We start from the raw sequence: 72,089 nt of genomic DNA on the forward strand, positions 1-72,089 counted from the left end.
TAATGTGGAGTTGACGTTTACAGTGATGACTTTGTTGATCAAGTATGTTCGAGAACATGCACAGAATAGTTTCTCGGTATCTATCAAGCAGACCCATCCTTCTGTGTGACTGCCTTTACTCTGCTATGTTTTTAGGAGTGCAGAAAATGGTGATCCATAAGCATAACATGAGTGTGACCACTAGTAATGAGCCAACGTGCTGGGATAGAGTCTTATTGAGCACGCTCGGGTGTTATCAGAGTATCCCGGACTTGCTCGTATATTATGTTCGAGTCCCTGCGGCTGCTTGGTTTGCGCCTGTTAGACAACCTGAACACTTGGGGATTCCCTAACAAACAGGCAATCCCCATGTTTTGAGGCTATCTAAGGCTGGTTTCACATTTGCGTCTGACGATACCACAACACTGGCTGTGTAATTATAGAACCTTAGAAAATGTCTGTCTCTCTCACTGCTGTTTGGACTTTGTACTAATTTTTTTTTCTGTTTACTTTTAGATGTGTCAACTCTCTGGTGCAGTGGTTGGCTCCTGGTGCAGCGGGCTTCTCCTGTTCCTCTCCTGGTGCTGCTTTCTGTCGTGGTGAGGACAATACTGTCTATGTAAGTATAGAAGCTTTGGAAATGTCTGTCTCTCTGAATTCTACTTCTGTTCCTTGTAGACTGGCTGTCTTCTGGTTGTCTTCTGGTGCAGCGGTTTTCACCTGGTCGTCTCCTTGTGCTGTGGTTGTCTACTGTTGCTGCCGTCTGTCCCTGGTCTGTGCTGACTGCTGTGCTGTTGGACTACTGCCTGTAATGTAAGTATTTGTGTCCATTTTTTTTGTCTTCATTGTTTTTGGATCTTTACAAGTTTAATTTTTCTTCTGTTCTTTTCTGTAGTGTCTCACTTGACTGCTGCCTGCTCTTCAAAATGTCCTCAAGTGAAGAACAGACTTCTTCCCAGGGTGGACCGGACAAAGATTATGTCATCACATTTGCTATACTGATTGGTATGTAGTGACTAGCAATATTCCACATGTGTTAAATCATGTAACTTCTTTACAGGTACCTGGCAGTGATGAAGAGCAGGAGCAGTCCAGTGGAGAGCAGTCTTCCCAGGGTCATCGGGGTGATGTGTCTCATGACCATGTATGGCCAATATGTGTTTTTCTTACCTGAAAACCTGCCTTATGCCCCACCCGTACAGGTAGACAACACAACTCTTTCTTTAAAGTAACAACACTACACGATATATTCTTTGGATAATTTTGGCCACAGTGGCCAGTTTATTAACAAACAAAACATAAACCTTGTTTAACAATAAATATTAAATATGTCATATTTGATGACATGAGGGGATGGTTCTTGGAGCCCATAAGGGTATGTGCACACGTAGTGAAATCTGCTGCGTTGTACAGTACCTTTATTTTCAATGAAAAAAAAAATGCAATGCACATGCTGCGGTTTTTCTGCGGTTTACAATCCGCAGCATGTCAATTGTTTGGTGCAGAAACGCTGCAGTTTTGCACCTCATCCATTATGAGGTGTAAAACCGCAGGGCAAAACTGCAGGCAAAACTGCAGATAAACCGCAGGGATTTACCTGCGGTTTTCTCTCCAAAATCCGCACACCCAAAAAACTACGTGTGCACATGCCCTAAAAGTTCTGGCTTAATATTTGGCAAAATGTCCAACAAGAACTTCAACTGCCACGTTACCCTCAGCCGTACACCACCAGCTCGAGGGCACCATAAATCCAGTTCCGGGAAGGCCAACCACCAAACATCTCCCGGGCTAAAGCCCCTTACAGAGCCCGTAACCAAATGCCAGATCACCCATACAATTTAACTGTCCGGAATTTCACCCACAATTCCTTTTTGCGCTGAATCAGCGTCAACTCCAAGAACCCCACCCCCCACCACACACGAACAGCCCTGACCACCCCAGGCTCAACACTGCAACCGCTCTCAATCCCTTCTTGCATCGCAAGTGCCCACAAATCAATCCCTATCTCATTCAAATGAACCCCATCATCTCTCCAAAAATTACCCACCCCAGCTTCCAATTCGAAATGCCGCACACTGATACCCCCATTCCTTGAAACAAAACTCGACACGGCCCTATTGAACTTCACCCTAGCCCTATTAATTCCCTTTACAGATTGGGCCACTCTCCAGTTTAGCCTGGGAACGATATCCGACTATACAGTCACTACCCCGGGAAAAGACGTCCACAACCTAAGGAAGTCAAATCGAATATCCCTGATCAACTCCCTGACAGGTCTAACGCCCAAATCGCTCCCTCCCAAATGCACCACCAAAATGTCGGGCGCTTTATCCAAACGGGCAAATTTGGAAAACTCAGGTAACGCCCTACTCCATACCATCCCTCGAAAACCCAACCAGTGAACGACGACCAGGTCCCTGTTAAAACCCAGTTGCCTACCATCCGGCCTCACGTCCGCCCGAAGTGCCCCCCAATAGACGAACGAGTGTCTGAAAATCCAAGCCAAGTAGGGCTGCCGACCTGAAATACATAATCACAACAAAAATCGTTAATTCTCCCCGTCCGAGCTACGCCACTCCAATCAATGACGCACATATTTTCGATAGCAGCCCGAACTCCAGCGGCCAATTCGCTTGATCGCGTCGGCCCCCATGCTCAGATTATCGGCTTCAGATGCTGCCCCAATCCTAAAGGAATGCGACCCATACATGTCTGGTGGAAGGCCCAACTCTCCCAAACCCCTTTTTAGCAGCGCAATGAACTGGAAACGGGACAAGAATGCCCCGCCTTCATGGCACAACAATTGGCCGACCCGACCTGGCCACAAATGCCAATGCAACTCCAAACACCTTTTTGGGCACATCAAAACCCCTTCCACGCTCCCCAACACCACACGCTTACCTCTTCCGAGCTGATCGGTTTTTGAACGCCGAATCCAAAATGCAATACCTCCCGCCCCCAACTCCACATCCTTAGCCAGCAGGCCACCTGCCCTGCCCCTACTGAGAGACACTAGTTCACCTATACACATAGCCCCAAAGAACGCTAAAGAAAAAGCTAACTTGAACAATGCCGCCTCAAAATTAGAACAGCAAATCGTCTCTAGGACTCTCCCTAACCGTTCCAAAATACTAAAAGAGATCGGTCTACGCCTGTCAAAATTCCGGTTACCCTTCCGAAAACCTTTTAGAGCCTGTTTTACCCGAAAATCCTTCGTCACATCAACCGAACCCTCCATCTTAAAACCGAAAGCAAGACCAGCAATAAATTTGTTAACCTTTGAAATAGACCAACCTATTTCCACTGCCCTGCCGACCAAAAACAAAACCCCCGACGTTTTATCCTCCACAGACCCCAAACCTCCCCAATGGGACACCCAGCTCCGCCATATTTGCCATGATGCCTCGTACGATGCACAAGTCTGGCTTGTAACCGACTCATGAATCAACCTTCCTGCTCTTCCATAACCACCACAAGTGAGAAGGGCATTCCGTTCTGGAGATATCCGCGTCTGGTGCCAGCTCCCGAAACCGCTCCCACTGTAAATGAGACAAAGCATCCGCTATAGAATTTTGCACACCCGGCACATGCACAGCCGAAATCCACGCATTCAATTCCAGGCATCGCAAAACAAGTTCTCTCACTAGCTTAATAACTGGGAGGGGACGAGGAGGACAAAGTGTTGATCACTGACACCACACTCTTATTGTCGCAGTGAAACCTAACTCTGCGGTTCTCGAACATTTCACCCCAAATTAATAATGCCACAACAATGGGGAACAACTCCAACAAAGTGAGATTTTTTGTGAAACCTCTCTGACGCCACCAATCCGGCCAGCTCCTGACGCTCAACGCCCCCTACAATAAGCCCCGTAACCAACACCACCTGCTGCATCCGTATAAATTTCGCAGTCCAAATCATTCAATATCTCCTCTTGAATCAGATATTTACCATTGTAATTCTCCAAAAACCACTGCCACACCGCCAGATCTTCCCGGTGTTCCCTAGTCAAACGAATAAACGAATAAAGTGGTGCGCCAACCGTGCTCCCGCCGTCGCGCCCGACAACCTACGGCAGAAAATTCAGCCCATGAGCATGATCCTGCAGGCAAAATTCAACCTGCCTAAAAGTGACTGCAATTCTTTCAATGTCACCTTTCGCAGTCTCCTAACTCACTGCACTTCCAGCCTCAGCAACGACAAATTGTCCTCCGGTAACCGACACTCCATTTTCTCTGAGTCAATCAGTATACCCAAAAAGCTTAAGACCGTGCAAGGACTCTCAGTCTAATCTCTCGCCAACGGCACCCAAAAAAGCTCTGAGACCCATTCCATCGCAGCCAACGTATTCTGATATAAAACTGAATCTGGTGGACCTATGAACAAGAAATCGTCCAAATAATGAATCACGGACGGAACGCCGGCATCATCCCTAACCACCCATTCTAAAAAAGTACTGAACGACTCAAACAGTGAACACCAAATTGCACAACCCATCGGCAAACATCTATCCAAATAGTAACCTCCGTTCCAAAAACATCCCAACAAGGGGATGCTATCCGGGTGTACCAGTAGTAGTCTGAAGGCCAACTCAATGTCGGTTTTGGCCAACAAGGCCCCCTTGCCGTACCTGCGAACCCATTGTACCGCCGTGTCAAATGAGGTATATACTACCGAACACAACTCTTGATTAGTGTTGAGCATTCCGATACCGCAAGTATCGGGTATCGGCCGATACTTGCTGTATCGGAATTCCGATACCGACTTCCGATATTTTTTCAATATCGGAAGTCGGCATCGGAATCGGAAGTTCAAAGTTGATTGACAGCCTGACGTCATCATGATGCGCGGTGTGTGCGCATCATGATGCGCCGTCATTTCGGGCCTTCCGGGGGTCTCTGCCGGCCTGCCGGGGGGCTGTGTGGACTGCCCGGGGTCTGTACCGGCCTGCCGGGGGGCTGTGCCGGCCTGCCGGTAGTCTGTGCACCATGTGGGGGTCTGTACCGGCCTGCCGGGGGGCTGTGCCGGCCTGCCGGGGGGCTGTGCTGATGTCCGGGGGTCTGTGCAAGCATCGTCCGATGGGACTATAAGTCCCATCTGGCGATGCCTGCTACCATGACAGTGATTGACACATTAGCCAATGATGGGACAGTAGTAGTCCCATCATCCGGCTAATGTGTTAAATGTTAAAAAAAAAAAAAAATACTACATACATACTACATACATACTACATGCATGCTACATACATACTACATGCTACATACATATATACTACATGCATGCTACATACATACTACATATATACTACATGCATGCTACATACATACTGCATGCTACATACATACTACATACATACCACATATATACTACATACATACTACATGCATGCTACATACATACTACATGCATGCTACATACATAACACATATATACTACATGCATGCTACATACATACTACATGCTACATACATACCACATACATACTACATACATACTACATACATACTACATACATACTACATATATACTACATGCATGCTACATACATACTACATGCTACATACATACCACATATATACTACATGCATGCTACATATATACTACATGCTACATACATACTACATATATACTACATGCATGCTACATACATACTGCATGCTACATGCATGCTACATACATACTACATACATACTACATGCTACATACATACCACATATATACTACATACATACTACATACAATACATTCATACAATACATACATAGACATACAGTACATATAACATAGAGTAACATACTTACCAATACTTGTCACCTTGTTCCCCGAAGAAATTCCCACACAGCAATGGCATAAAGTGAGACTAGGGACTTTTTTTTTTTTAAGTGGCGGAGGAATACAGTGCGGAAGGATACCTACCTTCCGTCATTGGATTCCTGCAGCCCGTAGAGAACGGCAGCATCAGCTGATGCTGCCGTTCTCTACCCAAGATCGTCGTGGGACACACTCGTGGACTGCTTCGGATCGTGGGTGAGTATTTTTGTGGTTTGTTATGTTAATATTTATTCCGTAAAAGACAATGGCTTCGGGGAACAATGTGACAAGTATTGGTAAGTATGTTACTCTATGTTATATGTACTGTATGTCTATGTATGTATTGTATGAATGTATTGTATGTAGTATGTATGTAGTATATATGTGGTATGTATGTAGCATGTAGTATGTATGTAGTATGTATGTGGTATGTATGTAGCATGTAGTATGTATGTAGTATGTATGTAGCATGCATGTAGCATGCAGTATGTATGTAGCATGCATGTAGTATATATGTAGTATGTATGTGGTATGTATGTAGCATGTAGTATGTATGTAGTATGTATGTAGCATGCATGTAGTATATATGTAGTATGTATGTAGCATGTAGTATGTATGTAGCATGCATGTAGTATATATGTAGTATGTATGTAGCATGTAGTATGTATGTAGCATGCATGTAGTATATATGTGGTATGTATGTAGCATGTAGTATGTATGTAGCATGCATGTAGTATATATGTAGTATGTATGTAGCATGTAGTATGTATGTAGCATGCATGTAGTATATATGTAGTATGTATGTAGCATGTAGTATGTATGTAGCATGCATGTAGTATATATGTGGTATGTATGTAGCATGTAGTATGTATGTAGCATGCATGTAGTATGTATGTAGTATGTATGTGGTATGTATGTAGCATGTAGCATGCATGTAGTATGTATGTAGTATATATGTGGTATGTATGTAGCATGTAGTATGTATGTAGCATGCAGTATGTATGTAGCATGCATGTAGTATATATGTAGTATGTATGTAGCATATATGTAGTATGTATGTAGCATGTAGTATGTATGTAGCATGCAGTATGTATGTAGCATGCAGTATGTATGTAGCATGCATGTAGTATATATGTAGCATATATGTAGTATGTATGTAGCACGTAGTATATATGTAGTATGTATGTAGCATGTAGTATATATGTAGTATGTATGTAGTATATATGTAGTATGTATGTAGCATGTAGTATATATGTAGTATGCATGTTGCATGCATGTAGTATATATGTAGTATGTATGTAGTATATATGTAGTATGTATGTTGCATGTAGTATATATGTAGTATGCATGTTGCATGCATGTAGTATATATGTAGTATGTATGTTGCATGTAGTATATATGTAGTATGAATGTAGCATGTATGTAGTATGTAGTATGAATGTAGCATGTATGTAGCATGTATGTAGTATATATGTAGCATATATGTAGTATGTATGTAGCATGTAGTATATATGTAGTATGCATGTTGCATGCATGTAGTATATATGTAGTATGTATGTAGTATATATGTAGTATGTATGTAGCATGTAGTATGCATGTAGTATATATGTAGTATGTATGTTGCATGTAGTATATATGTAGTATGAATGTAGCATGTATGTAGTATGTAGTATGAATGTAGCATGTATGTAGTATATATGTAGTATGTATGTTGCATGTAGTATATATGTAGTATGAATGTAGCATGTATGTAGTATGTAGTATGAATGTAGCATGTATGTAGTATGTAATTTTTTTTTTTTTTTTTTTTTTTTACATTCAACACATTAGCCGGATGATGGGACTACTACTGTCCCATCATTGGCTAATGTGTCAATCACTGTCATGGTAGCAGGCATCGCCCGATGGGACTTGTAGTCCCATCGGACGATGCCTGCACAGACCCCCGAAGCCTGCACAGACCACCGGCAGGCCGGCACAGTCCCCCGGCGGGCCGGCACAGCCCACCGGAGCCTGCACAGCCCCCCGGCAGGCCGGCACAGCCCACCGGAGCCTGCACAGCCCCCCCCGGCAGGCCGGCACAGCCCCCCGGCAGGCCGGCACAGCCCACCGGAGCCTGCACAGCCCCCCCGGCAGGCCGGCACAGCCCCCCGGCAGGCCGGCACAGACCACCGGAGCCTGCACAGACCCCCTGGCAGGCCGGCACAGCCCCCCGGCAGGCCGGCACAGACCACCGGAGCCTGCACAGACCCCCTGGCAGGCCGGCACAGCCCCCCCGAAAGGCCCGTACAGACCCCAGAGAGGCTGTACAAGGCAAAAACAGGGTTTTTCTTATTCCGATACCAGAAGTCCCATAGACTTGAATGGGACTTCCGGTATCGGAATCGGCGATACCGATACTTTTTTTTAAGATCGGCCGATCCATTCCGATCCGATACTTTGAAGTATCGGACGGTATCGCTCAACTCTACTCTTGATCAATGCCGTCATTGACCGAAAACCCCTTCGAGTAAGATAGATGTTGAATCAACCTGAATTTATTCGGTTCCTTCTTAGGAACCACCCCCAATGGGGAAACAATCATCCCTTCCACTGGGACCAACGTAAATGGACCTGCCATTCTACCCAATTCAACTTCTTTCATTATTTTGGCACTCACCACCTCTGAATGCAGGTTAGCCGACCTCAAATTCTTAACTGAAAAAGGGACCGTGTGGCTGGGAGGAGGGATTCTAAAACCATCCGCAAAACTATTCCATATCATGCCAGCCTTTTCCTGATCAGGGTACCTACTTGGAAAGGGGGCAATCCTTTGAAGCCTCACCGGCGTCTCCCCCTTGACCCGCAGCCACTGCTGGCTTACCCAAAACATTTTGATGCCCCATGCGAGCTACCGTTGCAATGGGAGCAAACATGCTTGAACTTGCAGGTACTGCCGTACTTGCATTGACCCTCGTTGAACTGCCAGCATGCTCCTGACTTCTCTTTTGCCCCTGACGCCCCCTGACTGTCCTCCCTGCTGATTGCCACTCCCTCCGCCACCAAGAAAGGACTGCCTGTACCTAACTGGCGCCATTACCTTTAACCAAAGCCCGATGTCTTTTTGGTCCCACCGAATCTCCGGCCGCACCGCCTTCCTCTGCCTAAATTGCTCATCGTAGCGCAGCCATGCCTCCAATTGCATCCAGATAACAAAACAGGCCAGAACAATTGCCAGGAGACATTTCCCCAATCACACTAGCCAATATCGCAAACGCTTGCAGCCAATTAACGAATGTCTGCGGAATCAGCCGCCACCTCCGCTTTTCCTCTTCTTCCTTCTTACTATCATCTTTTTTCCCCTTGTCCAAATTAAACTTTTCCAATGGAAGAAGGGAGAAAATCTCCACGTACTCATCCCGCCAAATCTTCTCTTTCACTTCTTTTTTTAAATGCGCACCCAGCGGCCCCTCAAAACACACATATACCTCCCCTTTCACCGAATCCGCTTTTTCTGCCACTGGTATTTGGTCCCCTCCAACCGGCCTCACTGCCTCGCTCGCCATGTGCATCCCTGACCCCATCCCCAGGATCCACGCCCCCGCCGGTGACACCCCGGACACGGGTACTCCTGCCGTAGGTACTTGGTCCCCTCCAATCGGTCCCAATGCCTCGCTCGCTGTGGCTGGCCCAGGCCCCAACCCCGAGGTCCATGCTCCCGCTGGTGACACCCCGGACCTGCTCGCCGCCCCACCTTCCATCCTCCTTAAAATTTGCGACATGCTAAGCAAAATATCACGCAGGCAAGACGCCTCTGTTCCAATAGCTCCCCCCATCCCCCTTTCTACCGATCCAGACCCCGGACTTACTCCTGCTACATTAGATACAGCCCCTACGTGTGACAGACAATACATAGACTCATGCTCACCAAGCTGCGCGGGTGCTGCGTCCCCGCCAGCCGGACATCCCGAATCCTGCCGCTCTCCGTCCTGCTGCTGCTCACTGGTGGAGTCGGAATCTTCTGCGCTGCTCGGCTGCTCCAGGCCCGTGTCCCTGGCCTCTTCATCACCAGGGGGGACCGGAGCACCCACAGCGCACCGCACCACCGACCTCAACCTCGATCGCGAACGCGTCCGCCCTCAAAACCCAGGCAGATTAGCCTGGCCCGACCCACATCCCCTGCCAGGCAGCTCGTCCCTGGTGCCCGCCGCTCCCCCGGCCAGATGCTGAGTGCCAGGGCCTGCAGCAGAGCGTCCCGCTGCTGCTGGCTGCCCACCGGAGTCCTCTGCCGTGTGCTCATCTTCGCTGGGCCCCCACTATGGCCACCACCAGGGGTGCCAGCTGCGCTGCTGCTCCCGGCATCCGCAACGACATCCTGGCTGGCCACCGCCGCCGGCCTCCTTGCGGTCACTTTTGCTGCCTCGTCCCTCTGGGTAGCCTCACCCCTCCTGTGTGCAGCGGGCCCGCGCCGCCGCCCGCTGTGCTGCTGCAGGCCGCACTTCCGGTGCGGCCCTCACTTCCTGTGCAGCCCACACAGCGGTGACACGCCACCTTCCTGAGCCTGCCGGCTGGCTGCTTGAATTCCTGCCGGAGGTGGTGCAGTGGGAGGGAGCCGCGCCACTGCACCCAGCCTCGAAGTCTCTCTGTGGGCCGCGTTCTCCTGCTCCTGCCCGTGTTCTCCCGGGTCCCGGCTTCACCCAACAAAGACAGCTGCTCCTCCAGCCATCCTCCCCTTCTGGACCTCGCGACGTCCTGCCGCCTCCCGATCAGCGCCTCCACCGACTCCATCCAGCCTGGTCAGGTATGTCTTCTCTTGGCGTCCTCCTGTGCAAGAGTGCGGTTTTCCCGCACTTTTTCCCCCTCCAGCATCATCCGCCCCTCCCAATACTCCTCCCTTATCCTGCCTCCACCAATCCCCTCCAAGTCCACCCTGTCCTCAAAACCCTAACCTGTCCCAGCGCAGTCATGGGGGGCCTCCATCCAGCTGCGCTTATTTCCAGCCCCTGTCTGGAGGAAAGACGGGGTGTAAGTGTTCCTTTCATCAGAGTTGTAATACAATTTTTTTTCAGTTTTACTTAAAATTCTTTTTTTCTATTTTATCTATAGGTTTCACAATGGGAAGAAGCCACACTGGATATAGACAACGAGCAACTCATCCACCTAGTGCAAGAGCGAGTACTGTTGTGGGACACCCGTGACCGTTAGCACTCCGACAATGTGGTGATTCGACGGTTCTGGGAAGAAGAGGCAACATCGCTGCTGCCTGGTTGGAACCGTGCCACTCCACGTGCCAGAACTGATTTTGGTAAGTACTGCAATGTGGTCTGAACCGGCAGTGAACCTGTGAATGGATGTGCATTGTTTTCTAATTATTTTTTTTTTCCCCTTCACAGTGAAGCAAATCAAAATCCGTTGGCGCTTGATAAATGACCGCTTCAACAAGGACATGAGAGAGGAGGTTCGGGTTCGAAGTGGTTCTGCTGCAAGTTCCGGAAATACAAATACCACCGTGTGGTACGGGCCCAGATTGGTGGGTGGTCCACTGCTTACCGGTCACAGCCGACACAGAGAAGAGACAGAGGCAGATTTCAGTTGCAACAGGTCCAGGTTTTATTGGCATATTGGCAATCCTCCTGACGATCGTAGCCATACACCGCAGTTCCTTTACAGCCCTCCATACTCAGGCCCGGGTACCTTCACCTTTCTTCAGTCGTAGTGACGTTCCTCACGGATCTTTCGCTGGGGTTGTCCTAGACCTATCTACCGCCAGCGCTTCACCTGCCCGAGGTCATCGTCCAATCGGTACCCCCGGGGCCTCGTCTGTCCTGCGGTTCTTGATGTCATGGCCACCCCCCTGACTGTCTCTTCCCATCAGTCCCCTGGTCGAGCTCTCCACCGTTGTCAGTCTTCTGCTCCTGAGCTCCTCCCGGGACTAGACTCCCCTGGAACCCTGTCCTGTCCTATTTTTCCCCTCCCTCGGGAATTTCCCTACTGGGTTCCTATCTCCCCGCCCCCCATGGCAGTTTCTATAGCCGTAAGCTGCTGTCAAGTCCTAAGCTGCGCTCCCCCTGCCATCTTGTGGTCAAATCCAGGTATTGCACTCCCTTTTCTATCTTCCCCCAGCTGTCTCCCTTCTGTCATTACTACCATCCATCTCCAGTGCACAAACCATCCCTTCTCCCTCCAGTCAGGTCCGTCCGTCAAGTCACCTTCACCACAACCGGGACCTTGCCTTTCTGAGGCCTGCGCTTGCTCAGCGATATATATATATTTTTCTGTTTAATTTTTTTCCACACACAGAACCTGGTGCAGCACCACACAATCCGGATCATCCTCTGTTGAAGCGGCCCCTCATCTACCAGTCACTGAGCAGACACAGTCCTAGTCATCCACCAGCGATGGAGCAACCTTGCACGCTTCACAGGCTGGGGAAGAGGCAGCCGGTCCATCAGGTTTTCCCCTCTCCCAGCCCTCTGCCTCTGCTTTTGGGGGTCCTTCTCGCCAGCGGCAAAGCGCCTGGGAGAGGTCAAGCTTGCCCGAGTTTCTGCAATTAAGCTCGGTCTTCCAGGATGATGCGGACAATCTTCCTTTTTGCATTTGAATTTTATCCTCCAAGTTGTATTAAGAAAGGCAACTCCGTCATTATTTTGGGGGTTTCTTTTTAAATCACCAAAAATGATCTGGTAACATGATTTCTCCATGTATAGTTATTTTTTTTTAACTTAAAAAAGAAAAATTCTAAACTTTGTGAAAAATATATTTTTTTTTATGTTTTAGTTAAAGGATCTGTGTGTTTAAATCTGAATCTCCTCCTTTTCCAAGTTTAAAAATAAAGAAATGGTTAAGATAAAACAAAGTTATTTGTCATCATCACTGCATCTGTAAAAGTCCAAATGGTAATTATAGTAAAAGTTGAATGGAAACAAAAATGGTAACACCAGAATTGCCAGTTTTTTGTTGGCCGAACATATCATAAAAATATATACCAAAAAGTGACCAATGCTGTATCTACCCCAAAATGGTGCTGATAAAAACATCAGCTCGGCTCGCTAAAAACAAGCTCAGCTCCACCCATGGAATAGAAAAAAAAGCTACATGCCTCAGAAAATTGAAATAAGAAATTTTTTTTCTACAAAGTTCTGATTTTTTCTAAGTCAATAAAATGATAAAAAATTATAAAAGTCTGGTGTCGCTGAGATCGCACCGACCTGCCAGGTCATCTCTACTGCACAATGGACGCTAAAACAAAAAAACAATGGCGGAATTGCATTTTTTTCACCACTTCTCCACTCTTGGTAGTTTATTTATTTATTTTTCAGTAATTTTTATGTTAAGGTGACGTCATTAAAAAGAACAAATAATCCATAAAAAAAAAAATATCAGCCCTCACAGTGATGTGGACGGAAAAATAAAAAAGTTAAGTTATTAAAAAAATTATTTTCCTCCTTTTTGGAAGAAAGAATAAAAAGTTAAAAAATGGAAATTGGACTTGCTCTTCAGGGGTTAACATGAGAAGAGGGGGAAGGTGTCAGACACATTCTGCCGGTCAGCCTTAGGCCTCATTCACACCTTTTTTCATGTGCAAGAAAAACTGAGGTAATTTTGGTCAGATCTATTTCTGAGGTTCATCAGTGATTTTGAGTTTATTCCGAAGTTCATCAGTGATTTTGGTCAGGGTTTCTTCCGAGGTTCATCAGTGATTTTGGTCACAACTTCTTCTGAGGTTCATCAGTGATTTTGGTCAGTTTCTTCCAAGATCCATCAGTAATTTTGGTCAGAGTTTCTTCTAAGGTTCATCAGTGACTTTGGTCAGAGTTTCTTCCGATGTTCATCAGTGATTTTGGTCAGAGCTTCTTCCGATGTTCATCAGTGATTTGTGTCAGAGTTTGTTCCAAGGTTCAACAGTGATTTTGGTCAGGGTTTCTTCTGCGGTTCATCAGTGATTTGTGTCAGAGTTTGTTCCAAGGCTCATCAGTGATTTTGGTCAGAGCTTCTTCCAATGTTCATCAGTGATTTTGGTCAGAGCTTCTTCCAAGGTTCATCAGTGATTTTGGTCAGAGCTTCTTCCGATGTTCATCAGTGATTTTGGTCAGAGCTTCTTCCGATGTTCATCAGTGATTTTGGTCAGAGCTTCTTCCGATGTTCATCAGTGATTTTGGTCAGAGCTTCTTCCGATGTTCATCAGTGATTTTGGTCAGAGCTTCTTCCGATGTTCATCAGTGATTTTGGTCAGAGCTTCTTCCGATGTTCATCAGTGATTTTGGTCAGAGCTTCTTCCGATGTTCATCAGTGATTTGTGTCAGAGTTTGTTCCAAGGTTCAACAGTGATTTTGGTCAGGGTTTCTTCTGCGGTTCATCAGTGATTTGTGTCAGAGTTTGTTCCAAGGCTCATCAGTGATTTTGGTCAGAGCTTCTTCCAAGGTTCATCAGTGATTTTGGTCAGAGCTTCTTCCAAGGTTCATCAGTGATTTTGGTCAGAGCTTCTTCCGATGTTCATCAGTGATTTTGGTCAGAGCTTCTTCCGATGTTCATCAGTGATTTTGGTCAGAGCTTCTTCCAAGGTTCATCAGTGATTTTGGTCAGAGCTTCTTCCGATGTTCATCAGTGATTTTGGTCAGAGCTTCTTCCGATGTTCATCAGTGATTTTGGTCAGAGCTTCTTCCGATGTTCATCAGTGATTTTGGTCAGAGCTTCTTCCGATGTTCATCAGTGATTTTGGTCAGAGCTTCTTCCGAGATTCATCAGTGATTTTGGTCAGGGTTTCTTCCGTGGTTCATCAGTAATTTTGGTCAGAGTTTCTTCCGAGGGTCATCAGTAATTTTGGTCAGGGTTTCTTCTGAGTTCCATCAGTTTTTCTTGATGCGAGAAAAAAAGAAAAGTTTTTCCACCTTTTCCTTTATAACAGTCTTTGAAATTTGGACCACCAGTTTCTTTGCTGACCCATAGACTTGCATTGATTATTTTGATCTGACACATCTTGCTGTTTCCAAAAGAGGCCTGAAGTTGTCAGCAAGGATTTGAAGAGCTCAGCTGAGAGATTTGTCAAATACATAAAGGGTTTTTAGCTGATATTTGCAGCTTCTAGGCACTTAGGGACCAGGCATCATGATATGAGCAAAAAATACAACAGGACGGTTAATTCACTGACAGATAGCAGAGGTCCTGACTTGTAGAAAGAGAAGAATCCTGGAGCTGCAGAGACATAAAGAGGGAGATAGGCATTAGGTCTTGATGAGGTTTACAGCTTCTGAATGCAAGCATTGAATGTTCATTCATTAACAGAGACAGATTATATACTGCACGCATAAAGTCATGGAGGTAGGTGCCCATGTGGCGCCCCCAGGAGCGTGATCGCCAAGGTGGCTTTGCCTTCCTCCAGGGGAGGGTAATGCCAGGCTTGGAGGCAATGACAGGTCTCTCTCGCAGTCAATCTATGCATGCAACACAGTTCCACTCCAGGCCAGCAGGGGGGACTCTGAACCGGGATTAAGGGAGGAGTGCTTTCTGAGGGCCAGGAGGAAGGAGTGGTCAGTTAGTCTGCGGAGGGTGAAGTGTGCAGACGTGTGGAAGGAGCGCTGAGATAGAGCTGAGAGGAAGAGCTCATCTCCCGTAAGAGCGCATGAACTGGAGCCTGGTCTCCACGGCTGTATGGACACTGATGGTCCTACAGCAGACACCAGAGGAGTAGAAGGCTGTAAATGCACTACTCCCATCTAAGACTTGAGGGCACAACAGCAACACGGATACTGAGCCGGGCCATTGGAGTGAGGAGTCCCTGGAAGAGGCTACAGTTGTCTGCCGTACAAGTAGAGTTCTTGAGAACATCTGACAGGAGGAACTTCAGTGTAACTCAGTACTGGAGATTCCTCAAGTAAGCGCTAGGAGGGAGACTGCACAGCCCATCTGCCGAGAGAGAATCCCTGAGTTGCTTCCAGGCTAGCCTGCTCCAATACCATCTGTAATCAGGACCCTGGACCACATTTATCAAGTAAAGGTACAGAAACTGCACCCCGCTGTGTCTTTGTCTGCTTCCTACCCTTTCGGCACTGCTACATCCCCGTGCCAACCACATCTACACTGCCCTGGGACTACAGCTTCACCTGTGGGGAACTTTTACATCTTTGCTGCACCATACCATCAGTCCCAGTGGATCAGCATGCAGCGTCTTAACATCTCACTTGCCGAACACCTCAGGTGGCGTCACGAACTATTCCATTAACTACATTCCACCATTTCCATTCCACCATTACTTGGGTGCCCAGGGCCACGGACCGGGTCACCGCTGCTGTGACACATCCCGCTGACAACGGCCCGGTACTGAGTACCCCACAGCCCTGGGAGGGCTATCCGGCCCAAAGCTTGGCACTCAGGGGAATGGTGTTGAAAAGAAAAAGTTCCAATTTATTGTGCATACACAGGTTTGAACTTTTTCGGTCTGAATTTAGACCTTCATCAGAAACTATGAAAATATACAGAAAAAGTGTATGTAAAAAAAATGACCAATACAGACAAGTTCAAAATAAAATAGTTATGAAAAGCATAAATCATGACTATTAGTGAGGAGCGAGCATGCTCGCCACTACACGGTATTCGCATGAGCACCTCACTGCTCGAGATGCTTGGAGCTCGCCGAGTATTTCCAGGGTTGCTCGGAGAGAGCGCTGCATGTTTGGCGTTCTTTAGAGAGCCAATGAACATGCAGGGATTGTCTGCCACACACTGTAATGCCACAGCCATGTTGGTTGTGGCATTACAGTGATTGGCTGGCCGCACAGCGTCATCAGGACAGTATCAGATCTGGCATTGCCATGCTCGTTCCAGTCAGCTCCGGAATCACTAATGTAGGGAGAGCTGCTGCCGAGATAGGGTCAGATTTGCTTGGTTCTTAGTGTAGGAATACCATATATTAAACACATATCCATCTCAACTAACAGTCCTTCTGAGGACTAATAAAGTTGCATAGATATCAATGCTAGGCAGGCAGTGTATGTGGCAGACTTCAGTGCATATAGCAAGAGGGGCCACTCCAGTTCTGTCTGCTGCTACTTATTACAGATACAGTATTTGAAGACATAGCCCCAGGTATCGGGGGCCAGGAATAATTTTTTTTTTTACAGGCCAGCTATTTCAAACTGTCGTTTGTCCATCACACGGATCAGAGATAAAAAGTGCGCTACAAATTCTGCCATTTCTGACCTCTCTTTAAATTTTGTTGCAGTGTGTTATTGAAGTTTTTGACACAAGTTTGCTCGTAAAAATAGTTACCTCCAGGCCAGCTATTTCAAACAGTGGTTTGTCAGTCACACTGATCACATAAAAGTGCGCTCCAAATTCAGCCATGTGTAGTTTATGTGGAAACTATTGTCCTGCATTTAAAATGGGCAAGGCGCATGACAAGGGACGAGGAACTGGACGTGATGATGATGTTGATGGTGCATGCAGAGGCCGTGGGCAAGCAGAAATTGTGTCACAGCAAACACCCACTTCTTCTCGCTCAACCTTCCTGTCCCAATTACTAAGGGACCGCAGCAGACCACTATTGAACCCAGAGCAGTGTCAAAAGGTTGGTGCTTGGATAGCGGATAATGCTTCCAGTCACTTTGCCACCAACACCACCCTGTCTTCCACACAGTCAAGTCTCAGTAGCCATGAGTCTGGAACGCATATTCCTCACCCTGATCTTCCTCCCACCATGCCGAGTTCCCGGACACAACTGATCCTACACTTGGACACTCCAAAGAGCTGTTCACTTTTCCATTTATAGATTCGGGCCTCTCGCCTGGTCCACTTGAAGCGGGGCAAGATGAGATTCCATGTAGCGATGCCCTAAAATTTCAGCAGCCACTGTCACATAAAGGCGGCAGTAGGAAAGTGTCACAAGAGGTGGACGATGATGAGACACAATTGCCAGAAAGTCAGGAGGAGGACCAGGGTGTGGAAGTGGAAGATGAGGTGGTGGATGATATAGTAACTGACCCAACTTAGCAGGAGGACATGCAGAGCGAGGACAGCAGCACACAGGGGGAGGAAGGCGTAGCGCCCTAACAGGCAGGAAGAAGCAGTGTAGTGTTCACAGACAGAAGGCGGGCAACCGTTCCCCGTAACACCATCACAACGGAAGTGCCAGTCCAACTGTTTGGTCTTCCTGAGTCTGGTTGTTTTTTAAAGACTCTGCCGATAACCCCAAACAGGACATTTGCACCACCTGCCAGACCAACATCAACAGGGGTAGCAAAACTACCAGCCTGACCCCCACCAGCATGATCAGGCACATGTAAGCAAAGCATGCGACTTTGTGGGCCGAACCCCATGGTCCAGGAACAGTGTCTGCGGGTGGCTTATATCATAGATATCATAGAATCGTAGAGTTGGAAGGGACCTCCTGGGCCATCTGGTCCAACCCCCTGCTCAAAGCAGGATTCGCTAAATCATCCCAGTCAGATGTCTGTCCAGCCTCTGTTTGAAGACTTCCATTGAAGGAGAACTCACAACTTCTCGTGGCAGCCTGTTCCACTCATTGATCACTCTAACTGTCAAAAAGTTTTTTCTAATATCTAATCTGTGTCTCCTCCCATTCAGTTTCATCCCATTGCTTCTAGTCTTTCCTTGTGCAAATGAGAATAAAGTTGATCCTTCTACAATGTGACAGCTAGTGTTGAGCATTCCGATACCGCAAGTATCGGGTATCGGCCGATACTTGCTGTATCGGAATTCCGATACCGACTTCCGATATTTTTTCAATATCGGAATTCGGCATCGGAATCGGAAGTTCAGTTGATTGACGGCCTGACGTCATCATGATGCGCGGTGTGTGCGCATCATGATGCGCCGTCATTTCGGGCCTTCCGGGGGTCTCTGCCGGCCTGCCGGGGGGCTGTGCCGGCCTGCCGGGGGGCTGTGTGGACTGCCCGGGGTCTCTGCCGGCCTGCCGGGGGGCTGTGCCGGCCTGCCGGGGGGCTGTGCACCCTGTGGGGGTCTGTACCGGCCTGCCGGGGGGCTGTGCCGGCCTGCCGGGGGGCTGTGCTGATGTCCGGGGGTCTGTGCAAGCATCGTCCGATGGGACTACAAGTCCCATCGGGCGATGCCTGCTACCATGACAGTGATTGACACATTAGCCAATGATGGGACAGTAGTAGTCCCATCATCCGGCTAATGTGTTAAATGTTAAAAAAAAAAAAAAAAAAAAAAAAAATACTACATACATACTACATGCTACATACATACTACATACATACTACATGCATGCTACATATATACTACATGCTACATACATACCACATACATACTACATGCATGCTACATATATACTACATGCATGCTACATACATACTACATATATACTACATGCATGCTACATACATACTACATGCTACATGCATGCTACATACATACTACATACATGCTACATATATACTACATACATACTACATATATACTACATACATACTACATATATACTACATGCATGCTACATATATACTACATACATACTACATATATACTACATACATGCTACATATATACTACATACATACTACATATATACTACATACATGCTACATACATACTACATACATACTACATATATACTACATGCATGCTACATATATACTACATGCTACATACATACCACATACATACTACATGCATGCTACATATATACTACATGCATGCTACATACATACTACATGCTACATGCATGCTACATACATACTACATACATGCTACATATATACTACATACATACTACATATATACTACATACATACCACATACATACTACATGCATGCTACATATATACTACATGCATGCTACATACATACTACATATATACTACATGCATGCTACATACATACTACATGCTACATGCATGCTACATACATACTACATGCTACATACATACCACATATATACTACATACATACAATACATTCATACAATACATACATAGACATACAGTACATATAACATAGAGTAACATACTTACCAATACTTGTCACATTGTTCCCCGAAGCCATTGTCGTCTACGGAATAAATATTAACATAACAAACCACAAAAATACTCACCCACGATCCGAAGCAGTCCACGAGTGTGTCCCACGACGATCTTGGGTAGAGAACTGCAGCATCAGATGATGCTGCCGTTCTCTACGGGCTGCAGGAATCCAATGACGGAAGGTAGGTATCCTTCTGCACTGTATTCCTCCGCCACTTAAAAAAAAAAAAGTCCCTAGTCTCACTTTATGCCATTGCTGTGTGGGAAATTCCCACACAGCAATGGCATAAAGTGAGACTAGGGACTTTTTTTTTTTTAAGTGGCGGAGGAATACAGTGCGGAAGGATACCTACCTTCCGTCATTGGATTCCTGCAGCCCGTAGAGAACGGCAGCATCAGCTGATGCTGCCGTTCTCTACCCAAGATCGTCGTGGGACACACTCGTGGACTGCTTCGGATCGTGGGTGAGTATTTTTGTGGTTTGTTATGTTAATATTTATTCCGTAGACGACAATGGCTTCGGGGAACAATGTGACAAGTATTGGTAAGTATGTTACTCTATGTTATATGTACTGTATGTCTATGTATGTATTGTATGAATGTATTGTATGTATGTAGTATATATGTGGTATGTATGTAGCATGTAGTATGTATGTAGCATGCATGTAGCATGTAGTATGTATGTAGCATGCATGTAGTATATATGTAGTATGTATGTAGCATGCATGTAGTATATATGTAGCATGCATGTAGTATGTATGTGGTATGTATGTAGTATATATGTAGTATGTATGTAGTATATATGTAGCATGTATGTAGTATGTATGTAGCATGCATGTAGCATGTAGTATGTATGTAGCATGCATGTAGTATATATGTAGTATGTATGTAGCATGCATGTAGTATATATGTAGTATGTATGTAGTATATATGTAGCATGTATGTAGTATATATGTAGCATGCATGTAGCATGTAGTATGTATGTAGCATGCATGTAGTATATATGTAGTATGTATGTAGCATGCATGTAGTATATATGTAGCATGCATGTAGTATATATGTAGTATGTATGTAGTATATATGTAGCATGTATGTAGTATGTATGTAGCATGCATGTAGCATGTAGTATGTATGTAGCATGCATGTAGCATGTAGTATGTATGTAGCATGCATGTAGTATATATGTAGTATGTATCATGTAGTATGTATGTAGCATGCATGTAGTATATATGTAGCATGCATGTAGTATATATGTAGTATGTATGTTGCATGTAGTATGAATGTAGCATGTATGTAGTATGTAGTATGAATGTAGCATGTATGTAGTATGTAGTATGAATGTAGCATGTAATTTTTTTTTTTTTTTTTTTTTTACATTTAACACATTAGCCGGATGATGGGACTACTACTGTCCCATCATTGGCTAATGTGTCAATCACTGTCATGGTAGCAGGCATCGCCAGATGGGACTTGTAGTCCCATCGGACGATGCCTGCACAGACCCCCGGAGCCTGCACAGACCACCGGCAGGCCGGCACAGCCCCCCGGCAGGCCGGCACAGCCCCCCGGCAGGCCGGCACAGCCCCCCGGAGCCTGCACAGACCACCGGCAGGCCGGCACAGACCACCGGAGCCTGCACAGACCCCCTGGCAGGCCGGCACAGCCCCCCGGCAGGCCGGCACAGCCCCCCGGCAGGCCGGCACAGCCCCCCGGAGCCTGCACAGACCACCGGCAGGCCGGCACAGACCACCGGAGCCTGCACAGACCCCCTGGCAGGCCGGCACAGCCCCCCGAAAGGCCCGTACAGACCCCAGAGAGGCTGTACAAGGGCAGGAAAGGGTTTTTCTTATTCCGATACCGGAAGTCCCATAGACTTGAATGGGACTTCCGGTATCGGAATCGGCGATACCGATACTTTTTTTAAAGATCGGCCGATACCATCCAATACGATACTTTGAAGTATCGGATGGTATCGCTCAACTCTAGTGACAGCCCTTTAGATATTTGTAGACAGCTATTAAGTCTCCTCTCAGTCTTCTCTTTTGCAAACTAAACATTCCCAAATCCTGCAACCTTTCCTCATAAGACAGGGTTTGCAGACCGGTCACCATTCTGGTCGCTCTTTTCTGAACTTGCTCCAGTTTGTTGATGTCTTTTTTAAAATGTGGTGCCCAAAACTGGACACAATATTCCAGATGAGGTCTGACCAAAGAGGAGTAGAGGGAAATAATGACTTCACGTGATCTAGACTGTATGCTTCTGTTAATACATCCTAGAATTGCATTTGCCTTTTTTGCTGCTGCATCACACTGTTGACTCATATTCAGTCTGTGATCTATTAGTATACCCAAGTCTTTTTCACATGTGCTGTCACTTAGCCCTATTCCTCCCATTCTATATATGCTTTTTTCATTTTTATTGCCCAGATGTAGTACTTTGCATTTCTCCCTGTTAAAAACCATTCTGTTAGTTGCTGCCCACTTCTCCAGTTTATTTAAATCTTTTTGAATCCTCTCTCTCTCTTCTCTAGTATTAGCTATCCCTCCTAGCTTTGTGTCATCAGCAAATTTAATCAGTTTACCCTCAATTCCTTCATCTAAATCGTTGATAAAGATGTTGAACAATACAGGGCCCAGGACAGAGCCATGTGGTACCCCACTTGAGACATTCTTCTAACTGGATGTGCAGCCATTTACGACCACTCTTTGGGTCCGATCACTAAGCCAGTTATGAATCCACCTAACAGTTGCCTTGTCCATTCCATACTTAGTCATTTTTTCAATAAGGATTGTATGAGAGACTTTGTCAAATGCTTTGCTGAAGTCAAGATATACTATATCTACAGCATTTCCTTGATCCACCCAATCAGTGATACCGTCATAGAAGGAAATTAAGTTAGTCTGACATGACTTATTAGTTACAAACACATGCTGACTCTGTTTAATCACTTCATTCTTATCCAGGTATTGACATACATGTTGTTTAATAATTTGTTCAAAGATCTTTCCTGGTATAGAAGTCAGACTCACCGGCCTATAGTTGCCTGGGTTCACCTTCTTCCCCTTTTTGAAGATAGGAACAACATTTGCTCTTCTCCAGTCTTCTGGCACTTCTCCTGTTCTCCAAGAATTTTCAAAGATTATGGAGAGGGGTTCAAAAATTTCTTCTGCTATCTCCTTCAGTACTCTGGGGTGTAATTCATCTGGACCTGGAGACTTGAATTCATTTAGGTTAGCTAAGTGTTTCCTCACTATCTTTCTGTTTATAGATATCCTGGATTCTTCTATTCCCTTAATAGGACAGTGAATAACAGTTGGTGTTACATTTCCTTTCTGAGAGAAAACAGATGCAAAATAGGAATTTAAAAGTTCAGCCTTCTCAACAGCCTGTCTTACCATTTCATCATTTTCATCCTGTAAAAATCCTATAGCATCTTTGACTTTTCTTTTACTTTTGACATATCCCCAAAATCCTTTATTATTGCTTTTGACATCTCTTGCAAGCCTCAATTCATTGTCAGCTTTAGATAATCTGATTTGTGCCCTGCAGGTTCTGCAGACAGCATTATATTCTTCTTTAGATATGCCTCCCTCTTTCCATTTTATAAACATTTTTTTCTTCCTTTTTAGCATGTGCTTAAGTTCTGTGTTCACTAGAGTTGAGCGATACCGTCCGATACTTCAAAGTATCGGATCGGAATGGATCGGCCGATCTTTAAAAAAAGTATCGGTATCGCCGATTCCGATACCGGAAGTCCCATTCAAGTCTATGGGACTTCCGGTATCGGAATAAGAAAAACCCTGTTTTTGCCTTGTACAGCCTCTCTGGGGTCTGTACGGGCCTTTCGGGGGGCTGTGCCGGCCTGCCAGGGGGTCTGTGCAGGCTCCGGTGGTCTGTGCCGGCCTGCCAGGGGGATGTGCCGGCCTGCCGGTGGTCTGTGCAGGCTCCGGGGGGGCTGTGCCGGCCTGCTGGGGGGCTGTGCCGGCCTGCCGGTGGTCTGTGCAGGCTTCGGGGGTCTGTGCAGGCATCGTCCGATGGGACTACAAGTCCCATCGTGCGATGCCTGCTACCATGACAGTGATTGACACATTAGCCAATGATGGGACAGTAGTAGTCCCATCATCCGGCTAATGTGTTAAATGTTAAAAAAAAAAAATACTACATACATACTACATGCATACTACATGCATGCTACATACATACTACATGCTACATACATACTACATGTATGCTACATACATACTACATGCTACATACATACTACATATATACTACATGCATGCTACATACATACTACATGCTACATACATACTACATATATACTACATACATACTACATACATGCTACATACATGCTACATACATACTGCATGCTACATACATACTACATACATACTACATGCATGCTACATGCATGCTACATACATACTGCATGCTACATACATACTACATACATACTACATACATACTACATGCATGCTACATGCATGCTACATACATACTACATACATACTACATGCATGCTACATACATACTACATGCATGCTACATGCATGCTACATACATACTACATGCTACATACATACCACATACATACTACATACATACTACATGCTACATACATACTACATATATACTACATGCATGCTACATACATACTACATGCTACATACATACCACATACATACTACATACATGCTACATGCTACATACATACTACATATATACTACATGCATGCTACATACATACTACATATATACTACATGCATGCTACATACATACTGCATGCTACATGCATGCTACATACATACTACATGCTACATACATACCACATATATACTACATACATACAATACATTCATACAATACATACATAGACATACAGTACATATAACATAGAGTAACATACTTACCAATACTTGTCACATTGTTCCCCGAAGCCATTGTCTTTTCCGGAATAAATATTAACATAACAAACCACAAAAATACTCACCCACGATCCGAAGCAGTTCACGAGTGTGTCCCACGACGATCTTGGGTAGAGAACTGCAGCATCAGCTGTTGCTGCCGTTCTCTACGGGCTGCAGGAATCCAATGACGGAAGGTAGGTATCCTTCCGCACTGTATTCCTCCGCCACTTAAAAAAAAAAAGTCCCTAGTCTCACTTTATGCCATTGCTGTGTGGGAATTTCCCACGCAGCAATGGCAAAAAGTGAGACTAGGGACTTTTTTTTTTTAAGTGGCGGAGGAATACAGTGCGGAAGGATACCTACCTTCCGTCATTGGATTCCTGCAGCCCGTAGAGAACGGCAGCATCATCTGATGCTGCAGTTCTCTACCCAAGATCGTCGTGGGACACACTCGTGGACTGCTTCGGATCGTGGGTGAGTATTTTTGTGGTTTGTTATGTTAATATTTATTCCGGAAAAGACAATGGCTTCGGGGAACAATGTGACAAGTATTGGTAAGTATGTTACTCTATGTTATATGTACTGTATGTCTATGTATGTATTGTATGAATGTATTGTATGTATGTAGTATATATGTGGTATGTATGTAGCATGTAGTATGTATGTAGTATGTATGTAGCATGCATGTAGCATGCAGTATGTATGTAGCATGCATGTAGTATATATGTAGTATGTATGTAGCATGCATGTAGTATATATGTAGTATGTATGTAGCATGTAGCATGTATGTGGTATGTATGTAGCATGTAGTATGTATGTAGCATGCATGTAGTATATATGTAGTATGTATGTAGCATGTAGTATGTATGTAGTATGTATGTAGTATGTATGTGGTATGTATGTAGCATGTAGTATGTATGTAGCATGCATGTAGCATGCATGTAGTATGTATGTAGCATGCATGTAGTATATATGTAGTATGTATGTAGCATGTAGTATGTATGTAGTATGTATGTAGTATGTATGTGGTATGTATGTAGTATGTATGTGGTATGTATGTAGCATGCATGTAGTATGTATGTAGCATGCATGTAGTATGTATGTATGTAGTATGTATGTAGCATGCATGTAGTATGTATGTAGTATGTATGTAGTATGTATGTAGCATGCAGTATGTATGTAGCATGTATGTAGCATGTATGTAGTATATATGTAGTATGTATGTAGCATGTAGTATGTATGTAGCATGTAGTATGTATGTAGCATGCATGTAGTATGTATGTAGCATGTAGTATGTATGTAGCATGCATGTAGTATATATGTAGTATGTATGTAGCATGCATGTAGTATGTATGTAGCATGCATGTAGTATGTATGTAGCATGCATGTAGTATGTATGTAGTATGTATGTAGTATTTTTTTTTTTTTTTTTTTAACATTTAACACATTAGCCGGATGATGGGACTACTACTGTCCCATCATTGGCTAATGTGTCAATCACTGTCATGGTAGCAGGCATCGCCAGATGGGACTTGTAGTCCCATCGGACGATGCTTGCACAGACCCCCGGACATCAGCACAGCCCCCCGGGAGGCCGGCACAGCCCCCCGGCAGGCCGGTACAGACCCCCACAGGGTGCACAGACCACCAACAGGCCGGCACAGCCCCCCGGCAGGCCGGTACAGACCCCCACAGGGTGCACAGACCACCGGCAGGCCGGCACAGCCCCCCGGAAGGCCGGTACAGACCCCCACAGGGTGCACAGACCACCGGCAGGCCGGCACAGCCCCCCGGCAGGCCGGTACAGACCCCGGGCAGTCCACACAGCCCCCCGGCAGGCCGGCAGAGACCCCCGGAAGGCCCGAAATGACGGCGCATCATGATGCGCACACACCGCGCATCATGATGACGTCAGGCTGTCAATCAACTTTGAACTTCCGATTCCGATGCCGAATTCCGATATTGAAAAAATATCGGAAGTCGGTATCGGAATTCCGATACAGCAAGTATCGGCCGATACCCGATACTTGCGGTATCGGAATGCTCAACACTAGTGTTCACCCATCCTGGTTTCCTTAAATGCTTCCTATTTTTCCCTCTTTTCGGAATTGTTAACAACTGTGCTTTGAGAATTTCATTTTTCAAGATTTCCCATCCTTCCTGGACATTTTTGTCTTTAAGGATATCCAGCCATTGGATCCCTCCAATTATCTTTCTGAATGCCTTAAAATCTGCCTTTCTGAAATCTAACCTTGACGTCTGAGTCTTCACAGGTCTTCCTCCTCTAGTTATCCAAAATTCTAAAATAGCATGGTCGCTCCTTCCTAGGGTCCCAGCCACTTTTACCTCCTCAACCATTTCCTCCCTGTTTATAAGGATTAGATCCAAGGTAGCAGTTCCCCTTGTTTTCTCCCCTACCTTTTGGAAGATAAAGTTGTCAGCAAGAGAGGATAAGAATTTCCTTGACCTGTTAGTTTTGCCTGAGAGAGATTCCCAACAAATGTCTGGATAGTTGAAATCTCCCATGACAACTATGTCATATTTTTTGGAGAACTTGGCCATTTGATGCATAAAGAGTTCATCCATATCTTCAGCTTGCACAGGCGGCCTGTAGTAAATGCCTACAATGGTGTCCTTTCCATTGTTCTGTCCTTGTATTCTTACCCAAACAGTTTCCACAGAACTCCCAGTCTCTGAAGCTTCAATCTCTGTGCAGATATACGCGTTTCTAACATACAATGCGACACCCCCTCCTCGTTTATCAAGTCTGTTTCTTGCAAATAAGTTGTATCCTTCTAGTCTTGTATTCCAATCATGTGTATTGTCCCACCAAGTTTCAGTGATTCCAATGACATCATATTTCTTTTCCTGTGTTAGTAGTTCCAATTCTCCTTGTTTGTTGCCCATGCTTTGTGCATTAGTATAGAAACATTTTAGTTTGTGATTGGTTTCTCTTTCTCCAATATTTTTATTAATTAGATTCTTTCGTCTTTGTTCTTCCTTTCCACTTCTAATAGCAGAGTTCTCAATAGCATTTGTCAGGTGTATGGCTTTTTCTGGTCTTTTGCTTCCCTTCCCATGTTGTTCTAGTTTAAAGCTCTCCTTACAAGTGTAGCAAGGCGACTTCCAAATACATGCTTTCCAGTCTTCGTAAGGTGCACCCCATCTCTAGCAAGTAGTCCATCGTATAAGTAGTTCACTCCGTGATCCAGAAATCCAAATCGTTGCTGACGGCACCATCGACGTAGCCAGTTGTTCACCTGCAGAATCTTATTCCACCTCCTTGTTCCATGGCCATCCACTGGGAGGATGGAAGAGAAGACCACCTGCGCTCCCAGTTCTTTCACTTTCTTGCCACAGTTTCTTCCGTTGTTGTGCATGCAAGCCAATCCCCTGTCCATGGTGCAAGCGAAGATGCCTCCTGCCCTACACCTGTCGTTACACACACTCAACTACGACCATCATCAAGCACATCCTTGTCCTTATCCCAGCGCAGCGTTCAGTTGTCCATACCCCAGTTCTGGGAACGCAAGCGCAAATATCCAGCCTCGTCCCCACAGTCTTTGTGGATAGTTCAGTAACTCGGCCTCGTCCCCACAGCCTTTGTGGATGGTTCAGGAGCTCAGCCTCAATCCCCATAGTGTTTGCAGATGAATCAGGAGCTCGGCCTTGTCCCCACAATCTCTCCGGATGGTTCAGGAACTCGGGCCTCGTCCCCACAGTCTTTGCGGATAGTTAAGGATGGTTAAGGAACTCGTCCTCATCCCCACAGTCTTTGAGGAAGACTAATGAGCTTGTCTTCGTCCCCATAGCTTATGCGGATGGTTCAGAGCTCGTCCTCGCAGTCTTTGCGGATGGTTCAGGAACTCGGCCTCATCCCCACAGTCTTTGCAGATGGTTCAGGAGTGCGGCCTCGTCTCCACAGACTCTCCGGATCTCCGTATGGTTCAGGAGCTTGGACTCATCCCCACAGTCTTTGCAGATGGTTCAGGAGCTCATCCTCATCCCCACAGTCTCTCCGGATAGTTCAGGAGCTCGATCTCGTCCCCACAGTGTTTGTGGATATTTCAGGAGCTCGGCTTCGTTCCCACAGTGTTTGTGGATGGTTCAGGAGCTCAGCCTCATCCCCACAGTCTTTACGGATGGTTCAGGAACTCGTCCTCATCTTCACAGTCTTTGCAGATGGTTCAGGAGTGCGTCGTCGTCCCCATAGTCTCTCCGGATGGTTCAGGAGCTCGATCTCGTCCCCACAGTGTTTGTGGATAGTTCAGGAGCGCAGCCTCATCCCCACAGTCTTTACGGATGGTTCAGGAACTCGTCCTCATCTTCACAGTCTTTGCAGATGGTTCAGGAGTGCGTCGTCGTCCCCATAGTCTCTCCGGATGGTTCAGGAGCTCGACCTCGTCCCCACAATCATAGCTGTTTCGGTGCTGCAGATACTTGATTCTGGATATCCTGGCAGATTTGTCTGTGGTTTGTGTTTATTTTTGGGTCAGAATGCCTTCCTGCACAATTGCTGTTCCTACTGCAGACATGTTTAACCCCAAACTTGCCATGTTTGTATTTTATGGACTCTGTGGGTCGCCCTCCCAGAGCTGTGGGGTACTCGGTACCCGGCCGGTGTCAGGGGAATGTGTCACAGCAGCGGTGACCCGGTCCGTGGCCCTGGGCGCCCAAGCAATGGGAGATGTAGTTAATGGTAGAATAGTTTGTGATGCCACCCGTGGTGTTTGGCAAATATGGTGTTAGGCCAACGCTGCATACAGATCCGCTGGGACTGATAGTATGTGCAGCTTAGATGGTAAAGCTCCCCACAGGTGAAGCTGTAGTCCCAGGGCAGTGTAGATGTAGCTGGCACAGGGATGTAGCAGTGCCGAAAGCGTAGGGAACTGACAAGACACAGCGGTTGTAGTTTCTGAACCTTTACTGAGTATATGCAGTCCAGGGTCCTGATTACAGATGGTATTGGAGCAGGTTAGCCTGTAAGCAGATCAGGATTCTCTCTCAGCAGAAGGGCTGTGCAGTCTCCTTCCTAGCGCTTTGTAGTGTGAAGCACTCCAGTACTTAGTTACTCTGAAATGCCTCTCTTCAGATGTTCCTAGAACTTTACTTGTATGACAGACAGCTGTAGCCTCTCTCGGGGACTCCTCTCCTGAGTCCTGGCTCTCTATTCAATTGCTGTTGTGTCTCAAGTCTTTGGTGAGAGCAGGGCATTTACAGCCTCCTACTCCTCTGGTATCTGTGGCAGGATTGTCAGTATCCGTACCACCGTGGAGACCAGACTCCAGTTCTGTGCGCTCTCAAGCTGAGGGAGCTCGCCTTCTGCAGCTCAACCTCTCAGCTTCGTTCCTCCTGTCTGCACACTTCACCCTTCGCAGACTATCTGAACCTTCTTCCTCCTGGCCCTCAGAGGACACTCCTCTCCAGAATCCTGGTTCAGAGTTCCCCCTGCTGGCCCGGAGTGGAACTGTGTTGCATGCATTAGGTTAACTGCTGGAGAGACCCATCACTGCTTCCAAGCCTGGCATTACCCTCCCCTGGAGGAAGGCAAAGCCAGTGTGGCGACCATACTCCTGGGGGCGCCACATTTCCCCCTAGTGCAAGTCAGCACTCCTGGGCTGAATAAAAGAAAACATGAACAACATATAAACAATTGAACAATAATAATTTGTGCAAGATTTGAAAAAGGGAAAAATGTACAAAAACTAAGAGCTTAAAAATGGTCCTGTGATGATAAGTCCAGCATCAATGTCCATGGTCCATTCCTGGCAAATGGTAAATTATTTACAAATAAAGTTTTTTACCACACACAAGTCCTGTAGTTCAGTGTCCATAAAACAAACTCCAAAGGAAACTCTTACACTCTTGAGTCACATCTTCCTGTGCTACCACTTGGGGAAACAGCAACACTGGCACCACTATAGCATCGTTCACTTTAGTCCAATTCGCAGGGAATTCTCCCAGCACGGTACTGACTGTCTTTTCTTCCTCTGTAGGTGGGATGTTATCTGATCCTCCCGCTTTTTCTTTCAACTCGTCAGGGCATAACTTCAAGTGATCCCTGGCTACCGCTGCTGAGGTCTCTCCTCCATCTTTGCTAACAAGGCATACTTTGGCATTATCAAAGTTTGAGGGCAGAATTGTATAGGGCTCCTCTTCCCATTGATCATCCAGCTTATGCAGTCTTCTTTTTCTCTTGAGAACTTGTTCTCCCGGCGAAAAAGGAACAGCAGGTGCATTTTGGTTATAAAGTCTCTCCTGCTTCTGCCTTGCCTGAGCCAGACTCTTCTCCACATACTCCTGCACCCTTCTGTACAGCTGCTGCCTCTCCTTGTCCCAGTCAGCATCTGGTGACGTTACTTCAGGCATCAGGACTCCCATGTCCAAGTCAATAGGCAGCTTACCAGGCCTTGCTCTCATCAAGTACGCTGGAGTACAGTTGCTGGAGTTCACTGGGATATGGTTGTAGAGGTCCACCAGATCGGGCAACTTTTCTGGCCACAGATTTCTCTCCTCTAAGGGCAATGTCTTCAGTAAATCATCACTACCTGGTTCATCTTCTCGCACATGCCGTTGGTCTGTGGGTGATAAGGTGTTGTCCGGATCTTCTTACACCCATATAAGTTGCAAAATTCATGGAACACTTCTGCCTCGAAAGCTGGACCTTGGTCTGTCAGCACCCTCTCAGGATAACCATGTGGTCTACAGAAGTGCTGTTGGAATGCTCTGGTCGCTGTCCTGGCCGTTAGATCTTTGACGGGCACAACCACCAGGAATCTTGAATAGTGGTCTACAATGGCAAGGGCATAGAGGTAGCCTGACCGGCTTGGAACCAGCTTCACATGGTCCAGGGCTACCAACTCCAAGGGCTGTTTGGTGATGATTGGCTGTAAGGGAGCTCTCTGGCTGTCTCGATCCTTTCTGCGCAGGTTACACTGTCCACACTCCCAGCACCACCTCTCAATGGCCTTCCGCATGCCAGTCCAGTAGAACCTCTCTCGGAGCAATGTTTCCAACTTCTTCCATCCAAAGTGTCCAGCTCCATTGTGGTATGCTCCTAGGACCATTGATGCATCTCTCTTTGGGACCACCATCTGCCAGACCAGCTCATGTGTGCGGGCATTGATACTCCTCCGACACAGCTTCCCTTCATAAATGAACAGCCGACCTCTTTCCTTCCACAACTGATGAGTTTCTTCAGGAGCATTCAACTCTGGGCGTGAGTCACCTTGTGTCAGCAGCTCTTTCACCAGGCAGACTACAGGGTCATTATCTTGCGCTTCTGCCCAATCATGATGGGCAACGGATTCAGAGTGACTTCCTTTAAGCCAGGCCGCCTGTTTCTCACTCCTTGAGCACGTTGGGCCGCCAGTGGCTGGTGGAAGGGAGGCAATTCTACCTCTTCCAGAGCCTCAGGGTCTTCTCCTGCATCTGGCAGATTAGGCATCCTGGATAGCGCATCCGCATTGGCATTCTTGTGCCCTGCCCGGTACTTGATGGTAAATTCATAATTGGATAACCGAGCCATCCATCGCTGCTCCAGTGCTCCTAGCTTGGCAGTGTCCAAGTGGGTCAACGGGTTGTTGTCCGTGAAGATTGTAAATTTGGCCTATGCTAGGTAATGCTTGAACCTTTCGGTGACAGCCCAGACTATGGCAAGGAACTCCAGCTTGAAAGAACTGTAATTATCAGGGTTCCTCTCAGTGGGACGCAGCTTCCTGCTGGCGTAGGAGATCACTCTCTCTTTTCCATTCTGTACCTGCGACAGTACTACTCCTATTCCCACGTTGCTGGCATCCGTGTACAGCACAAAGGGTTTGTCATAATCTGGGTAGGCCAGAACTTCATCACCTGTGAGAGCCATCTTCAATCTGGTGAAAGACCTCTCCAACTCTTCAGTCCATTCAAAGGTGGAATTCTTCTGCTTGCCTTTCTTGGACTGCCCCACCAGAAGGCTTTGCATCGGGGTGGCTATTTCAGTAAAGCCTTTGATGAATCTCCGGTAGTAGCCTACCAGTCCAAGGAATTGGCGTACCTTATGGAGGTTGCTGGGCTTCGTCCAGTCCCGGATGACCGTGACCTTGTCAGGATCTGGTGCCACACCTTCTGCACTGACCACGTGACCAAGGTACTGTACCTTAGGCTTCAGGAGATGGCATTTGGAAGGCTTCACCTTCAGGCCAAAATTGGCCAAAGCTTCAAATACTTCTGCCAGGTGTTCCAGATGATCTTCATAGGTCTTGGAGAAAACAATGACATCATCCAGGTACAACAGGACCGTCTCAAAGTTCATGTGTCCCAGGCAACACTCCATCAGCCGTTGAAATGTTCCTGTTGCAGTGCAGAGCCCGAATGGCATGTAATTGAACTCACAGAGACCCATTGGAGTAGTAAATGCTGTTTTCTCCTTATCTGCCTGTGCCACAGGAACCTGCCAATACCCACTGGTGAGATCCAAGGTGGAAAAGTAGTTAGCAGTTTTAAGTGCAGCTAATGACTCTTCAATTCTAGGCAATGGGTAGGCATCTTTATGTGTAATGCTGTTAATTTTCCTGTAATCAACACACATTCTCATGGTACCATCCTTTTTCTTTACAAACACTATTGGAGCTGCCCAGGGGATACAACTGTCCCTAATGACCCCAGCTTCCTTCATCTCTTTCAACATACTCTTAGCACACTGGTACTGTGTTGGGGGTATAGGTCTGTACCTCTCCTTTATGGGTGGATGGTCTCCAGTGGAGATATGATGTTGCACCCCTTTTTCCTGCCCAAAATCTAGTGGGTGTTTGCTGAATACCCGCTCATACTCCTGTGTCACTCTGTAAACCCCATTTCTCTGGTATGAAGGTGAAGAGTCAGTTCCCACCTGCAGTTTCTGGCACCACTCTTCAAGCTGCTTCACAGAGCCATTGTCCTCCACCGGATTGGATGAGACCAAAGGCTCTGCTGCCCGCAATGAGTTGTTATTAACAGTCAGCAGCTTAGCAACTGTGGCGTACCGAGGTATTGTGGCTTCCTCTTCCCCACAATTCAGAAGGCGTACAGGTACTCTCCCCTTTCGTACATCAACCACCCCTCTGGCTGTCAGGACAGTGGGCCTGCTATCAGAATATACTGGTTCTACCAATGCCTGGTAATCCTTCCCTCTGAGGCCTATAGCTGCCCGACACCAAACCAACATTTCACACCTGGGGGATATTGCAATGGGGAAAGCATCACTCACGCTGACGCTGCCAATCTCTCCGCCAGAGAGTTCTACCTGCTGTCTTTGCATCAGGGCTCAGATCTCCTTCTGCAGGACTCGTTGTTCACCGGAACCAGCAGTCTCAGCCACCTGTTGCAACAAGACAATAACCTCGGACAGACAGTTTTCAATTACATTTGTACCAAGAGTCATCATGGGATTACATTCACGTCGGTCAATATCAGCAACTATCAGACCTTGAGATTTTAGCTCCACCCACCCCACTTTAACAGTAATTTCCTTGCATCCAATCTGCGGCAAAGACTGACCATTACTGGCAACTACTGTCAGTTCTTCAGTGGGGCCACGGGTGAGTTCAGAATCAGCCCAATACCTCTTGTACAAAATATACGGCATAGTGGTCACCTGGGAGCCAGTGTCCAACAAAGCGTTCATGGGGATGCCGTCAATCACCACAGGAAGGATCGGCCTCCCTCCAACATACTTGGCTCGCCAGTTCTTTGGGCCTGCTGATCCTACTCCTGGGGGTTGGCCCTTTGCCCCAGGGGTTGCTCGTTTAAAGGACAGTACCTTGAAAGATGACCGGCCTTGTAACAGCGCCGACAGATGGGACGTCCGTCCTGGTCATAGCGATCGTTGTTCCTTCCTCGAAGTGGCGGGGTTCTCCTCCTCCGGAGCCACAGGACATCCTCTGAACTGGAAGCAAGCTGGATCTTTTCTTTGGAGGAATCCTGCAGGGACTGCACGGTTCTTGTAAGTGCAGCCATTCCTTTGGTCAGCTCCTGGACTTGAAGACGCAGCTCCTCTGTAGGGTCTTTATCCAGAGTCTGTGCATCAGCCTCCACAGGGATGAAAGGAAAGGATGTAGCTTCCTGATGGTAAGTGATCGCTGGGCGCCTAGGGGCGCTGTACGGCTGTCAGAGGATTCCTGCAGTACCCAGTTAGCCCTGTCCTTAAACTCAGCAAAGTTCAAATCAGGGTTTTGCAGGGTAATGATGCGTAACTGTCCTCTGTGGGTACTGGATAGGAGTCCTTTGATGAACTGCTCCTTTAACAATTTGTCTTCTTTCACACTATCAGAGTCAACTTGCTTATCTGCTCGCAGCGCCTCCTGCAGGTTGAGGGCATAGTCCCTTATACTGTCCTGCGACTTCTGTTTACAGCTAAAGAACCGCATCTTAATTTCAGCTGCCGTGCGGGTGTCAAAAGTGCTCTTCAGCTTGGCCAGGACCTTTGCAACAGTGTCTTTATCAGTGTCCTGCCAGGCTTTCACCTCTCTCTGTGCTGCACCCGTTAGCTGTCCAATCAGGATGTTCACTTTCTGGTTCTCATACAGAGGGTATACTTTAAACAAGCTGCACAGTCTTTCTTTAAATTCACTCAGGGTGTGGGACTCACCCGACTACTGCGGTAGCCAAGCCGCTCCCGGTATGTAGGGCATGGACAGCGGCATTATGGGGACCGGTGCGGGAGGCGGTACCGCGGGATTGGCACCGGCGCCTGCCGCTGCATCGCCGCTTGACGCGGACATCTTCTCCCCCCCTAGTGGACGTTGGCCAGGGCCGGGGGGTTGTGTGAGCTCACCGGCGGCCGCTTCACAGGCCCGACGCTCCGGGCTGTAGGCCTCAGCTCCTCCTCTTCTCGCGCGCTCTCCTCTCTTCCCGCGCGGCACTTCGCTTCTTCGCGCTCTGCGGCAGGCTCCGCCCACAAAGGCCGCCCCTCTTTCTTCCCGCGCACGCCAAGCAGAGCGGCAATGGTGGCAAATGGCGCCACATTCACACAGTTCACAAACACAGTCTATGGCACACAGGACCCGGGGATACCGGGCTCCGTAATCCTGTTCGTGATGCCAAATTGGGTCGCTCTCCCAGAGCTGTGGGGTACTCGGTACCGGGCCGGTGTCAGGGGAATGTGTCACAGCAGTGGTGACCCGGTCCGTGGCCCTGGGCGCCCAAGCAATGGGAGATGTAGTTAATGGTAGAATAGTTTGTGACGCCACCCGTGGTGTTTGGCAAATATGGTGTTAGGCCAACGCTGCATACAGATCCGCTGGGACTGATGGTATGTGCAGCATAGATGGTAAAGATCCCCACAGGTGAAGCTGTAGTCCCAGGGCAGTGTAGATGTAACCGGCACGGGGATGTAGCAGTGCCGAAAGCGTAGGGAACAGACAAGACACAGCGGTTGTAGTTTCTGTACCTTTACTGAGTATATGCAGTCCAGGGTCCTGATTACAGATGGTGTTGGAGCAGGTTAGCCTGGAAGCAGATCAGGATTCTCTCTCAGCAGAAGGCTGTGCAGTCTCCTTCCTAGCGCTTTGTAGTGTGAAGCACTCCAGTACTTAGTTACTCTGAAATGCCTCTCTTCAGATGTTCCTAGAACTTTACTTGTATGACAGACAGCTGTAGCCTCTCTCGGGGACTCCTCTCCTGAGTCCTGTCTCTCTATTCAATTGCTGTTGTGTCTCAAGTCTTTGGTGAGAGCAGGGCATTTACAGCCTCCTACTCCTCTGGTATCTGTGGCAGGACCGTCAGTATCCGTACCACCGTGGAGACCAGACTCCAGTTCTGTGCGCTCTCAAGCTGAGGGAGCTCGCCTTCTGCAGCTCAACCTCTCAGTTTCGTTCCTCCCGTCTGCACACTTCACCCTCCGCAGACTATCTGACCCTTCTTCCTCCTGGCCCTCAGAGGACACTCCTCTCCAGAATCCTGGTTCAGAGTTCCCCCTGCTGGCCCGGAGTGGAACTGTGTTGCATGCATTAGGTTAACTGCTGGAGAGACCCTTCACTGCTTCCAAGCCTGGCATTACCCTCCCCTGGAGGAAGGCAAAGCCACTGTGGCGACCATACCCCTGGGGGCGCCACACTCTGCACACTTATTTGCTCATTACATGAAAAAGACAGAAAAATGTTATCTCCCTAGACAAATAACGAAAGTTTTCAGAGAATGACAGCAGCTGAGATCATGGATTCTGTGAGGAATTAGTTCCGAAAACTTAAAGGAAAATGACACAAAGAATAAAATAATGAAAAAAGAAATTCCCAAGAGATTTAGTACAAAGATTCCCAGGATCTTACCGGAGCTGCAGATCGGATCTTTTCGCTTTTCTCCTGTAAATAAAAAATAAATAGCTAAAAATTCTTCCTGAAATGAACCTTTTCCCACTGCTGCCAGTTTTGTTCTTTGTGTTTTCATTCTGTTTTTGCCCTTCCTTCTAGAACCATAACTTTTGTATTTTTCCGTCATTGCCGTATGAAGGCTCGATTTTTGTGGAAAGTCTTGTAGTTTTAAATGACATCATTCACTTTACTAAATATTGTGCTGAAAAAGAATGAAAAATCTAAGTGGGATGAATTTGTGAAAGAAGATGCATTTCCGCCAGTGATTTTGGTTAATCAGGTCAGGACGATTATAGCCATTATAGTTGCTTAAAAAAACTCAGATCTTTGAAAAAAAATAGTTTGAGACCAGTAACTCTTTCTTCTGGCATTGGTGCTGTATGAGAGCTTGTCTTTTCTGTGGCTGGCATTCTTTTGGGGTACATACAACACTGTGAAGTGAGCTACAATGACGCAAATATTACATTTCTGCCATTTCACTATGCCGCCTACCATTCGGTTAATTAATTTTATTTTGATAGGTTGCTTTTTTTCCTCTTCGTTTTTTCTATTTATTTTTAACTAGTGGGGAGAAGGATAGTGATGCAACTTTTCAAAATTTTTATGTCATTTTTTTCTCCTCTTAGGGGACTTGCCCTTGCGATCTTTTGTTCTCGTCCTAAATGTGTATCGGACTTACTACAACTGAAGGACCCACAGAGAGCAGCATATCTGTGCAGGTCCACAAGCTACTGAGCTGCTGTGTAAGTTTCTGGGGTTGATATTTGTTTAGGGGTCTTAGGTTTGTATGTAGACTTATCTGGCAGTGAAATATTGAAAAAAAAGAAACTCTTCTGAGATTTGTAGGCTTGTTAAAAGTCTCAACACAAGACTTAAGATGTGCACCGATCCCCAGCTGCTTTCTGTCTTCTCTTTTACTTGACCTTTGGCATTTCTCCTTTAGAGACAGTATGGGTCTCCCGCAGAGACAGTATGGGTCTCTCGCAGAGACAGTATGAGTCTCCCGCCTCGTCCTGCAGCCAACCTGAACATAGCGCTGTTCTGAAGTGTACATACAATGAGAACAGTGCCTTTGAGCAAGTGGACACTTTAACCGCTTATGGGGAAAGTAAGCAATGATTACAAAACTGCTGTGGCTAACAGACCAAGATTGGTGTCGGGAACTTGCAATTTTGAATGGCTGATAATGGCTGCTCCAGATTAGGATCCGACAAGACGGGGGTAGGTGAGCAGCACTGTAGAATGTATTGTTTGGCTGAAGAGAGGTGGATTGGATCTCAGGAGTTTGCTCATCAGATCCAAGCCCTGAATGTAGCTATTGAAGATGATAATAAGCAAGTTTGCAATTGACTTGCTTTTCTAATCTGCTTTTGCTCTTCTATTATGTGAGTACTTGTCTTTTTTGGCAGGAGATTAATTTCTGTACTGTGTACTGTTCAACAGTGAATGCACAGCTCTGGCAAAAATGAAGAGACCACCACATCAAATCCCTTTCATGGCCAGCCCAATCTCCAGACCTGAACCCCATTGAAAACCTCTGGGAGAGTCACAAGCCATCAGACAAAAGAAGAACTGCTGACATGTGTGTACCAGGAGTGGTATAAGGTCACCCAAAAGCAGCGTGAGAGACTGGTGGAAAGCAGCCAAGACGCAGGAAAGCTGGGATTAACAATCATGGGGATTCCACAGAATATTGATTTCTGAACTCTTCCTGAGGTAAAACATTAGTATTGTTGTTTCTAAATGATTATGAACTTGTTTTCTTATCATTATTTGAGGTCTGAAAGCACTGTTGTTTTATTTTAAATTTTGACCATTTTTCTTTGTCAGAAAAAAACCCAAAATTTATTACTTGGAAATTCGGAGACATGTTGTCAGAAGTTCATAGACTAAAAGAACAATTTACATTTTACTCAAAAATATACGTATAAAGAGAAAAATCAGACAAACTGAACATTTTGCAGTGGTCTCTTCATTTTTGCCAGAGCTGTATATTTATTCAGGAACAAAGATAACACAGCTGAACAACTGGCTTATAGCTTAAGATCTCAGCATCTTGTCTGTCAGCTTGCAAAGTAGAATGTAAAATGTGCTAAGATCCTAAGCTATAAGAAATACCAGTTGTAAGCTATATTATCTTGGTTCCTGAATAAACATACAGTATATACACTGTTGAACAGCTGGACAGTACAGAGATTAATCCACTGCGAATAGGTTATGATCCCAGAGACTCAGGGACCTGGAAACCCAAAGAAACAGCCCAGAGGAGAGAGAACAACAGTGTACTAAGAAGAAGAAGTCAAGATGGTTACCAACAACAACTCGGTGAAGTTCACAGTGCCAGATCTGACTGACCAGAACCACCAATTTTGGAAATGCAAGGTAAAGATGCTGCTGATAACAGAAGGTACGTGAAAATACACACAGGAGTCTAGATCTGACCCACTACCAGAACACTGGGTAGAGAAGGATCAAAAAAGCACAAAGTACTATCTCCATCAGTATAGATAATGATTAGATGTCTGTAAATAAATGTTGGAATAGCTGCAGAAAGTTCATGAAAGGATAAACCTCAGCAATAAGCTCTTTTTATTGAGAAAGCTGTATCAGTCTATGCTAAATAAGGGCCAAGATATGCAGGATTACATAAAAAAATACTCTAGAAGTTGTGGGAGCCTGCAGGCATTGGGGAAGATCTAAAGGATTTTGATGCTGCTGCGCTACTACTAAGTGGTCTATCAGACACACTTGTAACTGCACTAGATGCGCACCCAGATTATGAGCTTACATTGGAGTATGTCAGAGGAAAGCTTGTAGATGAGTAAAAGCGAAAGACAGAAAGTGTAGTCAGCAGTGGGGTTTCCAAAACAGAATCCACTGCCAAGTCTTCCATTGTTTCTAGCTTATTGCTAAGGGGACTGGCTACCACTGTCTCGTGATGGTGGCTGTATCTCTTTGGCAACAAGCTATAAACAATGGAAGACAAAATCTCACCTGGCCGGAGAACAACCGCAGATGGGAAGAGTAAGTCAATTGCAAACTTGTTTAATTTCATACTGTCTGACTAATTATACCTTGGTCTAACCAGAAACTCTCTCATTCTTGCAGTAAGGCTCCAATCCACGTAGGAACTCCCAATTTTGAGTTGGTTTTACATAGGAGTTGACAGCTATGTATTTGGGGGATCTGTTTTTGCTCTGGGGGTCTTGGTTCTGACTCAGACTCTATATTTATATTAGGGAACATATTTATTCAGAGTCTGGATTCTGTGGTCTGGTATGAGGAATGCATCTATTTTGGGGGTCAGATTTGGGTGTTGATGTTGGGGTGCTCTCTGTTTAGTTCTATCTTTGATCTGTTATGAAGTCTGTAGTCTGGGTCTATATTTTGGGGTGCAGTTTGGAGTTATTCTGTATTCTATATTTCTGCCAGGGGTTTTGGGGGTCCTATGTATTTGGGGATTTGGTCTAGGGTCTTTACTGATTTCAGGGTGGCATGAATACGGTAATATTGGATAGCTTGTCATTGCAGTAGAGTTGAAGTGGTTGATTGAATTAGTTTGAGGAAAGCTGAGTTTGACTCCAATTTTCCAAAACATTTACAAGACTAAGCAACATCAAGGGAACCCGTGCGGAAAGTCTACTAGATGGGCCCATATGGACGCAGTGTGGTTTGTAAAGTAACCCTTCATGAATTAAGTTTTCAGGCTGAGTTACTGACCGTGAGGATCAGGGCATGATTTCGTCTCGAGCCTCTGGCAGGAGGACATCGGGGCACTCACCTCCCAGGTAGGCGCAGTTGTAGTAGCTGCAGTGTTGCCCGCTGCTCCTTAGAACATAAGAGTTGTCAGATCTTTGGATGGCGGTAAATTTCTCAGTTATGGGAATTAAAACTTCTTCTTCTTTGAAATCGGAGAAGATCTCAATGTCTACCCCGAAGCAGCTGAATATCGTGAACTGAGTCCTCGTTCCAAATCTCTGAGCGATTTTCCAGTTTAAAGAAGACGATGCGAAGTGGCCGAAGCGTACATCAGGCGACACGTCCCGGTACGTCATCCAGGAGCCCCGGTAGACCTGGGACCTCTCGTCACAACCAGCCCCACCGCCCAGGACTTGTACGGCTCTGGTCAGGTAGTAGTGCAGAGCCTTGAAATGGAAGCGGTTCATGTAATGGTCCCGGGAGCGGCCGGCAATGGACACGTTTCGGTTCAGCTGCTGGTATATGGGGAAGGGCTCCTCCTTAGTGTACAGGATCACCGCGATCCCATACTCATCCTTAAAGTCCCGCGGGAAGATGCTGTACGGCTTTATCCTCGCCCAGGTCTGTTCTGCTAGACGCCACATTATGGCAAATTGCTTATATTTCTTCTCATGGTCCAAAATATTCTGCATTTCTCTCTCCATCTGCCGAGTGCAACCGATGTACTGATCGTCAAACGCATCCGTCATCATGGACAAATCTACCGCCCAACAGGAGTTCTGGAAGGAATTAGGTGATAACAGATAAAGATAATGTAGATAGATAGATAGACAATAGATAGATAATGGATAGATGATAGATAGATGATTGATAGCTAGATAGATAGATAGATAGATAGATGATTGATAGATAGATAGATGATTGATAGATAGATAGATAGATGATTGATAGATAGATGATTGATAGATAGATGATTGATAGATAGATAGATAGATGATTGATAGATAGATAGATAGATGATTGATAGATAGATAGATGATTGATAGATAGATAGATAATAGATAGATAGATAGATGATTGATAGATAGATAGATGATTGATAGATAGATAGATAATAGATAGATGATAGATAACTAGATAGCTAGATAATAGATAGATACATAGATAATAGATAGATAATGGATAGATAGATGGATAATAGACAATAGATAGATAATAGATAGATGATAGATTAGATAGATAGATAATAGATGGATAATGGATAGATTGATGGATAGGTAATACATAATAGATAATAGATATAGATAATAGATAACAGATATTAGATAGATAATAGATGGATAATGGATAGATTGATGGATAGATAATACATAACAGATAGCTAGATAGAGAGATAATAGATAGATGATAGATAATGGATAGATACCCTTGACAGTGAGTACAGGTAGAGGACAGTGACGACAGCCCGGATCATTCTCTTCTCGCTGGATCACACAGCGGCGTCTCGTCAGTTTTCTGATCACACTGAGAATAAAGCAGACGGATTGTACAACACCCTGGGCTGGGTCAGTGGTTACTAGACACATCCTTCTCTGGTGGTCTACCCTGTCTCAGTGGTTAATGCATGCACACGTCCATGGTGGGCTAGAGCGTCTTATTGCAGCCTAGCTAAGGCCTGGTTCACACTTCAGTTTTTTGACGTCAGTCCAAATCCGCCAGAGTGTGAAAAAACGGATCCGTTTCGTTTTGCCACAAACAGATGTCACAGGATCCGTTTTTGGAGGCAAGGTGATGAAATTTAAAGGGAAATCACTCTGGAAAAGGAGAGAGAGAGATTTTCCGACGCCAGAACGGCGTTTGGGGTTAAAATTCTGGCAAGAAAGTTCTTCCGGGCATGCTCAGTGTCAAAAAGCGGATCCGGATTCCAAGAAAAAACGGTTGGCAACGAATCCGCCGCCCATAGGCGACCATTATAACGAATGGCGGATAGCGGCGGATCCGTTGCTATCCTCTATTTTGACGCAGCCAAAAAACATTTCATTGTCCGTCAACTCAAGTCAGCGGACGCCAAAATTATGGCGGATCCGTCAAAGAATGGATCCAATGGATGACCATCCGTCAAAATCCGCCGCTAATGCAAGTCAATGGGAAAAAAACGGATCCGCCAAAAAAAAATGGCGGATCCGTTTTTTTTGCAAAGCGGTGAATTTTGACTGATGGCAACAAATGGAAATGTGAAACAGGCCTAAGCTGTAGATCGCTGGTGGTTATCAGGACTGGTGGAGTAAGTTGGTTTAGTAGATAATACATCCATGGTGGTGTAGAATGGCTTACTCTGGTCACTAAACCATTCTAGACCACCAGGGATTTATGTATGCATCAAATGCTCGTCCATTCTAGACCACCAGGGATTTATATATCTATTTCTACTAAGCCACTCTATACTACCAGGGACATATACTGTATATGTACATATTAACTACTAAGCCATGTTACAGATATACTGTCTATATCTAGTGTGGCTTAGTGGTAAATATATGCATATATACATCCCTGGTGGTCTAGAGTGGCTTAGTAGTTAATAATTCCTGATGGTCTAGAGAGATTGGTGGTTAATAGATACATACATTATACATATCTATGCTTACAGTACCTCCCTGATTATCTAGAATGGTTCAGTAATTACATACATATCTTGTGTGGCTTAGTGGTTAATTCGAAAAAAAATTGGTATTGCCCTAGAATAGTTCAGTGGCTAATACATAAATGCACTCATGGTGATCTGGGATGACTTACTGGAATATATATATATACCGTATATATATATATATATATATATATATATATATATATATATATATAAAAATTCAATCCTCAAGGTCTCGAATGGCTGAGTGGTTAGGACTTACACTCCTGGTGGTCCTGAGGTGCTTAGTGGTTAATCATTTCTGATGCTCCAAGGTGGTTCAGTATATTACTTATGGTCTAGAGTGGCTCAGTGGTTAATCCATACATACAGCCCAGGTTGTCTAGAATGACTCAGTGGTTAATTTAGATTGTGAGCCCCATCGGGGACAGTGATGATAATGTGTGCAAACTGTAAAGCGCTGCGGAATATGTTAGCGCTATATAAAAATAAAGATTATTATTATTATTAATGCTTCCATCTTTGGAGGTTTAGAGGGGCATAATGGTTAACCAGTTCCAGAATGCCCAGAGACTTTAGACATCCACACTTTATTCTAAACTAACGGTCCAAAAAAAGGGTAATGAGGAGCATGAGCGCGGATCTGTCAGACACAGCCAGACTCCTCACAGAGAAGGCAGAGACGTAGGTTGTCATCTCTGCCTTCCTGACTGCTGTATACACAACACTAGACGAGCGCTGGGTATAATGTATACTTGTAGGAAGCAGAGGACAAGGTGATTATGTGATCTCTGGGTGTAAGGACGGAGCAGGAGCCACGGGGACAGCTCTGCTGTGCAGACAGGAGGCCGAGTTTCCTCTGTAACTGGGGCCGCTATACAGGGGAAACCAGCCACACAAAGGAGGAGGCAATAGATTAATATGCCCCCATATGATCTTATACGGGGGCCCAATGTGTGGAATAAATGAAAAAAAATGTATCCAATAAAAGTAAGAATAATTTCCATAGAAAGAGGCGCGTTACTTAAAATGCTTTTAGTCGACATTTGTGGTCTCAAAAAAAAGTGAAAAATGGACGTTTCCTAGATGTTTTCCCCCGATATCACCAAAAGAAAAAGGAATAAGATGAAAATAACATTCCGCTCCGTGTATCACAAACAAAAGAGGCAAAAAGTATCTGAGTATTCGAGAGGGAACTTTATTATTAAAAGTGCAGGTACGATAAAACCCGAAATGTGCATGATCAGGAACAGGCAAAGTCCTGAAATGGTTAATAATTCCTGGTGGTCTCAAGAGGTTTAGTGGTTAATAAATATTTCCCTTCCCGGGTTCGGGTCGATATCCGACATTCATCTCCAGGGAAGGTTCCCCCGTAGGGCATGGACCGCCATCGCCCACATCAAAACTTTTTTAGGATGAAAGTCTAAAAATCAGTGACCCCAATTTCCCCTTGTGCAGTAAAGACTGAGGGTCTCACCTGATTTATCGAGGGCGCCGGTCTCATAGCAGCAGGGCAGTAATGGGATGGAGTCTAGAATGAGCCCCACTACAGATCGGAGTGAAATGCTCCATTGTTCTTAAAGGTTACGCTGAACATAGAAGGAACAACAATGGGATCCTGGGACGCAGATAAGAATGTGGGGAATGTGGGGGCACACACTCATCCCATTATGTGCCGCACAGTGTCACTTATTATCTGGACAGCAGGTGGCGTCATGAGCCAATGTACAAACACACAACCTGCACCCTACGCAGTCCACAGCCGCCATACACTGCGATTAGCGGAATCAATACAGAACCGCGTGCAGCGTCGCCACTTCAGCGTCACATCAAGATCCCAGGCATTTGTCAAGTCATTTTTTTGAAATGTGATTTATTTTCTATTCTATTGAGATCTGAAACTTATCAAAATGTCACAGTAGGAATTCTGTGCAAATTAAAGCCATATGGGGACTTGTGAGAGATGTCAAAGAAAAAGAGTCTGACAGTGTGACCTGATAGTGGAGAAAACTGATCACATCAGATCAAGAAATGTGTGAAAAGAAGGTTCCATCTCTGAGTCCAAATATTACAGTCTCATATAATATCAGATTATTGCACACAAGATAAAGGCAACAATACAATTCTACCACAGAACTGCTGGTGGTGGATCACATGGCCGAATTATGGACCAAATACAGAGTGAAAGAAGAAGAGAGAAATGTCCCATCAGTGACCACCCGTCACCTCCATCATCAGTGTCTGGTGACCACCCGTCCCCTCCATCATCAGTATCTGGTGACCGCGCATCACCTCCATCATCAGTATCTGGTGACCGCCCGTCACCTCCATCATCAGTATCTGGTGACCGCCCGTCTCCTCCATCATCAGTATCTGGTGACCACCCATCACCTCCATCATCAGTATCTGCTGACTGCCCGTCACCTCCATCATCAGTATCTGGTGACCGCCCATCACCTCCATCATCAGTATCTGGTGACCACCCATCACCTCCATCATCAGTATCTGGTGACTGCCCGTCACCTCCATCATCAGTATCTGGTGACCGCCCATCACCTCCATCATCAGTATCTGGTGACCGCCCATCACCTCCATCATCAGTATCTGGTGATGACGTGCCGCGCAGGGCCAGGGAACTCGATACCGGGCCGGACGGTTCTCCAGGGGGTTGTCACGGCAGCAGTGACCCGGACCGTGGAGCTGGGCGTGCAATGAAATAAAGATGGGAAAGTTTATAGGGGATTAAGTCGTGACGCCCCCCCGTGGTGTTCGGCAATAAGAAGATGGCTGACGCTGCGATTCAGATCCACTGGGGCGGTTGGTGAAGCAGCAGAGATGTTACGGCTCTCCACGGGTAGAGCTAGGCCCCAGGGCAGTCATAGGGTTAAAGATGATGGAAATGATGATGAAGCAAATAAATCTGAGGACACAGCCGAGGTGCTGTGTCCTCCGTGTCGGTGGTCCAGCCAGCTCTTGGGTAATGTGGGGCGCACTTTACCAGAACCCCCTTCTCATGTTCCTTCTCTGGTCATCTCTCTGCGCTGGCTCCCGCCTCTCCTGCCCTGCGCCTCACACACAGTGACCCCAGCCAGCAGCCTCGGATCCTGTAGGGCGACGTCCTCCTGGTGCCCTTGACCTTCTGTGGTTGCCTTTTCAGCAAATGTGCGTGGATTTGGCTGTCGCACATACAGATACTCCAGCCTCCGGTTTTCTAGCTGAGTCTTACAGTCTCTCCACTAGTCTGGGGCTGGTCCCCCACTGTGGCCTGGTCCCTCCACACAACTACAGTCAACGTGGATTCGGGTGCCATGGGTGGATTCTTCACTTCCCCCTAGGACCCCTACTTCACTCTACTCTACTCTCCAGTCCTGGGACGAGCTCCTCACTCCTTCAGTCCCTTCCACCAACTGACTTCTCCTCCTGACTCCTCCTCCAACTGTCACTTTACCTCTGGTCTCCTACTCTGTCTACTTCCTCCACCCACACCCTCTACCTAGTTCCTCCCTGGCCTAGAGAGGTGTTGCGTTGGGTACTGGGTAGTGCCCCCTCTTTACCCGAGAGTGGGATACCACACCTCTCATCTCCCCCATCATCAGTATTTGATGATCACCCGTCCCCTCCATCATCAATATCTGGTGACCGCCCGTCCCTCCATCATCAGTATCTGGTGACCGCCCGTCCCTCCATCATCAGTATCTGGTGACCGCCCGTCTCCTCCATCATCAGTATCTGGTGACCACCTGTCTCCTCCATCATCAGTATCTGGTGACCGCCCGTCTCCTCCATCATGAGTATCTGGTGACCTCCCGTCATCTCCATCATCAGTATCTGGTGACTGCCCGTTCCCTCCATCATCAGTATCTGGTGACCGCCTGTCACCTCCATCATCAGTTTCTGGTGACTGCCCATCTCCTCCATCATCAGTATCTGGTGACCACCTGTCTCCTCCATCATCAATATCTGGTGACAGCCTGTCACCTCCATCATCAGTATCTGGTGACCGTGTAGGGTCAGTGGGCCGGGCTGGGGGGGTGGTCCCTCTTTATGCCGCGCAGAGACGTAACAGAGACAAGATGGAGGCAGATTCTGGGTGCAACAGGTCCAAGTTTATTGTTCACCGTCCGACTGACGGCCCTCGCAGCACACCGCAATATCTCTCTCTCTCACAGCCCTCCGTGTCCAGGGCCGCTTCATACACCGTACGTTACACTAGGGACGTATTTATACGTACCGCCCCTTTTCACGCTGTGACAATCCTGTCAGCTCAGTCACTGTGGCCACCTTAGGCCCGTACACCATCAGCACTTTACTGGTCAGCTTCGTCGTTACACATACAGTGTCCTTCACCCAGAGCCTCGTCTCTATTGCGGTTCTTTCCTGTCAGGACCACCCCCCTGACGTTCTCTCTCCTCAGTCCCCCTGGTTTGGTTTTCCTCAGAGTGCACAGACTGTCGCAGTCCTCTTGTCACTTGAGCTCCCCCTGGGGACTGGAACCTTCTGGAACCCTCCCTCAGTATTTATAGCTCTCCCGGTCCCCTGTCACTGTAACCCCGCCCCCCATGACCAAAGGTTTCTAAAGCCCTAAGCTGTTGTCAAGTCCTTTGCTCACACTCCCCCCTGCCATCTAATGGTCAACCCAAGGTACTGCACGTCCACTACACTTTCCTAGCTGTTTCCCCACTGTAATAACTGACACCTGTCTACACTGTGCAAACCTTTCCTTCTTCACTCTGACTAGTCCGTCCGTCCGTCAGGTCACCTTCCCTACACTCCCCCTTCCTTTGTCCGTTGTCATCCTCGACAATCGTCATCCCTGCCTTCGTCGTTCTGAAGCTACACCTACATTCTGTTGTCGGACCAGCTGTTGAGCCACACCCACTATCTACGGGGGGCCGAACCATACTGGGAGCTCTATGCTCTCAGCAGCCTACTGCTACTCACCAGCACGCACGCCACATGACAACGTCTTACAAATTGGGCTAGGTACACCCATATTCTCTCTATGGCGTGTACCTTCCCCTACTCTCCCGTACTGTCACCTTCCACTATTCGGTACGCCATGATCGAGGTCTCTTACCTTCCAGATCATTACCGGCACCCGTCTTCCTCCTTCAGGGGTGTCCGTGGTGTCGGGGACCTGACCTAGGACGGCTGTCTTCCTCACGTCTTCCAACTCATTTTCCTTTCTTTCAATTACATGTCATGGTCGGGGACTCGGTCTCCCAGACCTCCTCAGCTCTTAGATCCCTACCGGATCTCACACTTTCCTTTGGTCCCGCAGACCTTCCCTTACCCGGACCTGTTGCATTTTACTTTGGCATATTATACATTAAACAACTTTATAATAGCACAAGTTCCCATTTTTATATATTTTTTTTCATTTTCTTTTGCTCATTTTAAAACCAACATAATACAACATAACATTGCAGTTCCCTTTTCGTCCTCCCCCCTTCCTTGGACATATGCACTCCCTCGCTTCTTGACACCCCGCTCGGCCAGGCTCAATACAACCAACCACTTTAACTTCTTATATCAAACTAGATTATGGCCCGATGCTATCGCATTGGGAGGATGCGATAGCATCACACCTCTTGCCATATTAACCCTCAACACACACACTCCTCTCACCTTTCACCTCCACTCACATCCACTCACTCTTTCACTCCACATACGACCCTTTCTCTCTCACTCCATCTCTCATACTCACACCGTCATCGTCGCTGCCCCGACATCTTCCTCCGCCGCCGCGATCCAGGATCCAGACGTTCTCCAGGCCGCCGACATGTTCTTGCGGGACGCCATCTTGGATTTCGTGAAATCCCGTGATATCGCGGGACTTCACGAAATCCAAGATGGTGTCCCGCAAGAATATGTCGCTGGCGTGGGCGACATCGGGATCCAAAATGGCGTCGGCGTAATCTCGCGAGATTTCGCCGACGCCATCTTTTTGGATCCCGATGTTGTCCACGCCAGCGACATGTTGTTGCGGCGACGCCATCTTTAATATCGCGGGATTTCACGAAATCCAAGATGGCATCCCGCAAGAACATGTCGGCGGCCTGGAGAACGTCTGGATCCTGGATCGCGGCGGCGGAGGAAGATGTCGGGGCAGCGACGATGACGGTGTGAGTATGAGAAACGGAGTGAGAGAAAGGAACGTATGTGGAGTGAAAGAGTGAGTGGATGCGAGTGGAGGTGAAAGGTGAGAGGAGTGTGTGTTGAGGCGGTGTGGTGTGTTGAGGGTTAACATGTGCGTGTGTGCGGTGACGTCACCGGTTACAACTGGATGGAAGTTGTTACAACCGGAAGCTGGTTAGGGCATTTATTATTATAGATTTTTCATTAACATATACATCAACTGTCCTTATGCTTTGGCACAACGGTGCAACGAAATTTCGAGAGTTCAAACCACTCCCAGACGGCTGGCAGCGAGGGGCCCCACAGCCGTGGAGCGCCCGGGTATAGGGAGTGTCCTAGGAGTTCTTACTACGGGGGTTCACGGCCCTCTGGCTCAGCAACCACAGCTACCGCGTAGTAGCCACGGGGGCAGTACTCCTTGTAGTACGACACTCAGTCCCCCTCATGTGGAGCCCGGCCGTGACGAATAGAGGCCACATTAATATAGACCTTTTGTCCATTCTCATCCCGGATAAAACCGTATCCTCTATCGATGTTGGTGTATACCAGCCGTCCCCGGGATCTTTCCACCGCCATGCCAGCCTCCCCCTTTGAGTGGAGCAGGCTCCATACCTCCTGCTCCCGAACTTTCTTTTGTTTGATCACCTCCGCGACCCAAACGGAGGGTGCCGTGCCAGTCCCAGAGTCCGGTGGGCGGGACTTCGCTGTAATAGCGCGCGGGGCAGAGGCGGCCGATGAAATCTGCGGCCCAGCAGCCGCTGGGGCCGGGTGGCGGGTGAGGACAGCCGGGTCCTTGAGGGCTGGAGTAACAGGGCCTGTCAAACAGGCCGCAGCCGGTTCTAACGCTGGCAATACCGCGGCCGCAGGACAGGCCGCATCCAAAACTTCTAACGGAGTCGGAGTAACGGCCGGTTCCAACAAGGCAGCTGCTCTTGGCAAGGGGAGCGCAGCAGCGTCTTCTTCGGATGAACGCCGCACTGGTAGCTCCGGGCAGGGTAGCTCAGGGACTTGAGCGGGGGCCTCGCTCAGCTCCGCATACACCACGGGGTCCGTGGTAACTAGGCCTTCCGGTGTGCAGGAGCCCGCGTGCTGCAGCAGAATGGTGGGGGCCGCCTGCGGAGGCACTGATAGGGCCGGGGGTACTCTCACCTTCCCAGGCGCTGCAGCCTCCGTCCCATCATCATGCGGTGGCCCCCGCAGCCTCCGTTCCTTGCTCCACTGTCCGGCGGGCCTTTCCTCCGGACTCGGGGGCTCCGCTGTGAAGTCCTCTGCTGGTATTGGTGGCGGCCGCTCTCGATGACTCCGCTCAGGCTCCGCTCCCCGGCTCAGCATCCCGCTGTTCACCCGTGGCTCTGAGGGCGACTTCTGGCACAGCTCCATCTCCCGCCTCCACTGCCACTCTAGGCGGCCGATGCCCCGACACCAGCAGCGTCTCATACCGTCCGTTGGGCAGCAATCGAATGGCGCCAGACAGCTACAGCCAAGCTTTTTTCTGTGCCACTCCTGCTGGGTGGGGCGTTGGCAGACCTTTCCATCCATCTGCCAGGGTCCAGTACATGGGAGCGGCGGCCTACGGGCACATACTGCTGTCCACAGGGGTATGATGGAGGGGGTCCCAGTCCATTCAGCACAACTGCAAACACCCGGACCTCTCCCCTGTGCTGTAGTAATGCCGCCATCTTGCGCAGCACCTGATACCGCCCCGGATCTTCTGTCAGCACCACGGAGTCACCACAGCGCTCCCAATTTGTAATCCACAGGTATTTATTATCCTAGCAGCACAGTCCAAGTCCTTCTCCATCCTTTAAGGCAGGCCTGCCGAAGAAGATGATGTATTAGCGGCGGCGATCTTGCCGACTACGCCAAATGTAGGGTCAGTGGGCCGGGCTGGGGGGGTGGTCCCTCTTTATGCCGCACAGAGACGTAACAGAGACACGATGGAGGCAGATTCTGGGTGCAACAGGTCCAAGTTTATTGTTCACCGTCCGACTGACGGCCCTCGCAGCACTCCGCAATATCTCTCTCTCTCACAGCCCTCCGTGTCCAGGGCCGCTTCATACACCGTACGTTACACTAGGGACGTATTTATACGTACCGCCCCTTTTCACGCTGTGACAATCCTGTCAGCTCAGTCACTGTGGCCGCCCGTCCCCTCCATCCTCAGAATCTGGTGACCGCCCATCCCCTCCATCCTCAGAATCTGGTGACCGCTCATCGCCTCCATCCTCAGAATCTGGTGACCGCCCGTCCCCTCCATCCTCAGAATCTGGTGACCGCCCGTCCCCTCCATTCTCAGAATCTGGTGACCGCTCATCGCCTCCATCCTCAGAATCGGGTGAACACCCGTCCCCTCCTTCATCAGAATCTGGTAACCGCTCATCGCCTCCATCCTCAGAATCTAGTGACCGCCCGTCCCCTCCATTCTCAGAATCTGGTGACCATCCGTCCCCTCCATCCTATGAATCTGGTGACCGCTCATCGCCTCCATCCTCAGAATCTGGTGACCACCTGTCCCCTCCTTCATCAGAATCTGGTGACCGCTCATCGCCTCCATCCTCAGAATCTGGTGACCGCCCGTCCCCTCCATCCTCAGAATCTGGTGACCGCTCATCTCCTCCATCCCCAGAATCTGGTGACCGCTCATCGCCTCCATCCTCAGAATCTGGTGACCGCTCATTGCCTCCATCCCCAGAATCTGGTGACCGCCCGTCCCCTCCATCCTCAGAATCTGGTGACCGCTCATCGCCTCCATCCTCAGAATCTGGTGACCGCTCATTGCCTCCATCCTCAGAATCTGGTGACCGCTCATTGCCTCCATCCCCAGAATCTGGTGACCGCCCGTCCCCTCCATCCTCAGAATCTGGTGACCGCTCATCGCCTCCATCCTCAGAATCTGGTGACCGCTCATCGCCTCCATCCTCAGAATCTGGTGACCGCTCATTGCCTCCATCCCCAGAATCTGGTGACCGCCCGTCCCCTCCATCCTCAGAATCTGGTGACCGCTCATCGCCTCCATCCTCAGAATCTGGTGACCGCCCGTCGCCTCCATCCTCAGAATCTGGTGACCGCTCATCGCCTCCATCATTCAGTGTCTTTTGACTGGAAATGATCAAACCTTTCAGGTTCGGTTTGGTTCGATTCACCAAACGTTTTCACACAGCTAATATTAGGGGCAGACACCAGGAAACGTGGCATCAGTTGACCCACAGTGGAAATTTGCTAATGGCACAGCAGCCATCAGTCACAGGCCATGTGTGAGGTATCGGGGTCCGGCCCATCATTTACAGCTTGGAATTGAAGTTTCAATGAGGACCTGGTGGTTAAGGGAGCGGTGTAAGCCTTCGTAGCTGCGAGACCTCACACCTCATGTAACAGCTTTTTTTCCAGCCGCACTCAGCTCACTGTAAGAAACCCAATTTGAGATATTGTTGTTCCTTTCGAATCCTCCTTTGCTTCCTCCTCTTCCTCTGGGACCACCACCTCCTCCCGCAGACTATTCAAAGTCTGCTCCTGCATGTAGATGACTGGAATAGTGATGCTAATGATTGCATTGTCAGCGCTTAGGAGCCATTTCCAAACTGTCCTTCATCTGTGCCTTCTCTGCAAGCGTGATTGGCACCACTTCTGTACTGCGTTGGCCCAGGCTATGCACAAGGACGTACCTCCCCAGGGCTCATCACTGTTGACACAGCCGCTGCAACATGTGCAGAGCGGAATTCCATCATGTCGGAACATCGCCAACCAAACAGCTAACTGGAAGGCTGAAAGACCTCTGTAGCGATTCGAGTCGATGACATGAGCGGTGAGCACACAGCGACTGTGGAGCTGGGGAAACGCTAGTGAAGCGCAAAATGCTCGCTGTCCGCCATGTCTCACGTTTCTTTCTGAAATCCCTGCACCTGTATTTGCAATATTAGCACTAACGCACTTTAGGATATTGTCCAGGATGTTAAGAAAATAACAATGGACTGATTTACCTGCAGACTCGATGAGTGCTGACATTTCTTCCTCTCATTGAAAGCTCAATATATGTTTTGCATCTTGTACCACCCTGAAAAAAATAGCTATATACGTCATTCAGACACTAAAAAGGCTTCAGAAATTGGTGCCCGGACATTCTCCTCTACATATTAATCTAAGCACTGCCTGATTGCGATATGCCCTGGCTACGCAGTACGGAGATGAGGGAGATTCTCTCAGCACTGTTAGGGCTCATACTCACTTGGAGAGACTCGCACGATTCTTGTGCAAGTCTCTCTCATGAAAACCTGGCACAGCCGCCGCCACTGGGACCGGAGCGTGGGACTACATGTATTTCTATGCAGCCGCACGCTCTGGTCCGAGTGCCAGCAGCAGTGTCAGGTCTTCATGCTCGAGACTCACATGAGAATCGTGCGAGTTTCTCGCAAGTGAATATGAGCCCTTAGAATGCGTGTCTGATTAACAGAGAGGTTGAGGGCACAGGTGGAGGCCCTAGAGGAGGTGGAGAAGGCAGAAGCAGTGGAGAAACTGTTAAATAAAGAGGTTTGTCCTGCAAGCTTTGGGGATTCAAAGACTTGTGGAGCAGTCCCTTGACTACCAGCCACCAGAGTCACCCAGTGCCCAGTTAGCGAGATATAATGCCCCTGCCCATGTTTGCTCATCCAGGTGTCTGTGGTGAAATGCACCCTGGCAAACATAGAATTTTTCAGGGAATGGGTGATGTTGTCTTTGACATGCTGGTGTAACGCAGGCACAACTTTCTTAGAGAAGTAATGGCGACTGGGCAAATGGTACTGATGGACTGCGACGGACATCAGCTTTGGGAAACCGTCTGTATCCAACAGGTGGAAAGAAAGCATTTCCATGGCCAACAGATTAGAGATGGTGGAGTTCAAGATCTTAGCTTTGCCATATATAGGAGGAAACATTCTTTTACGTGATCACAACTGCGGAACTGAGGGCTGGCTGCTGTGCTGAGAGAGGGTGGAGTACGGTGAACAGGACAAACTGCTGGACTGTGAGAGAGGTGCAGGTGGAGATGTTATGGTGCATTAATATGGATTTGTTGTGCTGGGTGACATAAAAGCAGCTGTCATGTCCACTTCTGTAACAGCTGACTGGCTCTCACTCATCCCGACTATAATGGGCAAACAATTGTAGCTTCTGCGGCCAGAGACCTGTGTGAGAAGACTTGGAATGGTGACAGTGGAGGAAGAAGCAGCAGATGGGGTTTATGGGATGGCCTTTCCAACCGCACATTCAGCGTCTCCCTCTCCCACATTACCTCCTCATCCCACCCTCTCTCTGTTGGAGTCCCTCAATGCTCTGTTCTAGGACCCCAACTCATAAAGTCCCATGGATTCCAGTACCACCTTTATGCTGATGACACTCAAATCTACCTCTCTGGCCCAGACGTCACCTCTCTGCTCTCCAGAATCCCAGAGTGTCTATCTACCATATCCTCCTTCTTCTCCTCCCGCTTCCTCAAACTCAATGTGGACAAATCTGAACTGATCATCTTTCCCCCATCTCACAGATCTTCCTTACCCGACCTATCTATAACAATTAACGACATCACGCTTTCCCCTGTACCGGAGGTCCGCTGCCTCGGAGTAACCCTTGACTCTGCCCTGTCCTTCAAACTGCACATCCAAGCTCTCTCCACCTCCTGTCGCCTCCAGCTCAAAAATATTTCCAGAATCCGTCCCATCCTCACCCCTCAATCTACTAAAATGCTTGTGCATGCCCTCATCATCTCCCGCCTCGACTACTGCAACATCCTTTTCTGTGGTCTCCCTGCTAACACCCTCGCACCTCTCCAGTCCATCTTTAACTCCGCCGCCCGACTAATTCATCTCTCTCCTCGCTACTCCTCCGCTTCTCCCCTTTGCAAATCTCTTCACTGGCTCCCATTCCCTCAGCGTATCCAGTTAAAAATACTAATTCTGACCTACAAGGCCATCTATAACCTGTCTCCTCCATACATCTCTGAACAAATCTCCCGATATCTTCCCTCACGTAATCTCTGGTCCTCCCAAGACCTCCTTCTCTCCTCCACACTTATTCGCTCCTCATCCAACCGCCTCCAAGACTTCTCCTAAATAGCCCTCTTCCTCTTGAATTCTTTGCCCCAACACGTCCGGCTATCATCCACATTCGGATCCTTCAGACAGAACCTGAAAACCCACCTCTTCAGGAAAGCCTACAGCCTGCAATGATCACCGCTGCTGCCTCACCATCACTGGAGCTGCTGCAACCCCCAACCTACTATCTCTTCCCCACCATCCTGTAGCATGTAAGCCCGAAAGGGCAGGGTCCTCTCTCCCCTCTGTATCAGTCTGTGATTGTTAGTTTGCTTACTGTAAGTGATATCTGTAATTTGTATGTAACCCCTCTTCTCAAGTACAGCACCATGGAACCAATGGTGCTATATAAATAAATAATAATAATAATAATGGCCAGTGGTTGGCGAGGCCCGCTAGTCCACATTTTAGCGCAGTGAGATTCCCACACTAAGGCATGTTGATCGTGTATGTGCTGGTTCATGCATGTAGTTGTAAAATTATTGCAATTTTTAACCTCTAATTTTCAAATTTGACAGATAACTTGCGTTGGGTCATACTCAAAAACGGTCCAAGCTAGGGAACCTTTGCGGCCCCTGCGATCTGCACATTCATGCCCGGTGCTGGCCACAGCCAGGGTTGGGACTGAGGATGCAGTGCTTGTCGTGGTTGCATCACTTCATGTCTGTGTGGGAAGGCGCAATGTAACCTGTTCATCTACTTACCCCCAGGGTTGGTCTGGCCTGGTGGGGTACCGGGGATTCCCCCGCTGGGCCCTTGGCTGTGGGAGTGAAGGAGGAGAAAGGGGAAGAAAAAAAGTCTGCAGTTTTTAGGGGCGTGGGCCCTTTAAAAGCGCAGGCCACGTATGTACAGGGGTGTGCGCACACAGCGTTCATTACCTGAACCGCTGCGGCGCACGTCCCGATAGATACTGGAAAGTGTGCGTTCGCTGTCACCGGTGCACATTCACCGGGCTCTTCTATGTCGCCGGCCATTTTAGTATGAGAGCGCCGATCTGCAGAGGAGGAGGAGGAGGACGCCGCTGGGAGCGCAGGAAGGTAAGAGCAATTTTTTTTCTTTTCTTTCTTTCTCTCTCCCATGGGGAGGGATGGATGCACATACAGGGGGGAAGGGGCCCAGGATGGATGCACATACAGGGGAAGGGGCCCAGGATGGATGCACATACAGGGGAAGGGGCCCAGTGTTACGGAACTGCAACACAGGACTAGAGTAGAAGGAGGAAAACTGACCCTGCACTATGACTAGGCTGATGCCCTATGATGGAGTGGGCGACCCCATTCCTTGTGAATAGACCCACCGACGATCCTAGGTTGATCTCAAGCGAAGAACTATAGATAGGGGGAAGGGGTCCCTGAAAGATCTAAGGACGGTACAAAAACGGGTCACCTCCTAATAGAAAACACAGAGAAGGCTGCAGAAAGAAACTGAAAACAGAAACTAAGACTAGCAGAACCAGAGGTCCCAGCACTGCACAAAATAAACACACAGAAAGCAAAGCAAAGCTCCTAGCCAGACTTCAAGCAGATTAACACTGTTGTCCAGCAAGGAATGGGAGACAGGTGCAGGTTAATAAAGGGTGATACAATCACCTGACCCAAGACAAACCCAGCACCAGAGGAAAAAGACCAGCAGCCAGAACACTACAAGTAAAAGGCGGATAGTCACAAACTAAACAGATTCTAACACCCAGGATCGATGCACATATGGGGGGAAAGGCCCAGGATGGGTGCACATACAGGGGAAGGGGCCCAGGATGGGTGCACATATGGGGTGAAGGGGCCCATGATGGGTGCACATACAGGGGAAAGGGGCCCAGGATGGGTGTACATATGGGGGAAGGGCCCCAGGATGGGTGCACATACGGGGGAAGGGGGCCAGGAAGGATTCACATATGGGGGGAAGGGGGCAGAATGGATACATACACGGGGGAAGGGGACCAGGATGGATATATGGGGAGCCAGGATGCATATATTTGGGAGCCAAGATGTATTTATGGGGAGGGGGGCAGGAGAAGGGACTAGGATCTATATATATGGGGAGGCAGGATGGATATATGGGGAGGGGCCAGGATGGATATATATTGGGTGGCCAGGTTGCATAGATGTGGGGCCAGGATGGATATATGGGGGGTCAGTACAAGAGACCAGGAAGCATAATGTATATATGGGGGGTCAGGATGCATATATATGGAGGAGCCAGGACAAGGGACCAGGAAGTATATATGGGGGTCCAGGAGAGCTATATGGTGGGGCAGGACAAGGGACATATAAGGGCCAGTATGTATAGCTGGGGAAGCGGGATGGATATCAGGGGGCCAGGCTGGACAAGGGACATAGGGGGCCAGGCTGGGGCATATCATACAATAAAGGGGGCCAGGCTGGGGCATAGTATAAAATAAAGGGGGGCAGGATGAGGGACTTAATTACTGTCCATGGGCTAGAATGAAGAACATGCTATATTAGTTTATGGTGACAAGTGGGGAACATAATTTCTTTAGGGTCCAATTAGGAACATTATTACTACTGTAATATAATTTACTTTTTATGAAACTGTTTTCCATGGAGGGAACAAAAGGGAGTTCCTGTTACTGTGCAGGGCGGTACTATGTCACTTTTCCTCTTCATCTGACGTAGTGTAGAAGTCAGGGAAAAATTGGGGAAAGTGCTCTGGAAGTGATCAGCTATTGATGACTGTGTTATTTTTAGCAGAGATGAGTCCTGGCTGGAAGAAGTGACGGCGGTCTGTGCTGGTTGAAGAAGAAAAGCGAAGATGAAGGACTTCAACTACAGACGTAACTAGTGAGTCAGTGTATTACATGTACACGCTCACTATATTCTGTGTACAGAGCTCCTGTGTATAATGTCACTAGTGATCACTCTATTACCTGTACACTGACACTATGTACAGAACTCCTGTGTATAATGTCACTAGTGATCACTGTATTATTTGTACACTGACACTATGTAGAGAGCTCCTGTGTATAATGTCACTGGTGGTAATACAGTGTTGTTAGTATTGTGGTTTGTATTCATAATCAGCATTGTAGTATTCGGTCACTATGTGGTGGTAATTTGTGGTCTGGTCACGGTGTGTCAGTATTTCTCCTTGCATGTGGTATTATTTGGTCCCTATATGCTGATAATATATCATATTCGGTTACTATGTGGTGGTAATATGTGGTCTGGTCATGGTGTGGCAGTATTTGTCCCTTGTATGTAGTATTATTTGGTCACTATGTGGTCTGGTCATGGTCTTTTGGTATTTTTTCCTGTATGTAGTAGTATTGGTCTTGGTATAGGGGATTGTGTTGTGTATGGCGGTCATTTGTTCTCTCTGATATTAGAAGATTCTTTATTTCCATTAGAGATTAAATACTTTGTACACAGCAGCAGAGATGCACTTACAGGGGTTTCCTGTGTAAAAATGTAATCCCCTCTCCACAGGATAAGTGATTACGCTTCCGAGACTGGGAGTTCTGTGGAAACTGTTTGGGTAAGAATACAAGGACAGAACAATGGAAAGGACACCATTGTAGGCATTTACTACAGGCCGCCTGTGCAAGCTGAAGATATGGATGAACTCTTTATGCATCAAATGGCCAAGTTCTCCAAAAAATATGACATAGTTGTCATGGGAGATTTCAACTATCCAGACATTTGTTGGGAATCTCTCTCAGGCAAATCTAACAGGTCAAGGAAATTCTTATCCTCTCTTGCTGACAACTTTATCTTCCAAAAAGTAGGGGAGAAAACAAGGGGAACTGCTACCTTGGATCTAATCCTTATAAACAGGGAGGAAATGGTTGAGGAGGTAAAAGTGGCTGGGACCCTAGGAGGTAGCGACCATGCTATTTAGAATTTTGGATAACTAGAGGAGGAAGACCTGTGAAGACTCAGACGTCAAGGTTAGATTTCAGAAAGGCAGATTTTAAGGGATTCAGAAAGAGAATTGGAGGGATCCAATGGCTGGATATCCTTAAAGACAAAAATGTCCAGGAAGGATTGGAAATCTTGAAAAATGAAATTCTCAAAGCACAGTTGTTAACAATTCTGAAAAGAGGGAAGAATAGGAAGCATTTAAGGAAGCCAGGATGGATGAACACAGAACTTAAGCACATGCTAAAAAGGAAGAAAAACATGTTTATAAAATGGAAAGAGGGAGGCATATCTAAAGAAGAATATAATGATGTCTGCAGAACCTGCAGGGTACAAATCAGATTATCTAAAGCTGACAATGAATTGAGGCTTGCAAGAGATGTCAAAAGCAATAATAAAGGATTTTGGGGATATGTCAAAAGTAAAAGAAAAGTCAAAGATGCTATAGGATTTTTACAGGATGAAAATGATGAAATGGTAAGACAGGATGTTGAGAAGGCCAAACTTTTAAATTCCTATTTGAATCTGTTTTCTCTCAGAAAGGAAATGTAACATCAACTGTTCTTCACTGTCCTATTAAGGGAATAGAAGAATCCAGGATATCTATAAACAGAAAGATAGTGAGGAAACACTTAGCTAACCTAAATGAATTCAAGTCTCCAGGTCCAGATGAATTACACCCCAGAGTACTGAAGGAGATAGCAGAAGAAATTTTTGAACCACTCTCCATAATCTTTGAAAATTCTTGGATAACAGGAGAAGTCCCAGAAGACTGGAGAAGAGCAAATGTTGTTCCTATTTTCAAAAAGGGGAAGAAGGTGGACCCAGGCAACTATAGGCCGGTGAGTCTGACTTCTATACCAGGAAAGATCTTTGAACAAATTATTAAACAACATGTATGTCAGTACCTGGATAAGAATGAAGTGATTAAACAGAGTCAGCATGGGTTTGTAACTAATAAGTCATGTCATGTAACTTAATTTCCTTCTATGATGGAATCACTGATTGGGTGGATCAAGGAAATGCTGTAGATATCATATATCTTGACATCAGCAAAGCATTTGACAAAGTATCTCATACAATCCTTATTGAAAAAATGACTAAGAATGGAATGGACAAGGCAACTGTTAGGTGGATTCATAACTGGCTTAGTGATCGGACCCAAAGAGTGGTCGTAAATGGCTGCACATCCAGTTGGAAGAATGTCTCAAGTGGGGTACCACAGGGCTCTGTCCTGGGCCCTGTATTGTTCAACATCTTTATCAACGATTTAGATGAAGGAATTGAGGGTAAACTGATTAAATTTGCTGATGACACAAAGCTAGGAGGGATAGCTAATACTAGAGAAGAGAGAGAGAGGATTCAAAAAGATATAAATAAACTGGAGAAGTGGGCAGCAACTAACAGAATGGTTTTTAACAGGGAAAAATGCAAAGTACTACATCTGGGCAATAAAAATGAAAAAGCATATATAGAATGGGAGGAATAGGCCTAAGCAACAGCACATGTGAAAAAGACTTGGGTATACTAATAGATCACAGACTGAATATGAGTCAGCAGTGTGATGCAGCAGCAAAAAAGGCAAATGCAATTCTAGGATGCATTAACAGAAGTATACAGTCTAGATCACGTGAAGTCATTATTGCCCTCTACTCCTCTTTGGTCAGACCTCATCTGGAATATTGTGTCCAGTTTTGGGCACCACATTTTAAAAAAGACATCAACAAACTGGAGCAAGTTCAGAAAAGAGCGACCAGAATGGTGACCGGTCTGCAAACCCTGTCTTATGAGGAAAGGTTGCAGGATTTGGGAATGTTTAGTTTGCAAAAGAGAAGACTGAGAGGAGACTCAATAGCTGTCTACAAATATCTAAAGGGCTGTCACATTGTAGAAGGATCAACTTTATTCTCATTTGCACAAGGAAAGACTAGAAGCAATGGGATGAAACTGAATGGCAGGAGACACAGATTAGATATTAGAAAAAACTTTTTGACAGTTAGAGTGATCAATGAGTGGAACAAGCTGCCATGAGAAGTGGTGAGTTCTCCTTCAATGGAAGTCTTCAAACAGAGGCTGGACAAACATCTGACTGGGATGATTTAGCGAATCCTACTTTGAGCAGGGGGTTGGACCAGATGGCCCAGGAGGTCCCTTCCAACTCTACGATTCTATGATTCTATGATTCTACATAATTATATATCTTGTTCGTTCTACCCAAGTGCATGACCCTACATTTATCCCCATTAAAGCTCATTTGCCATTTATCAGCCCAAGCTTCTAGTTTACATAAATCCTCCTGTAATATAACATTGTCCTCCTCTGTATTGATTACCCTGCAGAGTTTAGTGTCATCTGCAAATATTGAAATTCTACTCTCTATGCCCCCTACAAGGTCATTAATAAATATGTTAAAAAGAAGCGGGCCCAAAACTGACCCCTGTGGTACCCCACTGCTAACCGTGACCCAGTCCGAGTGTGCTCCATTAATAACCACCCTTTGTTTCCTATCCCTGAGCCAGCTCTTAACCCACTTACACATATTTTCCCCTATCCCCATTGCTCTCATTTTATGTATCAACCTTTTGTGTGGCACCGTATGAAAAGCTTTTGAAAAGTCCATGTACACCACGTCCACTGCATTCCCTTGGTCCAGTCCGGAACTTACCTCTTCATAGAAGCTTATCAGATTAGTCTGACAGGAACGGTCCCTTGTAAACCCATGTTGATATTGGGTCATAAGGTTATTCTTCTCCAGATACTCCAGTATAGTATCTCTTAGAAAACCCTCCAGGATTTTACCCACAGTTGAGGTTAAACTTACTGGCCTATAACTTCCAAGTTCATTTTTAGTCCCCTTTTTGAATATTGGCACCACATTTCCCATACGCCAGTCCTGTAGTACAGACCCTGTTATTATGGAATCCTTAAAGATTAAAAATAATGGTCTATCTATGACTCTGCTTAATTCCTGCAGTACTCGGGGGTGTATCCCATCCGGGCCCGGGGATTTGTCAATTTTAGTGATTTTTAGACGCCGCCGTACTTCCTGCTGGGTTAAGCAGGTGACATTTAACGGAGAATTTTTATCCCTGATCATGTTATCCGTCATGGGATTTTCTTGTGTAAATACTGTTGATAAAGTCATTTAGCATATTGGCTTTCTCCTCATCCTCATCCACCATTTGTCTCTAAAAACAGTTTTATTACAAATGATTTGGAGTAGCTAATGGGGCATCCGGAGCCCCCACACAGTTTTTGCACAAGCTTCTTCGATACTGGAAGATCGATTTCATACAGGAAAAGTTCACTTTCAGCAGCAACACTAGCACAGGAGCGACCTCTTTGCTCTGTGACATTGAGCACATAACGCCTGCAAAACAAGATGTCCACTTATTATATGACCAGGGATATGTGACTTCGCCAGTCAACCATAGAAGACCTTGTGTCATGATGTGTGGATGGTTTATGCTCCCTGATTGATTGCTGGAATGAATACACATAAAGTTAAGGGGAAAAAAGGAGTGCACCACTCCTCTCACCGCTCCACACTCCCTCCTCTTATCAAACACGACCCCTCCGTTCATCATACAGCACCACTATCATAGCCAAAGTAATAACAAAAGCATTAATGGAAACGCGATGATTTATCGAAATATGACCGTCTTTTGCCGACTTTGAGTAAAAATGGTTGTGAAAACAAACACGAATCTGAATGGGCTATGTTCCTGCCAAATTTGAGATTGGAGAATGTTTTCAGAATACGTTCGCTTATCTCTACTGGTGGCCACCTGTTGCCTCCATTGTCAGTTTCTGGTGACCATTCGTCCTCTCTGTTACTTCTTCTCGTCACTTGTATACAGGTCATGGAGGGTCTCGGCACGCGTTTGTACCAAACAACTTGAAGAACTTCCCCCAGATCTCCTGTTTATGAGTTTTGTGCGGATTCTTTTGTCTCTTCATGTGATACCAGACAGATGGGATGATGTGAGATCAGGACTCGGGATCATCACCCCCAGGACTCCTCAATCTTAATGACATTAGCTGGATGTTGGGGTCGTTGTTCAGCTTCAGAATAAATCTGGAGCCAAGCACATGGTATAACACCATGGGTCAATATCTTCTGGATTTCTCAGCATTGATGACACTATTAATCCTAACCAAATCCGCAACTCTTTGCTGAAATGCAGCGACAGACGTGCCGGACCCCTCACCATTCCTGCAGACCCTCATTATTGTGCGGCTCTCCAGTCCAGAGCAGCAGCTGCATTTTTTCTGCACCAGTTCCTATGCTTTGTGCATAGCTGAGTCACTTGTCCATGTGAGTTTGGATTTTGGCCTCAGTAGATGGGTAATAAACCTATAAATATGTAAATGTCACATTTTATTGATCAGATCATAAAAACATAAAATAACAAACAAATAAGAAAAATCACTCAACAAGATAAACAAGAGGAGGAGGGAATCTATAAAAGAAGAATCATTAAATAACCAAAAGTATACAAAGGTGGCATCCGCAGAGAAGTGAGAACAGGGGAATAAATCAATATAACGTGCCAATATTGCAATAATCTTAAAACATTCATAGTGAACTGGCCATAAAGTAAAAAACTGTATGTCAGACACTCCTATGTTCACCAGGAGAATATCACTAATGTGGAATATAGATACCAGTGAAGAATGTATGTGCAATAAAATAAAAAATTTCCTTCTCACCCCCACTGGGGGTGGTCTTTGTAGTCCTTTCTCATTCTCGGATCCTCTACCAGAGGTCTGGGAGTTTGAGGGTTCTGAGTAAGATCTTAGTTGTTCCAAGCATTGTGCTTTTCTGGACAGAGAGCTCAGATGTTGCTCCTGGGATCTGTTGTAGCCATTCTTCCAACTTAGGGGTCACTGCCACATCTTCTCCAGTTCTCCTTTGAGGTCCTGGTATTTCTCCAGCTTCTCATATTCCTTCTTTCTGATGTTGCTGTCACTTGGTACTGCCACATCTATTATCATTGCTGTCTTCTGATCCTTGTCTACTGGGTCGCCCCTCACACCCAGGGCAGCGGGGTACCCGGTACCGGGCCGGTGTCAGGGTGAAGGTGTCACAGCAGCGGTGACCCGGTCCGTGGCCCTGGGCGCCCAATATCAATGGCGGTGATGTTTGTAATATAGTTTATATGGAAAGTTCGTGACGCCACCTGTGGTGCTCGGCAAGTGTGATGTTAGGCCGACGCTGCGGGCAGATCCTCTGGGACTGATGGTATGCGCAGCTTAGATGGTAAAGCTCCCCACAGGCGGAGCTGTAGTCCCAGGGCAGTGTAGATGAAGTAATGGCAGGGAGGCGTAGATGATGTAGGTGCAGGTACCCAGGTGTAACGGTGCGGAATAACTGGAGGACACCAGGGTGTGCGGTTCCAAGGCTTTACTCACTGTTTGTAGTTCACACACACGCCTGCCTCCGTACTGTTTTCTCCAGGTCAGGGCTCCAGCCAACCTCCAGGCCAGATAGGATTCTCCCTTCCACACTCCGCCAATATGTACCTTTACTGAACGACCCCTCCAATGCGCCTTTAGGTGCGAAGCACTCCAATACTTAGTTACCCCGGAATGCCTCTCTCTAGGTGTTCCTAGTCTTTACTTGTATGACAGACAGCTGCAGCCTGCTTCGGGGACTTCTCTCTGCGTCCTGGCTCTCTAGTCAATTGCTGTTGTGTCCCAAGTCTATGATGGGAGCAAGGCGTTAGCGGCTCACTACTCCTCCGGTGTCTGTTGCCGGACATGAAGATCCAATCAACCTCGGGGACCGGGCCCCGGCCTTTGCGCTCTGGACTGGAAGGGTTCTCTATCTTTCTTCAACCAGCTTCCCACCATCCTTCTATTCTCCTTCGTTCCGATCTGTTCTATCTCTCTTATGGAAGGTTAGGTTATCAATCTTATCAGTCTCTTTCTCTGTCTTTCTCGTGCCAGCAGCCCAGATCACTGGGACCTGCTGCAGCACGTCCCTCAGACACCACTCTTCTCTTTCCTCTAACCAACTAACCTCCAAACTCTCACTCTTCCCACTCTTTTGTATCATCACACTCCACCCGCCTCCCAGCACATCTCGTGTTACGAAGCAGGGTTCCACGAGGGGTGCTCTGCTAACCCCCAGCCTGAAGCTGTTAGGTGGCCCCACTGAACTATCCTGTGTGTGGAATGCAGATGTGGAGTGTGATCAGGAGTTCCCACCTTACCTGGATGGTGGGGCACTACACCTTAGGAGAAGGTGCAGTACCTCTGTGGCGACTGAAGCCTCAGGGGTGCCACATACCCCCCCGTTAAACACAGCACGTCCGCGGGCTGCATGACAAAAAAAAAATACAGGAACACACAAAAATTTTAAATGCTGTTCAACAATACTTATCTAATCTTCCTAATGTAGGAGGCACATTTCTTAAACGTTACAAACAGGCTAACTTCCTATCTTAGTATCAAAAATTTACTTTAAGTGCAATTCCTAATTCAAAGTGCTATACTCATCACATTTTCTTTATTACATTTTCTATCAATTATTCTCTTTTTCTTTCTCTCTCTCTACTGGACGCAAGACACTGACCATCTACACTTGGCCTGTCACCTGTCACTTTCAATTCTTTATTCAATTCTCACATTCTATCTCAAAATTTTTCTAATCTTCTGTATCAAACATGCTATAAAAGACATTTACTTTTCATAAGACACAACATTATCAAATACTTTATCATAAAACATTCAAAGATTCTTGCAAAGTTCTGAATACTGCTCCCAGCTGGGATTTCTTGCAGTGTCCCTTGAGGTAGACATCATTCTTCGAAAAGTGTCCATTCAAAACATCATCTTCGCAAAGAGTCTCTTTGTGTAACCATTATCTTCACAAAGGGGTCACATATGTAAAACCAAGAAAGAGCACCTAAAGAGGTGCAAACTATTTGCAATAAAAGTTTTTGGACCTATCAGCGTCTATGATCTCCACAGTTCCATTTCAAAAACAACGCTGCTTATCAAAAACTGGGCAACATGATGAACAAAAATAACAAAGGCACAACTGGTGCAACAAACCCTCCTGGGTAATGAGATTTGGAAAAGTATTTTTCTTCTACTGGTGATCCCCTCCTGGGGTTCTGGAAGCTGAACCATCACCATATTCGAGATAATCATTGACCATTTTTAGGTAGTCCTCTTCCCACGGTGTCAAGCCAGAGATCTTCTTTTTAGGCTGCCGGGTTGGAATTGACGTGGTAATGGTTGGATGCCTAGGCACCTGAGCAGCTTGGGTGGTAACTGTAGGTGGAGGAGCATTAACAGGTCTCTTTGGCAGGTACCGCTCAATAAATTCTGCAGGGATACGGCGTACATTCAGGGCGTACCATCCCCTGAGCCCCTCATGGTGAGTGAAGGTCACATACTCCCCAGGCTGCAGGTTTCTTTTAGGGTGTCCTTTGGGCAAGTGGGATTCAACGTCCCTCCAATTAAAAAATAAGTCACTTATCCTCTTGGGGTCTGCAATAAATCCGAACCCCCATTCTTGATTGACGCTAAGGACCTGCCCCCATCCTGCGGCATCCTGGGAACTGTAATGCCCAACACGGGCCCTCTCTTTCCTGCTCAAATCCGGGCCCAGCACAGCCAATCTCCTCTGCTCCCTCTCCCGGTACTCAGATGCCAGCTGTTTAATGGTGGCTCGGCAATAGACTTCATCCTGCTCCTCCTCCTCCCGGGACCTGCTTTTGCCTACTGGGGCCTGCGGTACCACTGTTGGGGGTTCCGGTGTCTCCCCCCGGGGACTGGCTTCCCGGTCCCAGACCAGGTCTAGTACAACTTGGCCGGCCGCTGCAACGGTGGGGCAATCCCGGGTCTTCTCGGGTGAAGGGGCGCCGGACATACCTGAGGTCTCCCGGCGGTGTGGCCTCTGCTCCGCCGATGCAGGTGGGGATGGAGCCGATGGTCGCTCCGGATCCGCAGGGGTCTCACTGGGGACCCGCGCAGCCGCGTCAGGTCCGGGCGGGAGCTCCGCTTCCACTCCCGGGTCCTCCGGTAGCTCCTTCGGGCAGGCGGCCCCCAGCCGCACAGTCAGGGTAGATGTGTAGATCAACGCTGCCCAGGGACAGTCCGGTGTGGTAGCGGCAGGTACCGATGGAGAGGGTACCGCTGGTGTAGGCCCCGCCGGGGCGCGCTGCCATCTCAGCTTCTCCAGCGCTTCTCTTCTTAGCTGCAGACGAGTAGTCAGTTCCGTGATCTTATCCTGTAGCTGCTGGCAACTCATGCCAGTTTCAGGGTTGGAGCCGTCAGCCATGGCGCCAGGGGTTTGCACTTCCCCATGCTCCGCAGGCCTCCTTTCCTCACTCTCCAAAAAGGCGTTCTGGTGTTCTTCTTTTTGCTCCGCCCTTCTGCTCGCCACTGGCTTCCTCTGCCCCTCCTTCTGGGGGCGGCATCTTCTTCCAGCGCCTCCATACCAAGCCAGTATACGAACCCCTCGGGGGGTGGGCCATGCATCTGTCACATAGTAATTCAGGCAGGGAAGGCCCAAGACTCTTCGCGGTCTTTTCTTAGGACCTCCCATCTCTTCACGCCCTTCTTCTCCGCGCCAGCGGCCATTTCTAAAATGTCCATTTTACAGTCTATTAAATTTTGTCTTTTGCACATTTTCAAAAGTTGTAAATCCAAGGCACACAGAACCCGATGGCACCGGATCTCGTCATCCTGTTCGTGACGCCAAAAATTGGGCCGCCCATCACACCCAAGGCTGTGGGGTACTCGGAACCGGGCCGGTGTCAGGGTGAAGGTGTCACAGCAGCGGTGACCCGGTCCGTGGCCCTGCGCACCCAATATCAATGGTGGTGATGTTTGTAATATAGTTTATATGGAAAGTTTGTGATGCCACCTGTGGTGCTCGGCAAGTGTGATGTTAGGCCGACGCTGCGGGCAGATCCTCTGGGACTGATGGTATGCGCAGCTTAGATGGTAAAGCTCCCCACAGGCGGAGCTGTAGTCCCAGGGCAGTGTAGATGAAGTAATGGCGGGGAGGCGTAGATGATGTAGGTGCAGGTACTCAGGTGTAACGGTGTGAAATAACTGGAGGACACCAGGGTGTGCGGTTCCAAGGCTTTACTCACTGTTTGCAGTTCACACACACGCCTGCCTCCATACTGTGTTCTCCAGGTCAGGGCTCCAGCCAACCTCCAGGCCAGATAGGATTCTCACTCCGCCAATATGTACCTTACTGAACGACTCCTCCAATGCGCCTTTAGGTGCGAAGCACTCCAATACAATACATAGTTACCGTGGAATGCCTCTCTCTAGGTGTTCCTAGTCTTTACTTGTATGACAGACAGCTGCAGCCTGCTTCGGGGACTCCTCTCTGCATCCCGGCTCTCTATTCAATGGCTGTTGTGTCCCAAGTCTATGAGGGGAGCAAGGTGTTAGTGGCTCACTACTCCTTCGATGTCTGTTGCCGGACATGAAGATCCAATCAACCTCGGGGACCGGGCCCCGGCCTTTGCGCTCTGGACTGGAAGGGTTCTCTATCTTTCTTCAACCAGCTTCCCACCGTCCTTCTATTCTCTTTCGTTCCGATCTGTTCTATCTCTCTTATGGAAGGTTAGGTTATCAATCTTTCTCATGCCAGCAGCCCAGATCACTGGGACTTGCTGCAGCACGTCCCTCAGACACCCATCTTCACTCTTCTCTTTCCGCTAACCTCCAAACTCTCACTCTTTTGTATCATCTCACTCCACCCGCCTCCCAGCACATCTCGTGTTACAAAGCAGGGTTCCACGAGGGGTGCTCTGCTAACCCCCAGCCTGAAGCTGTTAGGTGGCCCCACTGAACTATCCTGTGTGTGGAATGCGGTCAGGAGTTCCCACCTTACCTGGGTGGTGGGGCACTACACCTTAGGAGAAGGTGCAGTACCTCTGTGGTGACTGAAGCCTCAGGGGCGCCACACTACCACTTTCCACCACTTTCTCTGGGGTCTCCCACCTGGACTTAGCCCATATGTTGTGTAGATTTTCCTGTATACAATTCCCGCTACTTGGTTGTGGCGTTCAGTTTACGCTGTTCTTGCATTTTGCATCCTGCCACTATGTGTTGGACGGTTTCTGAGGTTTCTTTGCATAATCTGCACCTTGGGTCTTGTCTTGTGTAGTGGATCTGGTACTTAGTGCTTGCTCTTGTGCAGCTATGAATAGTGCCTCTGTGTTGTCTCAGAGTCCAGCTTTCTCCAGCCATTGGTAGGATTTCTCTATGTCACCTCCATTATATGTCAATGGTACATCCCATGTCCTGTTCTTCCTTCCAGATCCGTTGTTGTTGTTGCCTTAGGCTTTCTTTCAGCATCTCATCTTTTGGTGCCATTTTCCTGGATACTCCTTGTTTCATCCGTGAGGGTGGCTTGGATACTTATCAAGCCTCAACCACCCTCCTTTCTGTTGATATACAATCTTTACAATGTACCACAACCGCCATTCATTGTGTCACATTCTATTTTTCCCATTGAGCTGGCTCTTCAGGACCTGTATTACTCTTTGATGGTATTTGGATGTTGCTGCTTTCCTTGCCTCCCCAATATAGTTACCGTATTCTTGTGGAATGCCGAGGTACTAGTAGCATGTCTGTACATCTACTCCTGACTACCTTGCCTTTATCACCAACCGGCCGCACTTCTCCAGTCCGAAGATGTTCGCTGTAGATTGAGCGATTGCTGGTGCTGGTCCTAATGCCTTTCGGAATTGGGTTTATGTACTGGTTCATATGGTTCTGTCGCTTGGAGGCTATGATGAACTGTTCCTTTGTGAGGACCCTTCTTGATTAGCACTGTTCTTCCTTGTATTAGCCAAGGTGAGTGGTGGCCTTCTTCTAGCAGTTGGTTCATCTGCTTTGTTCATGTACTGCTGTGGATCATGTCTGGGCCAGGTGGTGTCAAGGTCTTCATGTTCTTGACCCGCTGTTGGATGTCTGCTTCTGTAATTGTGTCTGGTTCTTGCTCTATGTGGTTGCTGTGTTTCATACGCTTCATATATCCTCTCTCATTTGGTATACTGTAATAGTAGCATTTCATCAGATCCAGGTTTTCTTGCCTTGTCCATGTATGGTTTGTTCCAGTAGCCACTTTATCATCAGATTGTCCTGGTTCCTCGACATCTGACATGGACCTTGTAAATCCCGGCAATGTCTGAGCCGGCATGACTCTCTATTTGTGTCACTCTCATGTTTGTTGAGGTAGGTACTATAGTGTTAGTAGTCTTGCCCAAGGACCACTACTGGTATATTATTTCCAACAGGGCAGAGCCAGGATATGAACCCCAGTCTCCCACGTCATAGGCAGTGCACTTACCCATTACACTGTACCAGCCACTATTGTTCTGAATGCAATGACGAATAATAATATGTTTAAATAGCCAAAATTTAAAAAAATAACAAAAAATTCACATGAATCTTAGCTATGAAGTGATAAATGCACATAAAGTGTCCAGTGCCGAAAAATATTGCAAGAGTAAATATTGTAAAAGGTTGTATGGAAACAGTCATGCAAATAAAAAGGGAAGGAAGAAACTGGCATAATATACAGACCACGCTCTCCCTGTGGCTGCGCTCTGCGCACTTTGCCTGTGCTTTACCGAAGGAACATGCTAGTATCGCAGGGTGGATTATTTAGACCCGAAAGGGCCAATCGCATGGCTCAGATAGTAATGAGTAACAATGGAAACAGCTGATATGCTGCGTGTCGCCGGGACCATGGCTGGTAACTATACGTCATATCACAGTAGGTGGTGGAGCTGGTCCCACTGTTTGCTCCCAGCTCTGAGCTGATGGCACTGCTGGACATCTGCTGATATGGAAGGAAAGTAACCCGATGAGTCTCATCTGCTGCACTAGTTTTCCTAGGCCGATCACGGCGTCTCCGCTTCTCATTGTTGCTGATTTCTTTTTATCATAAATACTGAGCGATGCACGCAGATATCTATTCATCATGTTATACCATCAGGGAGGCGTCTGATTCCCTCCATGTGCTTATAATCCTGAACGCCACCGTTCACATTACTATATAACGTAACTAAAGAGACAAATATTCAGTAAGTGTGCAGAGAGGGTTAACAAAGGAGCGCCACCATTATGTATCAATGACCTTTACATTGTGCAGCTGATTCTCCGGTCAGTGAACAAATCACATCTTTTTCATCTTTTTCTTCATATACTGCTTTAAAAATCCCATAGAATCAAACAGAAGCGGAGAAGCGTTTTGTCATAGAGGAGCCGACACATCAACACTCACCGGTGAAAAAGCCGCTGTTCTCCCAAATCCAGAGATGGTTTCTTCTGTTCCTGCTGGTCTCTCTCTTCCCTGTATGTAAAACTAGTCTCGTTAGACAAGGGGGCGGAAACTTCATGACACACAAAGAAGGGGATGTAAATATGAAGAAGACGGTGACTGTGGAATATCCACAAACCTTGACTGAATGTGTGAGATATAATGGGAAATGTAGATGTCAGCCGCCCAGAGGTGTAACGAGGGGTTCAGCTCCAGGTGAAGCTTCTAAGTGGCCCCTAACTGCAGTATCTGTAGTGATTTACTGTCAGCATCAGCCTGGTCATCTGCTGAGGACCCCGACACCCACTATTAGGGGGCACCACCGTAGATGTAAGCATGTTACCTAAGGTG

The 72,089-nt window shown here is 47.1% G+C and overlaps 1 protein-coding gene and 1 long non-coding RNA gene across 2 annotated transcripts; one reads left to right on the top strand and one right to left on the bottom strand.

Moving 5' to 3' along the window:
* Window positions 1-499: 499 nt before the first annotated feature.
* LOC141051500 (uncharacterized) lies at window positions 500-12,465 on the top strand. The gene is made up of 4 exons (XR_012220649.1): window positions 500-792; window positions 875-984; window positions 10,877-11,075; window positions 11,164-12,465. It is a non-coding gene; the product is annotated as an uncharacterized lncRNA (long non-coding RNA).
* A 657-nt stretch (window positions 12,466-13,122) lies between these two features.
* Window positions 13,123-42,204, bottom strand: LOC141051404 (ecto-ADP-ribosyltransferase 5-like). Its single transcript, XM_073548347.1, has 4 exons — window positions 42,130-42,204; window positions 40,786-41,482; window positions 36,963-36,995; window positions 13,123-14,962 (listed from the first exon to the last, which is right to left on the bottom strand). Exons 1-4 carry the CDS (start codon window positions 42,175-42,177, stop codon window positions 14,874-14,876), a joined length of 867 nt encoding a protein of 288 aa, XP_073404448.1. The 5' UTR covers window positions 42,178-42,204; the 3' UTR covers window positions 13,123-14,873.
* Window positions 42,205-72,089: the final 29,885 nt, after the last annotated feature.

Source organism: Dendrobates tinctorius, unplaced genomic scaffold, assembly GCF_039654945.1.
Source record: "Dendrobates tinctorius isolate UK_male_01 unplaced genomic scaffold, ASM3965494v1 ptg000157l, whole genome shotgun sequence".
Taxonomy (NCBI): Eukaryota; Metazoa; Chordata; class Amphibia; order Anura; family Dendrobatidae; genus Dendrobates; species Dendrobates tinctorius.

Coding starts and splice junctions, on each gene's coding strand:
- LOC141051404 (XM_073548347.1), bottom strand. CDS start 42,177: ATGATCCGGGCTGTCGTCACTGTCCTCTACCTGTACTCACTGTCAAGG. Junction 41,483..42,129: donor ACCTGTACTCACTGTCAAGG/GTATCTATCCAT, acceptor AATTCCTTCCAG/AACTCCTGTTGGGCGGTAGA. Junction 36,996..40,785: donor CAACTGCGCCTACCTGGGAG/GTGAGTGCCCCG, acceptor TTTTATTTACAG/GAGAAAAGCGAAAAGATCCG.